The sequence below is a fragment of the Bos mutus genome, chromosome 2 (assembly GCF_027580195.1).
Source record: "Bos mutus isolate GX-2022 chromosome 2, NWIPB_WYAK_1.1, whole genome shotgun sequence".
Lineage (NCBI taxonomy): Eukaryota > Metazoa > Chordata > Mammalia > Artiodactyla > Bovidae > Bos > Bos mutus.
Window position 1 is genome coordinate 13,241,807 of NC_091618.1, and position 70,613 is coordinate 13,312,419.

At 51.5% G+C, this 70,613-nt stretch overlaps 2 protein-coding genes across 2 annotated transcripts in view; both read right to left on the reverse strand.

Moving 5' to 3' along the window:
- Positions 1 to 4,976, reverse strand: part of MATN1 (matrilin 1) — an 8,848-nt gene extending 3,872 nt beyond the window's left edge. Inside the window, exons 1-4 of the mRNA XM_005906160.3 lie at positions 4,838 to 4,976; positions 2,777 to 3,123; positions 1,436 to 1,658; positions 397 to 522 (exon numbers count right to left, since the gene is read on the reverse strand). Coding sequence (XP_005906222.2) covers positions 397 to 522; positions 1,436 to 1,658; positions 2,777 to 3,123; positions 4,838 to 4,934 — 793 coding nt within the window. The 5' untranslated portion in view covers positions 4,935 to 4,976. The remainder of the gene's footprint in view (positions 1 to 396; positions 523 to 1,435; positions 1,659 to 2,776; positions 3,124 to 4,837) is intronic.
- A 15,462-nt stretch (positions 4,977 to 20,438) lies between these two features.
- Positions 20,439 to 46,612, reverse strand: LAPTM5 (lysosomal protein transmembrane 5). The gene is made up of 8 exons (XM_005906161.3): positions 46,437 to 46,612; positions 30,222 to 30,315; positions 29,284 to 29,360; positions 27,504 to 27,638; positions 26,681 to 26,803; positions 25,443 to 25,538; positions 23,074 to 23,166; positions 20,439 to 21,824 (listed from the first exon to the last, which is right to left on the reverse strand). The coding sequence occupies exons 1-8, from the start codon at positions 46,521 to 46,523 to the stop codon at positions 21,735 to 21,737; spliced, it is 795 nt and encodes a 264-aa protein (XP_005906223.2). The 5' UTR covers positions 46,524 to 46,612; the 3' UTR covers positions 20,439 to 21,734.
- Positions 46,613 to 70,613: the final 24,001 nt, after the last annotated feature.

Below are 70,613 nucleotides of genomic sequence, written 5' to 3' on the forward strand. Positions count from 1 at the left end.
ACTCCTCTGTCCATGTGACTATCCTGGATAGAATACTAAAGGGGGTTGCCATTTCCCCCTCCAGGGGGTCTTCCCGACCCAGGGATCAAAGCTGTATCTCCTGCAGTGCCTGTATGGGCAGGCAGATTCTTTACCACTGAGCCACCCGGGAAGCCACAGCAGCTGCCCACTAGCTATCTGCTCCACACATGCGAGTGCATACATGTCAATACTACTCTCTCAATTCATCCCACCCTCTCCTTCCCCCTCTGTGTCCACAAGTCCACAGAAGATATCCATTGCAGATTGGTCCAGAGGCAAGGAGCAGGGAGGCTCGGGTGGGCTTCCTGGGGACTGGTCAAGGCCCCATCCCCTCCCCACCACCCTCCCCAGGCTGCCTGTGTCCGGCCCACTGACCATTGCAGGTCTTGCCGTCACTGTTCAGGGTGAAGCCCTCGCGGCAGGCACAGGTGTAGGAGCCCGGGGAGCTGACGCACACCTGCTCACAGTCATGGTCACCCGTGGCACACAGGTCTGACACCACTGCAGGGACGAGAGGAGACAGAAGCACACGGTCACCGGCCCTTGGATATCTCAGCCAGAATCGCCCCTCATAAGCTCAGGGTCACTCAGGCCCTCACCCAGGTGGGGTTCCAGACCCTCAACCCAGGCCAGAATCACTGCAGCCAGGCTGACATCCCTGGAGATGGTGGCATTGCTGATAATAAACTAAAGCTTCCTGCTGAAATGATATAGGCCACAGGGGCAGGGCCTAAATCCCCTTTGTTCACTGTTGTATTCCAAATGACTAGAACAAAACACGCAGCAGTGAACACAGCACACAGAAGACGCTCAACAAATATTTGTGAAATGCCACATTCGTGGTACTGTGCATTATGGCCTAGAATTCTCAGTTAGATTCAGGCTCTTCCTAGATCTGTTTTACACGTAGAGAAGAATCCTTGCACTGCCTCCTCCACCCCGCTAAAGGTTCTGAAATTTCTCCACCCCAATGCTCAAGCCCCCTCAGACCTTCCCACATGGCAGAAGACTGGCATCCCAACCCTCCACCCCCCAACCACCACACACACACACATACACACGCCGCAGCCAAATAGCACAGGCTTTTTTAGGCCCTCCCCATGTTCCCTGCCAGGACTCTATCTCCAAAAAAAAAAAAAGGTCTTTTGAGTGTCACCTCCTCCCCAAGTCCTTCAACCTGGGACTGGGTGGGAATCAGCCCAGATAAGGCCCTGGCCCCGCCCCCAATGTGGTCTCAATCTCAGTCCCCGCCTCTTATAGGCCACCTCCTTCCCGGGCTCCGCCCCCAATTGTCCGCTCTCAGCCCTGCCCCTGCCCTGGCCCTGGCCAGACACCCGACCGCCTTTCCCCAATCTCCCTTCCCCCAGCACCACCCCCAGCCTGGCCCATCGCCTGCCCCCCGCCACCCGCGCACAGCAGAAGGCCTCCTGGAACTTCTTGGACAGCTTCTCGATGACGCTGTAGCTCTCCACGTAGTCGACGTGCTCGTCCTGCGGCTCGCTGGCGATCTGCTGCAGCGTGGCCTTGTCCACGCGGCCCACGCCGATGGCGAACAGCTCGATGCCGCCGGCCCGGGCCCGCGCAGACACGTCCCGCACGCTGTCCTGGGGCCTCCCGTCCGTCACCACGATGACCACCTGCGACGCAGAGGAGGAACGTGCGAGAGCCTGGCCTCCCTCCCCACACTGGGTGGGCCACTTGGTCCTCCAGTAGCACCACCCCCCCCAACACCCCAGGACGGTTGACATAAGAGGAGATTGACCCGGAGGGGTGGAGTGGCAAGCCCCAGTCACACAGCTGTTCGGTGGCAGGTGGATATGACTGCCGCCACCACCAATATCAGGCCCGAGAAAAAGAACTCGAATCGTGGAAGAGGAGAAAGGTTTCTTCCGAGTGAGAGGCGTGGCTAGGTGCTCTTCCGTCTGACTAGGGCTTCTGGGTGTCTCCTCCTCCATCAGACAGCTCTGTGACCTCTGAGGGCAGAGCCACCTCCACTCCGTCAGCCTGGGGGTGCTTGCGAGGGCAGGGCCAAACCTCTGTACTCAACTCCATGCAGTTCTACCTTTTGGCCACCAGAGAGAGGCAGACGCTAAAGAGCGGAAGTTTTTCCTCTCTTCTGCCCATCTTCCCTTGTATACCCTGGGAGAGAGGTGGTACCCATATAGATGCCCACGGAATGAAGGAAGATGCTGCCTTTTCTCCCTCCGTTCCTCAAGACACTAACTTCCCTAGGAAGAAAACACTTCCCCTCCCACCAGTCCCCTGTGTGCTGTATCTGGGAAAGGGCCACAAGAATGGACCCTGGTGCCGAGGCTGGCCCTCACCCACCCCCTGTCCAGCCTGCCCTAAGTCGGGTCCTCCAAACTGCTCTGTAGGAGTCTGGGACTCAGCGTCCAGCCCCTTTGGCTGCTTTTCTGCTTCTGACCTGAGTCTGCTTCTGATTCCTGAGTCTCCTCCCCTGGCCTGGATGCCCGACCCCCTGTCTTGGTGACCTGACAGGCCTGGGTTAGAAATACAACTCACCTTCCTGAGCCCATGTTTCTTTATCTGGAGAAAGGGGGTGTGGTGAGGCCCCCTGAGATGATTCTTGATAAGAAGCCAGAGGGGCAGCACTATTTTTAGTATCCCTACCCTGGGTTCCCTGGGGAGCGGCCTTGTACAATCTCCTCCCCTCCAGAGGCCGAGGCTCCTGGCCCTGAAAACCTAGCTGTATCTCTTCATTGCCGCAGGCTGCCACGTTCCTGTGAGCCCCTACCTTGCTAATGTCGGGGGACCTGGGGCGACCACCCTCTGCATCGCTTAAGGCCTTGGTGATGGCGAACTGGATGGCCAGACCCGTCATGGTGCCCGTGGACAGCGGCTGGATGCGGCGCACAGCCTGCAGCAGCTCAGCCTTGGAGCTGTGGGCCCGCAGCGGGAACTCCTGCTTCACGGAGCTGGCGTAGTTGACCAGGCCCACGCGGGTGGCATTGGGCCCCACGTCCAGTGACTCGATGACCTGGGACAGGAACACCTTCACCTTCTCAAACTCCACGGGCCGCACGCTGCGTGAGCTGTCGACGACGAACACCAGGTCGGTGGGCCGGGTCCGGCAGAGGTGCCCTGGGAGGGGGCAGAGGTCGGGAGGATGGAGCGGAGATACTTAAGACGAAGGAACAGGGCATCAGGGGCTACTTAGATCCAGACCTGAGGCCTCAGGCAGACTAGACCAGACATGAATCAGCCTGGCTGGGTCCTGCTGTCAGCATGGGGACTCAGGCAAGCAACTTGCCAGAGGCCCCCAGCTCAGCCCATAGGAAAGACAAAGGTTCAAATGGCACCTTCACCTCTCTGAGCCTCAGTTTCCTGTCTGTACAATGGACAGGCGATCCCTTCCTTACAGAATCCTTTGAGGGCAAGCAAAAATATGTGTAAGGTGCCAGCTCAAGGCTGGGCATGTAGGGTTCTCAGAGGCAGCAAAGGAGAAGATAGCCTTCACGTCTCAGGTTTCAGCCCAGAGTGTAAACAAGAGATTCTCTTTGCCCTGCCTGGGCAGGAGGGAACTGAGGGTCGGCCCTCCGGCGGGCACAGCCTTGAAAACCAGTGCAACACCCGTCAACGTGGGCTCTTTCATCTGAGCGTCAAAGAGAATCAGCAAAGCGCACCCAGTTGGCCCCAGTCCCGCAGAGCCTGCTGGCTGGTCTCTAAGAACAGGAAAAACAGCAGGAATTCCTCGTGGCCACCTTGGCAGTCTGATCAAGTGGGCCCCCAAGACACACCCCCAGGGAGCGATGTCTTTCCAGACAGCCTGGGAGGCAGCACCATGTGCTGGGAGGGACACAGAGCCCAAGTGGGGTAGACGGAGTCCGAGTCCTAGCTCTGTGGCCTTGGGCAGATCATTGCAGCTTTGAAGCTTCGCTTTTCTCATCTGCCTGGAGGGGAGGATAGGCTTAATGCTTGATGTTATCACTGGCCTGGCCCTGCAGCCAGTACAGAAGTCTGCACTCTGTCCACCACTAAATCTGGGCTGCTCCCAAGCAGGGATGCAGGAAGCGTCAAGAAAGACAAGGTGTGTGGACAGTCCTATCTCCCAGCCATGGTGCCCCAGGCCGGGACATCAGAAGTCCTCAAGGGACCTCAGAAATCACCTTGCAACTTGGTTTCCTGGCTGCCACTAGCTGAGGCTACAAATGGGTAAACTGAGGCCCAGAGATGGAGAGGGCATTGGCCACACCATGGGACAGTGGACCAGGAGCCATGAGGCTCTGAGGCTTGCTCACTCACTCTGTGGTTTTAGATAGGTCCTCCTCTCTCTGACCTCAATTTCCCCATCTGCACAGGAGGAGCTGGGCATCCTAGGACTCTGTCCTCACAACTGAAACTCAGTGGTACAGCTCATGGACAGCCCAGTCCAGAATATGCTGGAAGCGCTGGTGGAAGGGGGAATGTCATCTTGCCACCCCTCCTCCCTCAGATCTGCAGTCATCAGAGAGTCGTGAGCTCAGCCCTGGGCCTGGTTGCAGCCCCAGGTGACAGAAGGCTGTGCGGTCAGTGACCCAGAAGACCAAGACCATCCCTGCAGGGTGCCTGGTCCCTGAGGACAGCCTGGGAGCTGCAAAGCCGAGAGACAGGCTCAGAGAAGCCGTCTCATGCCCGCTCCGCACAGAACAGACAGGGTCAGCCCACCCTGGTCCTTGTGTTTGTCACCATCTCTGTCTGTTCCTGCGTCAGCCCTGTGGGGCACCCCTGCCTGCCCGCCCCCGCCCATGCTGGATCCCATTTAGCCTCTGTCTGTCTCAGTGCCCAGTATCCCCCACCTCACATGGGGCCCCCTCACCTCTGGACAGTGGGGCGAGGCCAAGGGCGCATGGGGCCTGGAACAGCAGCAGCAGCAGACCACAGAGCATGAGGCGGGGGCCACTGAGTGCCCTCATGGTTCTGGCACGCGGGCAGTAGCAGCACAGTCGTGGGGGCCAGTGGGGGCCAGGTCTTATCAACCTCGATGCCTGCTGGCCCAGCCTCCCAGTCAGGCGGGCCCCCCACTAACGTGGGGTCAGCCCCCTTGGAGGGCGGGGCCAGGCTGAATGGAGGTGTGTGTGCCAGGGAGGGAGGGAAGGAGTCTCCCCGCCTGGGCTCCAGAGGCCCCTCTGACCACAAGGGCTCCTTTGCCTGCAGAAGCTGCAGCTGGAATCCAGGAAATATCAGGTGGGTGGAGGGTGGCTCCTCCAGGCCCAGAGCCTGCACTGGCCTGAAGCTCCCAGACTGAGCCCAGGTAAACCTGAGTCCAACAGCCTCACACCCCAGCCCTGCCTGGCGCCCACATCCCACGCCAACACTCTTCTCCCACCTACAACTCCAGCCCCAGTTTCCCACCTCCAACCTTGGCTGTCCTGTCTGCTGGCTCTCCACCCACACCCTGTTCTCCAGCCTCACCTGGATCTGAGTGCTCCTCAAGCCTTTGTCCACGCAGGACCATCTGCCCATGTTGCCCCCTTCTCCTGATCACTCTCTGCCTAACAATCTTTCAGAGTCATATCGAAGCGAACAGGTACACGAGCCCCTTGTAAGAGCTGGGCGGGTTTCTGTGGTGGTTCAAATGGCAAAGGATCTGCTTACAATGCAGAAACCTGGGCTCAATCCCTGGGTTGGGAAGATGCCCTAGAGAGGGCGGGGCAACCCACTCCAGTATTCTTGCCTGGAGAATCCCCATGGACAGAGGAGCCTGGTGGCCTATACAGTCCATGGGGTTGCAAAGAGTCAGAGACGACTGATCGACCAAGCACAGCACACTAGGAGCCGAGCAGTAGGGAAGATGGTTGAGAGCACAGACTTAGGAGCCAGATGACTTGGGTGTGCTCTCTACTTGCTGTGTGACTGTGGACAGGTTGCTTCACCTCTCTGTGCCTCATCTGAAAGGTGGGGATGCTAATGGTGCCCACCTCCCAGGGCAAGCAGTCTTACATGAACCATCTCATTGAATTCTCTGGATAACCCTTTGAGGCAACCAATATTATTACCCCCATTTCCCAGATGAGGAACTGAAAACCATAGTTTTGAAGTAACTTGTCTTAAGTGCAGCTGAGTGTCAATGCCAGAAGAGGGCCCCAGGCCAGAGCTCTCAGGCACCCTGCTTGCATGGGGGAAGCCTTGTGGAGGTGCCTTTTCCATGCCCATCTCTCTCCCCGCTGCCCTGGGTTAGGACCCCTTCCCTGTGCTTCTGTACCTTGTCCGTCTCACCCGTGAGTGGCTAAGTGTCTGGTTGATTCATCTCTGCATCTGGGCCCAGTCTGGGGTCTTCACAGATGAGGCAAAACTAAAGGCTTATAAATAAAGGAATATAACCAGGAAGGGTCCCCATCATTGCATATAGGTCCAGTTCAGTTCAGTTGCTCGGTCATGTCTGACTCTTTGGGACCCCAGAGACTGCAGCACACCAGGCCTCCCTATCCATCACCAACTCCCAGAGCTTGCTCAAACTCATGTCCATTGAGTCTGTGATCCCATCCAATCATCTCATCCTCTGTCATCCCCTTCTCCTCCTGCCTTCAATCTTTCTCAGCATCAGGGTCTTTTCCAATGAGTCAGTTCTTCCCATCAGGTGGCCAAATTATCAGAGCTTCAACTTCAGCATCAGTCCTCCAATGAATAGTCAGGACCAACTTCCTTAGAATTGACTGGTTGGATCTCCTTGCAGTCCAAGAGACCCTCAAGAGTTTTCTCCAACACCACTGTTCAAAAGCATCAATTCTTCAGCCCTCAGCCTTCTTCACAGTCCAACTCTGACATCCATACATGACCACAAGAAAAACCATAGCCTTGACTAGACAGACCTTTGTTGGCAAAGTAATGTCTCTGCTTTTGAATATGCTATCTAGGTTGGTCATAACTTTCCTTCCAAGGAGTAAGTGTCTTTTAATTTCATGGCTGCAATCACCATCTTCAGTGATTTTGGAGCCCAGAAAAATAAAGTCTGACACTGTTTCCCCTGTTTCCCCATCTATTTCCCATGAAGTGATGGGACCAGATGCCATGATCTTCGCTTTCTGAATGTTGAGCTTTAAGCCAACTTTTTCACTCTCCACTTCCACTTTCATCAAGAGGCTTTTTAGTTCCTCTTCTTTTTCTGCCATAAGGGTGGTGTCATCTGTATATCTGAGGTTATTGATAATTCTCCCCGCAATCTTGATTCCAGCTTGTGCTTCTTTCACCCCAAGGTTTCTCATGATGTACTCTGCATGTAAGTTGAATAAGCAGGGTGACAATATACAGCCTTGATGTACTCCTTTTCCTATATAAATTACACCTCCCTAAAAGGAAATGTACGGACATTTTTTTTAAAGTGATTGCCAGGCACAGCTGATCCAACCAGCACTGTCACAACCTTCAGGAATAATGAAGGGGACAGTCCCTTGTACGTGTGATGTGGCACACTCACTCACTACGTCACTCTGTGTCTTTTGCTCCCCCAGCAAACCTGTGGGGTCATCAGGCCCAACTCTGGTAGCCCATTTGTCAGATGAGAAAACAGGCACAGAGAGGTTCTTGACTTGCCTGAAGCCACCCAGCCTCTTTGGAGACAGAGCCAAGCTTAGAAATCAGGTCTCATTCCCTTTTGCCCCTGTTTTAGAGAACGAGGAAGTTAAATCCTCTGATTTTTCATTTTAGTTTCATTTTTTCACAATTCACCACCTCCTGCAATCAGTTCAAGCTGACTTCTTGTCTCTCTGCAACTTGTAAGTCTGCTTCTGTCCTCCCGAGATGCCGCAGGGCATGGTCATTGTGGCCCATATCACTTCCCAAAATTGTGTTATGAATGTAGGACCTGCTCCCCTACTTCCACCCCGACCCTGCTCCAGAGGATATCAGCTCCCTGCCTGCGGGGGTCTTATCTGTCACCAGTGAACTCCCCAGGCCTGGCCTGGTGCCTATCACAGATCTCTGGTGAGCAAATCAAGAAATGAATGAAAAGAAGCAACTGAAGAACTGGGTCTATTTCCATGTTAACCAGCAAAGGTCAGACAGGGCAGGGCGATGGTGACCGATGGCGAGTGTCCCCCACCACTGCCATCCTGAAGGTGGACGAGCAGAACGTGAGCTGGAGTCTCCTCGCCCCACCGCCCCTCTCCCGATGGACAGGGTACAAAGCCCTCTTGGCCGGGGCCGCGGCTGGGCCCATGAAACAGCTCTTTCAGCTCCGTCGCTGAATGGCAGGTCTATGGGCTGCTTGGAGGAACACAAGCGCCTTCTCTGTGTCACTTTGCTCATTAGTGAAGCCACAGAAATATGCTACAGGTAGGTTTTCAGGGACGGAGATGGGTTTCCCCCAAAGGGGCACCTTTAACATTCCATAGCAGGAGCTTGGGGAGGGGGAGGAGACCTAGATGTTAAATATATACATTGAGGACAGAAACTAAATATTTGTGTTTTTAAAATGTGAAACATTTTACCCCAGGAATCAGAATGGGGAGCAGTGTGTCCGGTCTTGGCCTAGGAGAAACAGTGCGTTGAGGCGCCTTCCCCGAGGCTGCTCCTGAAGTCAGACAGGCAGCCCGTGGAGGGCTCCCCCGTTCCCTCTCCTTGTTTTCACACACCTCAGGTTTCCTGAGACTTAAAGCCTTCAGTGTTTTATCTGAGAGAGAGAGGTCCACCGAGAGGCCTCTGGGCAGAGTGTGGGCCAGGGGAAGGCTGGCAGGACTCCCCATCCTGTGCCCCAGGCTCAGTTCTTTTCCTGAAGAGCAAACCTGGGTGTCTCTAGATGCAGTGCAGTCTGTGGGTGCCTGTCCCCTTCCTCCTTCCAAACCATTATCACCATTTACTGGATCTGCATTTTTTGTTGTTGTTCAGTCACCCAGTCGTGTCTGTCTCTTTGCGACCCCACGGACTGCAGCATGCCAGGCTTCCTTGTCCATCACCACCTCCCGGAGCTTGCTCAAACTCATGTCCGTTGAATTGGTGATGCCATCCAACCATTTCATCCTCTGTGGTCCCCTTCTCTTCCTGTCTTCAATCTTTCCCAGCATCAGGATATTTCCCAATGAGACAGATGGCTCTTCGCATCAGGTGGCCAAAGTATTGGGAGTTTCAGCCTCAGCATCAGTCCTTCCAATGAATACTCAGGCTTGATTTCGTTTAGGATTGACTGGTTTGATCTCCTTGATATCCAAGAGACTCTCAAGAGTCTTCTCTAACACCATAGCTCGAAAGCATCAATTCTTCGGCACGTATACCTTTACTATTTTTTTTTTTTAAATGAATCGTTCTAACTTTAAAGCAACTCACTTTTGGGCAAAAATTTCTCCTCCTAATTTGAAATGGTAGCCATGAAATCATTGGTTTGATGTACAGATTACATGTTTATTCCAATATGCCTTCAAATAAATTCAAAATGAATGAAACTTAACTTTTTCATCTACATGTCACGGAAAATTATCTTGATTTCTGTCACTGGTGCTCATGCCAGATATTAAGGAATCCTATGAAGGGAAAAAACTCTTGGCATCAGACAGAGCTGGGCTTGAGGCTCTGTTCTGTTACCTGCCAGTTGTCTTGACATTAGATGAGTCCCCCCACTGTTCTGCCCTTCGTCTATGAAGCTGGGCTCTCAACGCCAGTGTCAGAGGACGGTGGAGAAGGAAAGGTATTGAAGGCCACATTCGTGCTTATGGTTCTCAGAGTGCCTTCTTGTATTAGTCAGCAGAGAACAGGCTAAGTGACAGTAACAAGCAAGCACTCAGGTCACAATCAGTTCAGTTCAGTTCACTTAGTTGTGTCTGACTCTTTTTGACCCCATGGACTACAGCACACCAGGCCTCCCTGTCCATCACCAACTCCCGGAGCTTGCTCAAACTCACGTCCATTGAGTCAATGATGCCATCCATCCAACTCATCCTCTGTCAACCCCTTCTCCTCCTACCTTCAATCTTTCCCAGCATCAGGGTTTTTTCAAATGAGTCAGTTCTTCGCATCAGGTGGCCAAAGTATTGGAGTTTCAGCTTCAGCATCAGTCCTTCCAATAAATATTCAGGACTGATCTCCTTTAGGAGGGACTGGCTGGATCTCCTTGCTGTCCAAGATGGGCCCTCTGCAAAGCTGCCACCAGCTTGCTAACCCATCAAGTCCAAGCCTTTTGTCTCCAGCCACACGGACAAGAGAGAGAGAAGGAGCGGACATCACCGGATTCTGCCTGGGGATGGAGTGACTCCTGTGGTGGAAAGTGAGTATCTAGTGAGCAGGACACGCTCTGCCACTCTTCTCAAGGCAAAATACCTTGTGATGGTCTTGTATCGCCTGTAGATGAATATTCAGACCTAGCTGGGCATTTAAGGTCCTTCAAAATCCAGACAGTTGCCAGTCTCTCTCCCTGAACCCTGCCTTCCCCATCTTTTCTCTGCCACAGAACGAGTCACTCCCTCCTCTATCTTCTCTCAACACACTTGTTTTTTTTTTTTTACATTTACTTTTATTTATTTGACTGCCCCAGGTCTCAGTTGTGGGATTTTTTACTTGCAACACGGAAACTTTTAGTTGGCAATGTTTGGGATCTAGTTGCCCCACCAGGGATCGAACCCAGGCCCACTGCATGGGGAGCTCCAAGCCCCAGCCCCTGGACCACCAGGGAAGTTCCCTCCCTGCACATTTTTATTAGCTTCTATCCCAGTTTCTGCCTCCCTCCTGCTCTCACTGTACTCCCTGGGACCACCTCCCAAAAAAACGACCTACACCCAAGTCTATGTCTCAGGATCTGTGGTGTGGGGTGGGCAGGGGGGAGGCGGAGTGGGGGGGCGGTACTTAAGCAAAGTAAAGGCAAAGCTTTGGGGCCCACCTAGGGGTGGGGAAGAACAGAACCTCCAAGCGGTGGGACAAGTGAAGGCCAGAAAGGGACATGTCCCTACAGGACCCCAAGGGCAACTGGGATCTGTGGAGTGCTGAGCACAATTCTCATTCATATGCTCTTGCAAGTCACTCTCTGTTTTGTATTTCCTTCAGTTGCTCCCAAGCTATCCAGACAGTTTGGATAAGATAGTTCAGAAGAGGATACAGATTCCCAGGCTCCATCCCAGACCCAGGGAACCTGTATTTCTAAGCTCTCCAGGTAGTTCTGCTATAATTAAAGCACCAATCTCACCCAGCCTCCAATAAGAAACATAAATTCTCTCTCTGTCCCTGGGAAGCTGATATCCAGCCTATGGTGTTCAGCCTCTTGGACAGGGAGCTTAGAGATTCCCCCAAAGTATTGTCCATCCAGCTAAGAGAGCAAGTGAGCCTGTCTCCCCCATGTACCATGTTCTGCAACCTGAAGATCATGGTCACACCCCTACTGAGTCAATTCTTCTCTAAAGAAAACTTCATTTCCTACAACCATCCTTTACAACACATGGATCTCAGCACATGGTGCCAGCTCCCAGTGGTCTCTTTCCCTCTTAAAAAATCGGAGCTCTGAATGTAATGTAATGCTTTAGCTAGCAGAACAGAATATATTTTCTCCCTCATTTTCCGAAGTATCTAACCTCTCTCTTGGCTACCTGAAATCCCTGTTGTTTTCCCTCAAAGCAGAGCATCTGGAGACCTGAGAAGAGCATTTGAGGATGTGCAAACAGTGGTTGGCTCACCTGTTCCACCCTTCAGTCTCAAAACTCTGACTCTACCCTGACCAAGACTTCAGACATGCAAGATCGTTGGTGCAGCTGCCACTTAGACAGTGAAGAGGAAAAATAAAACTTCCTCCAAACTGGGAAGGAGTGCTACATTCTTTTCCCTTTGCTGTGTAACAAATTACCACAAAATTAGCAGCTTGAACATAGCAAACAAAGTTCCTCACAGTTCCTAAAGGTCACAAGTCTGGGTTCCCAGTCCCTCACGAGGCTGAAGTCCAGCTGAAGTCAAGACTAGGCCTTATTCTTCTTTTCTGGATCTCAGGATCCTCTTTCAAACAGTGTGGCTGGCAGGATTCAGTTCCTTGCGGTTGTCAGACTGAACCTCCCCCCTCCACTCCCCTACCCCGGCCTCGTTCAGGCTGCTACCCAAGAGACACTCAGCTTCCAGGAGCCACCTGCCGTTCCTTGTTATGTGGGCTCCCCCAAGGCCTCTTACTGTTCACGTCTCTCCCATGCCAAACCCCCTCTTCCAGAAGAGCTCAGTCCCTTTTAAGAGATCAGACTGATCCAGATCTGGCTCACCCAGAATAATCTCCCTTTCTTAAAGTCAACTTGCCAGATAAGATAACCCTAAGCCAGGAGTGACTGATTAGAATCCCAGAATCCACCCACACTCGAGGGGAGAGAACTAGACAAGGTCGTAGGTCATTGGAGGCTTCTAGAATTCTACCCACCTTAGGTGGTATATGTGGGCATAGAACAGGGGGAGAGAAAAACTTCCCTGGTGGCCCAGTGTTTAAGAATCCACCTGCCAAGGCAAGGGACACAGGTCCAATCCCTACCTAGTCTGGGATGATCCCACATGTGGCAGGGCAGTTAAGCCCGCAAGCCACAACTACTGAACCCACACACGGCAACTACTGAAACCTGTGTGCCTAGCTCCCGTGCTCCACAACAAGAGGAGCCGCTGCAACGAGAGGCCTGTGCACCCTAACTAAAGAGCAGTCCCTGCTTGCCACAGCTAGAGAAAAGTGCGTGCACAGCAATGAAGACCCAGTTTGGTTCAGTTCAGTTGCTCAGTCGTGTCAGACTCTTTGCCATCCCATGAACCTCAGCACACCAGGCCTCCCTGTCCATCACCAACTCCTGGAGTTACTCAAATTTATGTCCATTGAGTCGGTGATGCCATCCAACCATCTCATCCTCTGTTGTCCCCTTCTCCGCCTGCCTTGGAAAAGATCTTTCCCAGCATCAGGATCTTTTCCAATGAGTCAGCTCTTCGCATCAGGCGGCCAAAGTATTGGAGTTTCAGCTTCAGCATCAATCCTTCCAATGAACATTCAGGACTGATTTTCTTTAGGATGGACTGGTTGGATCTCCTTGCAGTCCAAGGGACTCTCAAGAGTCTTCTCCAACACCACAGTTCAAAAGCATCAATTCTTCGGCGCTCAGCTTTCTTCACAGTCCAACTCTCACATCCATACATGACCACTGGAAAAACCATAGCCTTGACTAGACAGACCTTTGTTGGCAAAGTAATGTCTCTGCTTTTGAATATGCTATCTAGGTTGGTCATAACTTTCCTTCCAAGGAGTAAGTGTCTTTTAATTTCATGGCTGCAGTCACCATCTGCAGTGATTTTGGAGCCCAGAAAAATAAAGTCTGACACTGTTTCCACTGTTTTCCCATCTATTTCCCATGAAGTGATGGGATCAGATGCCATGATCTTAGTTTTCTGAATGTTGAGCTTTAAGCCAACTTTTTCACTCTCCTTTCACTTTCATCAAGAGGCTCTTTAGCTCTTCTTTACTTTCTGCCATAAGGGTGGTGTCATCTGCATATCTGAGGTTATTGATATTTCTCCCGGCAATCTTGATTCCAGCTTGTGCTTCATCCAGCCCAGCATTTCTTATGATATACTCTGCATAGAAGTTAAATAAGCAGGGTGACAATATACAGCCTTGACGAACTCCTTTTCCTATTTGGAACCAGTCTGTTGTTCCATGTCCAGTTCTAACTGTTGCTTCCTGACCTGCATACAGATTTCTCAAGAGGCAGGTCAGGTGGTCTGGTATTCCCATCTCTTTCAGAATTTTCCACAGTTTGTTGTGATCCACACAGTCAAAGAGTTTGGCATAGTCAATAAAGCAGAAACAGATGTTTTTCTGGAACTCTCTTGCTTTTTCAATGATGTTGGCAAAATGTTGGCAATTTGATCTCTGGTTCCTCTGCCTTTTCTAAAACCAGCTTGAACATCTGGAAGCTCATGGTTCACATATTGTTGAAGCCTGGCTTGAAGAATTTTGTGCATTACTTTGCTAGCATGTGAGATGAGATGAGTGCAATTGTGTGGTAGTTTGAGAGAAGGGAATGGCAAACCACTTCAGTATTCCTGCCTTGAGAACCCCATGAACAGTATGAAGACCCAGCTTAGCTAAAAAAAATAATTTGATTAATTAATTTTCAAAAAAAAAAAAAAAAAGAAGGGGCAGGGGATTGACAAGTAAATATGAAATTTTTATAATACAAGTGAATCTATAAAACAGAAAGAGACTCAGACATAGAAAATAAACTTATGGTTACCAAAGGGTGGGGAAGGGATTAGGAGTATAGGATTAAAAGATACACACTTGTATATAATGTAGATAAACAACAAAGATTTACTGCATAATAATACTCAATACTTTGTAATAACTTATAAGGGAAAATAATCTGAAAAAATTAAATGTATAGATCACTTTGCTGTACACCTGAAGCTAACACAATATTGTAAATCAACTATACTTCAAAAAAAATCTGATTCAAAAATGAACAGAGGAAGTGAATACACATTTTTTTCAAAGAAGACATCCAAGTGGCCAGCAGATACATAAAAGATGCTCAACACCACTATCAGAGAAATGCAAATCAAACCATAAGTTATCTCTTCACACCTGTTAAAATGGTCATCATTAAAAAGACAAGGTAAACCAAACATCTGTGAGAATGCAGAAGAAGAGGGATCTTTGTTCCCTGTTGGTGGAAGAGTACATCATTTCAGCCACTATGTAAAGCAGGATGACGTTTCCTCAGAAAATTAAAAATTGATTTGGAACCTTATATTCCAGGAATGCCACATTTAGACCTATATCTAATAAAAATATAAAAGTGAAAGCCACTTAGTCATGTCCGACTCTTTGCAAACCCATGGACTATACAGTCCATGGAATTCTTGAGGCCAGAATACTGGAGTGGGTAGCCTTTCCCTTCTCCAGAGGATCTTCCCAACCCAGGGATCAAACCCAGGTCTCCCGCATTGCAGGCTGATTCTTTACCATCTGAGCCAGAAGGGAAGCCCAAAAAATATAAAAAGCAGATCTTGAAAGAAATACAGCACTTTTCAGTTCAGGCAAAGTTGCTTCAGGGTCAGTATGGGGAGGTGAAATTGAAAAGTAGCTCAGTCGTGTCCGACTCTCTGCAACCCCATAGACCATACAGTCCATGGAATTCTCCAGGCTGGAATACTGGAGTGGGCAGCATTTCCCTTCTCCAGGGAATCTTCCCAACCCAGAGATCGAACCCAGTCTCCCTCATTGCAGGTGGATTCTTTACCAGCTGAGTCACAAGGAAAGGACTAGGTGTTAATTACAGCAAATCTGCACTCGGTGCTTACTGAGTCTTCACGCCCTTCCCTCTGCAGTGCCTTCAGTGATGAAGGGTGTTGGGGAAGCAACCCGTGGAATCTGATCGCCTGAGAGCAAGGTCTGGCCCTGTTCTTACAGAGTGACCACAGAGGGCCACAGAGGAATACTAACAGTGTCAAGGTTGTTCCACCTCAGCCTCTGTGCACGCATGCATGCTAGTAGCTTCTTTGCAACCCTATGGACTGTAGCACATCAGGCTCCTCTGTCCATGAGATTCTTCAGGCAAGAATACTGGAGTGGGTTGCCATGCCCTCCTCCTCCAGATGATCTTCCTGACCCATCTCCTGCATCTTCTGAATTACAGTTGGATTCTTTACCCATAAGCCACGTGGGAAGCCCACAGCCTCTGTAAGGATGCCCAATGCCAGGAACATCTGAACCTTTCCGTCCCATTCTCCCCTTATGACACTTGACATCACTCCTTGGGACAGAGGAGCTGGGAAGGTGCACAGTGACATTCCTTTCCCTCCACAGTTCCACCTGTAGCCCCTTAGAATACCTTGGCTTTTCCCCATGCCCTCGGACTAGAATTCAGCTCCACCTCCATATAAAGTGTCAGCAGCTTGGCCCTGGCAAGAGGGACAAGGCTGAACAACTTGCGGTGTCTGTCGTAAGTTGTGAGTTCTCAGAGGGGAGACTTCCAGACTGGAACCACCCTCTGACCTGTGATCAGCATCTCCAGGTCTTTGCCTAGGCTGTCCCCCAACCTGGCCTGTCCCCCCAGTATGTGGGCAGAGGAAGCTTCAAGGTCAATGTCCTGCTTGACCACCTGGACCAGGGAGGAGCAGGGAAACTGTTTACCAGATGGACTCTGTTTATTTAAGCCTGCAGCTCCCCTGTGTTGGCCGCTCCCTGCCAAGCCCACTGCCTGTTGAAATGCCCTTGCTGGCTAAGGAGGCCACTTCCTCCTGGAGTCCCAGGGGAGAGGTTGGAATGTGAGTGCTGGCTCCAGAGAGCCCGTCCAGGAGGGCAGGGGCCACAGAGACCCACAGAAGCTGCCTTGCACATGCAGAATAGGTACTCGCACACCACCCAGACTCAGCATCCTTAAGCCTGGGAGCTACTCACCTTGTGAGTTAAGACTATTTCATTATAAGCTGGAGATTTCTTTTTTTTCCCCTCTCTCTCTTTTTGTTGTTGTTTTATTTTTGGCCATGCCACATAGCATGCAGGATCTTAGTTCCCTGACCAGGGGTTGAGCCCATGCTCCCTGCAGTAGAAGTACAGAGTCTTAACCCCTGGACTGCCAGAGAAGTCCCCAAATTGAAGATTTCATGGCCAGATTGGGCATGAATTGCTGGTCTCCCCCAGATCTCCCCACAATATGGAGAAGTTGCCCATAAGCAGGGCAGAGCTCCTTCATCGGCCGTGGGGGCGTCACCCGTTCCCACCACCCCAGGCTGTTGCAGTGTCGCTGTGTTGCGCTTCCAGCTTCCAGCCCCTTCAGGTCACAGCCCCTGTGTATGACTGTCTCCCACATGTCATCCGACCAAGTGCTGTCTTGGTCTCAGGCCCTACAAGCAGTCAGGAAGGCTGGAAGCCAGAGGCTGGATAGGGCAAGGGGGCAAGTGCTTATCACATGAGAGCATGCCCTGGGAGGCCACGGGCCAACATTACGTCCTGCTGATGGGTTAACACCTCTGTGAACCCTGTTGAAAATGGTATATATGAGCTTATTTGCAAAGCAGAGAAAGAGAAACAGATGTAGAGAATAAGTGTATGGATACCAAGGGGGAGAGGGATTGGGCGGGAGGAATTGGGAGGTTGGGATTGACACATATACACTATTGATGCTCTGTAAAAAACAGACATCCTTCCTAAAGGAAGCAGTCCTGAATATTCATCAGCAGGACTGATGCTGAAACTGAAACTCCAGCAATGTGGCCACCTGATGCGAAGAACTGTCTCATTTGAAAAGACCCTGATGCTGGGAAAGATTGAAGGCAGTAGAAGAAGGGGATGACAGAGGATGAGATGGTTGGATGGCATCACCGACTCAGTGGACATGAGTTTGAGCAAGCTCCGGGAGTTGGTGATGGACAGGGAGGCCTGGAGTGCTGCAGTCTGTGGGGTCACAAAGAGTCGGACACGACTGAGCGACTGAACTGATCTGAACTGATGAAATAGACAGATGATGGGGATATACTGTAAAGCACAGGGAACTCTACTTTGTGGCCCTAAATGAGAGGGAAATCCAGATGGGAGGGAATACATGGGTATGTGTGGCTGATTCATTTGTCTGTACAGTAGAAAGGAACACAACACGGTAAAGCAGCTACAGTGCAATAAAAATTAATTTAAAAAACAGCCCTGATGACACTGCACCCCCATGACATCCCACTCACGTGTCCACGGGTGGCACTCTTATCCTAAACCCTTCCTCCTCCACGCTTCTGCCTCCAGACCTGTGGATACAGTTGCCCCCGAGCACCTCCCATGACGTGGTCCCCCCAGGCAACTCACAGGCAAACAAAGCTGATTGCACCTCCTTTTGTCCACTCTCAGGTGTCCTCAGCTCAGAGCTGGGCAGCACCATCCCAAAGGCTCTCCAGACCTGGGCACCAATCTCATTACCCTCCTCTTCCTCACTTCTGCCTCACTTGGGTCCTGCTTCCCAAATGTCTCATGAATCTATCCAGCCCCATAGCGAATCCATGCTTGAGTTTGTGCCCCCAACATACCTCACCTGGGCCACCTCCCTGTCACCTTCTGTCTGGGTTCTGCACCCACAACAGACCCCCAGCCTCTACCATAAGCAGCGCAGGGCTCTGGAGCCAGGCCTGAACTCAGTGCCAGGCATACAAGGGTAATTATGCCTCTGTCCCCATCTTCAAAGGACTTTCCAAGGTCATCCTCAGGCCATCATTCTGATCACCGGCAAGGTGGCCGAGGTGGGCCAGGAAGGACCAGATGGAGAAGCTCAGTCTCCATCAGGCATGTCAGAGTCAAAGCCCAGCTCCAGCCCTCAACTGCTGGTGACTTTGACGGTGACATTGGACTTGCCCGCCTTGAGCCTCAGGAAGCAGCATCGTGCAGCGCCTGCTCGTGAGGCCAGTGGGAGAGTCGCAGAGACGACACACTAAGCAGCCCACTCCGTGACTGTTCCTGCCACCGTCACAGCCCTGAGAAACGGGTGTTCCCTCCCTTCAGCCACAGGGCTTGATTTTGTCGGCCCTCCTTCCCTCCAAGAGACAGCCCATCTGGGCGGCCCTCACCTGCCCAGCCCACACGCAGCCCCTCTTTCCTGGGGCCAGCTCTTTTCCGGGCATCTAGCTCAAATAGGCCCTCTCAGTGGGTTACCCCACCCCGTCAAAGGATCCCTGTACAAGCCTCAAATGGGGCATTGATGGGGCTGCGGTGAGGACTGCCCAGTGATGGCAGGCTGGCTTGGCTTGGCCCGGGCCACATGACTTCCCCAAACCCAGCTATTTCCTGTTCCTCGGGCCAGCGCCCCCCACCCCCCACCATAGCCGCCTGGCCACAGGACACAATTTCACTACACATCTCTGCCAGTTCCTTGGCTTCAGGCCGGGGGTGGGAGTGGGAAGGAGGATGAGAGTGTCATCTCAGCGTTTGTCCTCAGGACACACAGCCACTGCCCCTTGACAACTTTTTGATGAAGACACAAGGCTGGAGGCAAAGCCAGTCCCCTCCTCCTGTGACCTCTGCCCCCATTTACCACTTGCTGGGGGTTTCTTGGGGCGGGGGGGTGGTTCTCTTCATATGAATCTTCATAAGAAGCAGGAGCTCACACAGACTGCGTCCCCAACCCCTAAACCTGCACTTGCAAGTAGAGTAAAAAGGCACCCAGTCTAACTCCTGACTGCCGTGTGGCCTCAGGAAAGTCACTTGATGTCTCTGGGCCTCATGTGTGAACAAACGGAAGGTTGCTGTCCATCTCCATTAGAGTCTCGCCTTATCAGTTGTTCGGGCATTAGATAAAGAGCAGGTAAAATCCATGAAGAAACCTGCCAATCTCAAGAAAAGCTGACAACTCCAACAGATTGACAGCACAGCTCAAATTCCCTTCTCTCTTTCCCTATAGGGGGACATTGCCAGCCTTTTTATGGGTCCCAGAATTTGGTCTCTTCCTTCCTAAAACCCAAGTCTGATCCTGTAACTCCCCTGCCCAAAACCCCTCAAAGAGTCCCGTATCCCAGGATAAGCCCACACTCCTGGCCATGGCATTCAAGGTTCTGTTAGGTCTCCTTTGGTGCTGGTGACAGAGCCCAACTCAGACTGCCTTATGCTGTCTGCCAGCTTTACTCTCAGGCAACTCAGCCTGAAAGGAAGAAGGCTAGAGGTGGGAAAAGAGAGAGTATTGAAGATTTTGATTCCTGGATCCAACCACGCCTGAAGCTGAAATTCCCTTGGATTTTCATTTATGTGAGCCAAGAAACATCACGACCATCATTTATTTCTGATTGCTATTTTCAGTAAGTTTGGTTCACTAAATTTTCTGTTACTTGCAACTATCTCCTTCCTGTAAGTGCCCTTCTTGGCTGAAGTTAGCCAGGGTGGGCTTGCAGCCACAGAACCCTGATGTACACAAAGGCTCTTCATGACCCAGGCCCCAAGACACTGCCAACCTCCTCCTTACTAGCAGCCACACTGGGCTGCCTCCCCCAGGTCCTCTCCCCCCTCCACAAGGCCTTCTACACTCTGCCACTTCAGTCCAGAACATCCTTCCCCACTGTGCTCACTGCTGTCTTTTCTTCCTTCAGCTCAGTGAAACCTCTTCCAAGAAGTCTCCTCTGGCTGACAGCGTCCCTCAGACTTTCCCCATGATGGTGTTATAATAATTACAGGCTATTTACAATCACTTATGCTTCTGCCTCCTCTTACCCGACTGAAGGGTAACTGGAGGCTACTCAGATCCACTGTGGTCACCCCAGTGCCCAGCATGGGACCTGGCTCCAGGTGGGTGCTGTCCAGGTGAGTGCAGTTCCTACCATGTCTGGGAAACCTGAGGGTGTTTACAGGGTCCATGATTTGTGATCAGAAACAGTGCCAGGTCATGACACTCCCTACCTGGACATTGGCCCTGTGAGTTTCTGGACTGAAAGAACAGTGTGTGTGTGTGTGTGTGTGTGTGAGTGATGAAGGTTGACTTTCCAACCCTGGCCACACACTATATTTTAGGAACCACATGAGCCAAAGAGAAGCGTGTTGCTGCTTTATTAAAACTTCTTCCCCATCACACAAAGCAGTAGCACAAGGGGTGTTGGTGGGGAGCCCCTTGCACAGCCCTCTCCCTCTGCACCCCCTCACAGACCCCAGAGAACCTGCTTCTGTGGCCTTCTCTCCACCTTTGGGTCTGTGCCCTCAGAAATCCTGGCCCCCAGGGAGGCAGACAGAAGAGGTGGTACAGGTACCAAAACCTTCCCTATGGCCCCACCAACATAAGCCCCCAGGGCTGGGTCTGTGCCCACAAAGGGTTGGCCTGTTTTGACTGAACTAACCTGTGGATTTAGTCCAACAAATGCATTTGCCTGATTTCAGGGCTGAATTTCTGCTTGACCCAAGTGTCAGGCAGAGCTGGGTGGCCTCAGCTGACTGGCGGTGGACAGGCTGCAGGATGGGCCGATAGTGCATTACTAGAGATGACCGCGGTTGAGGACACCTGTTTCCCAGGACCCATGGCTATGTGACCACACTGGCCGTGAGTGACTGGTTGTTGAGGATGACTACTCTTTAGCAAACCTATTGTGTGTCTGTAGAGGCTGTTTGATGATTAAAACAATGGCTACTTCCTGTTTTGGCAAATGCTTGACTGCATTTTCATTTGAATGAACAATTATTCAGGACTCACAAGGACTGAATTGACCACAGCAGGCAGTTGGGTTATTGGACGAGATTGAATTGAATGGTTTGGGGGCTAATTTGAGTTTTTTTTATTATTGGATGTCATCACTAAATTAACTGAGGGTTGGCTAACTTAATCATTGTTTAAGCAACTATTGGAAGGAATTGGACATATGTATTTGGTGGGGAGGACCAACTCATGATTACTTGACTAAATTGCTCTGTGAATTGACAACTATTTACAAATCAATGCAATGGACTTTGTTGTTTGACCACATTATTTTCACCGAACTGACAAGTGTGTTTTTGATTTGTCAGCCCCTTAGTAAAACTGGTCAAGTTGAGAGTTACATAACCAAACTCACTGACTTTAGAAAGACCAGTCATGTAGACCAGTGTCAGAGCCGATCGAAAGAAGCCAAGGGCTGTTGGACTGAATTTTCGAGACCCAAGGAATCATTCAGCCTAAAAGGGTTGACCCATTGTGAGCATCTCCCAGGCCCCACAGGAAAAGCAGGCCAGCGAGGGGGACACAAGCGGATGGTCCTGAAGTCAGCCAGGTGGTTCACCCAGGCCACGGGGGCCAAAGCAAAGAAGCGGATTGCGAGGCAGCTCCGCCCCTCCCAGCACCAGGGCTGGGGCCTGGCGAGCATCACACCTCTGAGTACGGGGGTGGTGCTGGGCCCCCTTCCGGAACCTTGTATGGCAGAGACACGGCTTCCTCATAAGATGGCAGGACCACCTGGGAGAGACAGAGAGACGAGGACTGAGAATTGACCAGTTGGGACCACCATCCCAACCTGGGGTCAAGGGGCTCCAACCCCCAGCTCTGACAAGATGATGAAAATGATGATGAGGGTGACGACTATCATGCTTTGGGTACCAACTATGTGCTGGGCATTACACGAACAAGACAGGTGCAGACGGACTTGTTTCTGCCTGTGCAGCACCTAGCCCCCTTGTTCTGAGAGCAGTACACCCTGTTCCCTGGGAAAACATTCTCAGCCCGTGTGCTTTCAGAAGAACTGATCATCCTTCTGACCTAAGGGAGTGGATATGAGACCTGCAGTGGTCACTCAAAGTAGGATTTCATCCTCCCCGGCAATCCATCACTGGTTTGGGGATAGGCTTGTGACCCAGGCTGGCCCAATCAGACATGCTCCTGGAATGTCTTTCTTTTTTGGGGGGTTACTTAGAGGGTGGGATGTCAGTCTAGGGCTATTGGCAGCTGTTTTGTCACCATGCAGATAGGGATGTCTAAAAATAAAATTTCTGGACATCAGGCCTCAGCTGTACCTGAACCAGACCTAAACACTGGACTTTCAAGTTCTATAAGCTAATAAATTCCCTATTTTTTTTAACATAAGTAAGATTGAGTTGGGTGTCTAACACTAGCAACCCAAAAAAAAGTCTTAACCAATACAATCCCCATTTTACAGATGAGGAAAGTGAGCCTCCAATAATTTAAACCAGCTGCAATTTTGCATCATTTCTCCAATCATCTGCTTCTTAGTGCACTTCACCCTTCTTCCTGGAAGATCCCTTCCCCTTTCTCAGCTAACTTGTACCAACTGACAGTCTAAGATTGGTCAGGTGCCACCTCCTCCAGGAAGCCTTCCCTGAAACCCCAGATGAGGCTAGGTGCCTCCTCTGTGCTCCCATTGCCCCTGTGCTTCACAGCAAGTTGTAATTGAATCTCCATGTCTAGGTTCACTCTGGACTATGCTCTCCTCCAGGACAGGGTGGCATCTTAATTTTCTCTACATCCCAAGGGTTGGATGTGAGGCCAAGAAAGAGTAAGAGGCAGAAAATGTTTAATGCGTGAATGAATGAATTGAATCCTAGACAATCAGAGCAGAAAGGGATCTTCACACTTCTTCTGGTCCAGCTCTTATCTTACAAGTGGGGAGACTGAAACCGAGCAAGGCAGAGCGACCTGCCCCCAGTGACAGTGGAGGCAGACCTGGGCCCTGACTGCCCAGCAGGCTCACCTTCTGTAGCATCTTGGAACCACTCCTCTCCTCAGCCGAGTTCGTGCACTTCATCAGTCTGTAGCATCTCCACACACACTTGAACATGTAGACCTGGAAAAAAGGCCCAGGTCAGGCTATGCTTTATGATCCTCTTCTCACCACCCCAGCAGGCCTGGGACAGATGCTACCTGCTTCCTGTGGAACCCCAGTTGACCCCCCAAAGCCACATTCAACTGCTGCTGCTCAGACGCCTCTTCTGGCTGGAGGGGGCCTCACCTGCCAGTCTCAGCTATCCAAGGTGCTTTCCTTTTCACTGCCCCACAAACTCAGCACAGGGAGGAGGTTTCTGGAGGCTTCTGCGCTACCCTCCAGCCACTCTGGCAACACTCCTGCAGATCCTGATTCTTCACCCCGGGGACAGGAAACTCACCACCTCTTAAGGTGGCTCCACCCCTCCTGAGACAGAGCTAACAGCCAGAAAAGTTTTCTACAAAATCGCTTATGATATGTTGATTTTTTAAAGCAAATTACCAAACTGTACACAGTAGTGTTTTATGTTTATCGATGCATAAAAATTATATGTACAGATGTATATATCTGTCAGATGACATGAGCAATAGTTTTCTCTTAGCAATTGATGTAAGAATTGGGGAGAAGTTTTCCAGGGTGGGGAGTGAAGTCCCCAGGGTGCATTCAAGGAGCAAGAGCCAGTAAATCTCTCTCTGCCCCTAAACTGCCTTCTAAAAGAAGAGCGGGTGCTGGTGTCTGGAATGTCCCCTGCCTCATGGATTCCCATGATGGAGACTTAGAGGGAGAAGAAATAAATAAAATGAGCCATGAGAGAATGAAGTATGAAGGGCCAGGGCAAAGCAAGCAGGTGGAGAGTGGTCACTGAGGCAGAGTTGGGCAGACCTAAGATGTGTGAATAGGTCTCCATGTTAACAGAGAACAGCCCCCCACTCCCACTGGATGAAAATAACAGGAGAGGGCTGGGGGAAATGGAGTTGTGTTTGGGCAGTTTTTCTCTAGCAGCGTGTATGATGTGGACCCCTACTTGGGTCCCCGCCAGCCTTCAGAAATGTTCTCACTGAGCATGACTGATGCACTTATGACAGCTCAGTCCTTTGAGGAAGGGTTAAAAGGAGTGAAGCTGTTTCCCGTTTGGCATAAAGTGAGAGCAGAGACTGCTCAGGACCTCAGATGAAAGGAGGCAGTGATGTCTGGTAACACCACCCGTAAAAAAAAGGGGGGGGGGGCAGAAATGCACCCAGATATCCGAAGTGCTACTCTCTGAGAGGCGGTGGATGATGGGCTGATCATCTTCTTTCTGCTCATCGGTAGTTTCTAAATTTCTACAGCGATCATATGTTACTTTCACAATCAGAAAAGAACGCTTTTAAAAGCCCTTCCTTCTCTTGAGTCGACACCAGCCTCCCTGTGGCTTCCGGCCACAGGTCCCCACTGTGGCCTCCAGAATCCCCATGAGAGTCCTTCGGGTACTTGGAGACAGTGATCACATCCCCCTTGAGTCATTTCTTTCTCAAGCTGAACTGCCCCGGTTTCACTGACTCCCTAAGACGGCAGAGTTTTCTTGCCGTTTCACCTTCCTGTTCTGCTGCTATTAACACATTATTGACCAGAGACGTATTAACATATCTTTTGTTACTCAAATGTTACTGACCATTGCAGGCAGGTTCTTTACCATTGAGCCACCAAGGAACCCCTTCATTGACCAGAGATGTATCAATATGTTTTTAGAGACTGATACAATTAACACACTCCTGTCTGTCACCATATCTCTAAGAACTGGGACCTGAAATGGAACTCTGTCCTCCGGGCCTGACTGCTCCTGAGAAAAATAAAACCGATCTCCTTCCTCTTTCTCATCACCAAACCTCTAATAATATGACCTCAGGACCTGTCTACATTTTGGTGCCTGAATCACAAAAAACTGTTGACATGGGCAAAGCAAGACACAGGATGTACCTTTCACAGGTGAGATCCAAGACCCAGAGAGAAGTGACTTGAAAACCAACCGTATAGCTACAGAGGGGAAAGCTAGGATTCAAATCCAGGTCTTTCCGAATCTAATTCCAGACAGAATAGCTCCTCTTTCCCCTAGATCAGGGTTTCTCTGAGTCACACACTAAGTCCCTAACTAACACAGCTGGGTCTTCACAGATCCACTTGCTCTAACTTGGGGGTCCCTGAGGATCCCATGTGGGGTCAAAGGAGCTGGTGTGGGGAGCACTGGAGTTTGGAGCCCACAGCAAGGAAGGCAGACATGGAAGACACACTTCCCTGTCTCCTAACAGCCTGGCATGGGGGGCCCTGGAGCAGCACAACCTCATCACCCCTCCCTGAGCCGTGGGGCAGGGACTACTCACCTTCAGGATGAGGACGGTGACGAAGGCGATGGAAAAGATGATCATCATCTTGATGAACTGGTTGTGAGTCATACCGTCCTGGCTGGGAAGGTAATTCTGAAACATATTTGGGGGCTGTTTCAGTGCCTCTGCCCTAAGGAACTCTAACAGGAATAAAAGCCAGCTCTCCATACACATAGGAACACATTATCTCAGATGATCCTTACAAGGGCCCTGGGAGGCCAGTGCTAGCTACCATCAGCCCTGTCTGGCAGGGGAGCAAGCCCAGAGAGGCAAATGCAGCTGATGCCCATCCAGATGACCCCTATCTGGCTGGTGCCCCCATTGTCCCCATCATGTCCTTCTCCAGAGGGTAGTCTTGGCTGACAGATCCACCTAATCCTGAAACACCTGGGGGGCATGTCCCCTCCCCAGGGGCAGATTACAGCAGGACTGGTTGATGGAAGGTCCTGCTCTGAGGGCACAATCTCTGCGGCATACGCAAATATGTGCACATATCCTTTGACACTCCACCCTCGAGTGTGAGTTAGACTTAGAGACTCACTTCTCACAGACAATAGGATGTGCCAGAGGCAAGTGTGACCTCGGAGACCATGTGGCTGTCTCCTCCTTGCTCTCACTTGGCTACTCACTGGGGGAAAGCTGGCAGCCATGACATGAGGATGCTCAAGCAGCCTTCTCAAAGGCTCACATCGTTGGGAACCAAGGCAAAAAGCCCCACAGCCGTGCCAACAAGCCAGCCTGGGAGGGCATCCTCCCGATTTAGAAAAGCCCTCGGTGTCCACAGTCACATGCCCTCAAGGCAACCTCAAGAGAGACCCTGAATCTGAACGACCCAGCTAAGCCACTCTCAAATTCCCAATCCTCAGAAACTATTCAGAAATCAATTGCTTATTGTTTTAAGTCACTATGTTTGCGGATCATTTGTTAGAGACCAGTGAAAAACTATCACCATCTCTGCACTGCAGTTCACACTGCAGGGCGCCCTCTGGGACCCTTCGGGGCTACTCCTAAAGCCACATATCTGCCTGACGTCTTCCTTTTGTCTAACCTGCTTCCCTGGCTCCTTTCAGATTTCTTCCTGAGAACTCTCCTTCAGGAAATCACTCACGCAAGAATCTCCCCACCCAGCTCTAATTTCAGAGAACCCAGCCTAAGCACTGAGGCACAGAGAGAGGAAGCAACTTGCTCAAGGCTACACTGTCAGTGATGGCAGCAAACCCTCAGCTCAGACTCACCATGTGGTTCATGGACTTGAAGTTGAGATAGGTGGGCACCTCCATGTAGGAGCTGCAGAGGGTCAGGATGCTCAGGCAGAAGTCCAACAGCTGTAGGGTCATCAGTGGGACCTTGGAGGGGCTCTTTGGGGGAAGAAGACAGACCAGAAAGTTAGCCCCAACCCAAAAGTCTGGGTACCATGGGGCACACAGTGGACCCTCAGTTTGAGAGACTGCCAGCCAGAAATATCAACAACTCTCTGGTCCATGGTGCCCAGAAAGAAACGGAAGCTCATGCCTCAGACATTGCCACCATGGACTGGTGCAGACCCAGGACAAGAACCAGGGTGTCCTGACTCCCAGCCCAGGGTCATCTGCTGCATAGCTTGTCAGTCTCCTCAAAGGCCACAGTCAGGAGAAGTGTGAAAGCAACTCTGTAAAGCTGAGTCAGTGACTGGCACCAGGTGTCATGGGCATTCCCACCAAGGATGCTCACCATCTTCCCTTCCTTTCTTCAATGTGGTTGAGGGACAAAGTAGGAGCTCGGGGCAGAAATGGGGCGTCCCCTTTCCTATGGTGTAAACTCACCTTTGTTCCATGCTTACCACACGCTGGGTGCCCTGTGCACGCATTCCCCAGTTAATACTTAGATGTATGGATGAGACATGATCTCAGACACATTTTACAGGAAGAAATGCGGGCTGATTTGAAGGGGCTCAGAGACTTGCTCAACCTCACCAACTAGAAAGGGGCCTTGTGGGCTCCTGCCCTCACCAGCCTGAGCTCCTCTGTCTCCCCCACTGGAGGTTGGGAGGCACGGGACAGGGACACAGGACATACTCACCACCCGCCTGCTGCTCCGGGAGGCAAACTTGAGGTAGGCGGGCAGTTCGATGTAAGAGCCCATCAGGGTGAGCAGGCACAGGAGGAAGTCCATGATTTGCAGGGACAGGAAGGGCAGCAGGTACTTCTCCCGGTTCTGAAAGGCAAGCCCAGCATGGTTGGGGTCCCTTGCACAAGGGGTCTTGTGCAGCCTGAGGGTCTCTGGCACCCCATGGCCTGAAGCTCCCTTCCCTCCCTGAGAACCTGGTGCTCTCTTAAATCATCTGTGCAGCTCAGCTGAGGTCACCCCATGGGGATCCACGTGCCTTCCTCTGAGCGAGCGTCTGGACATGGGGAGAAGGCAAGACCCAGGCCCTGAGGGTAAGCAGTCTCAGTGTCCTGGGAGACAGCAGGAACACCAGGAACAGTCCTCATCTACACAGATAAGTGCTCGGGGCTGTAGGACCCGGGTCTGCCTCAACTCGCTCTTAAGAACCCAAGAAGGAAAGACTTTGTGTCCATTTGACAGATGAAAAGGAATCTGAGAAGACTTCCTGGAAGTGGAGTCACTGGGACTAGAGCTGGAAAGAAGCAGGGAGGGAAGGGGTGGGCATTGGAGGCAGCAGGGCTGGCAGGAGCTAAGGCCTGAAGGTGGGAAAAAGAAAGCTTGTGCTGTTTTAACAATGGATCTGACCTCTGGGTAGCATGCTTCCCAGGATGTTCAGTCACAGTGAGAGGGCCTGGGAGGTCAAGGCTGACATCCCTCTCCTTCAACTGCAAGCAAGTGACCACTGTGACCAGTATTAATTCGTAGGAACCCACAGCTGGGGACAAAATCGGAGAAAAGGTGGTTTCGTGGTTTCTCATGTGGTTATCCAAAATTGCTCAGGGGGCAGCCGAATCAGCCCAGGCTAAAGCTCAGGGACTTCAGTGACGATCGGATCCATTTTCTTAGCTGGACCATTTGTGTCTCTGCACAACCCCCCAGGAACCACCAGGAACCAAGGCGAAAGCCCTCCCTGGGTTGCAGGGCCCCTGAGAGAGTGATCTTAGCTAGGGAGTGAACAGTGGTGTTTGGAGCAAGGTGGAGACAATCCAAACCAGCACCAAATCACCACCCCACCCTGCTGGCCCTGGGATACCCGGCCCACTGTCTGCCCAGGAAGGATTCTCTTTCCGGGGCCCGCTCCCATGACTGTGTGACCTGGGCCCTGGCTTCCTGCCCAGTCCCGGGACTGCCAAGGGACAGACAGGTTCCTCTTTGCAGGAGGCTGAGCCGCAGTCCGTCTCTCTCATCTGCTAGCTGGTTGGCACTGAGCTAGACGCAGCTGCACCCGCCCCTCTGCTTGGGCTCCTCGCACTGATTACAGAATCCACTGCTTTCCTCCCTTCTACCTAGGCCTCAAAATGCCCCTTCCTTTTCTCTCTACCAAATTCCCTGCCACCACCTGCAATTCAAAAGGATGTGGTTTGGCAGCTAGTTCAGCCAAAGCGTCAGTGATGAGCGGCGGCCACAGCTGGCTGAGCACACCCTTGCCCACGGAGGACAGATGATTTTCATAGGAAACTGGGGCCTCCAGCCTGAGGGGTCTGGTGTGGAAAAAAGGTGGAAGGTTTCCAAAAGCTAAGTTTGAAGATCTCAGGGTGCAAGTTGGACCTCCACCAAATACCTGCCTCCCACCTCTCAGCATCCAGGGCTGCCCATGTAGCGGGTGTGACTAGGAGAGGGCAGGAGGGCAGCGAGGGTTCCATACCCACCTCCCAGGTCCCAACTCCCCTGCCCTCCCCAGCCAGGCCCTCACCTTGACCACGCCAACCAGCAGGCTCAAGCTGATGATGAAGAGCATGGTGATGAGCAGAAAGCTGGAGACCAGTTCAGCTGAAAGGCAAAGAGAGCGGTGAGGGGCCCAGAAGCGCCCCCTAGGGAGGCATTCCAGGTTCCAAGGGCCACACTCTGGGAACCTCTGGTGTGGGTACTATGCCAGTGAGCAGGAAAGCCCAGGCCCTGCCCTCCTGCGGTTCTCAGTCTTGAGGGGCTACCAAGTTGCAAACAGAACATTTCAGGTAACAAAGATGGCGTAAGAGAGGGAGAGGGGTGGCAGGGGCCTGGGAAGGCCTCTAAGGAGTTGGCCCGTGAGCCAGGAGGCCAGGCAGGGACCCCGAGACAGGGCCCAGCTCGGTGTGGTGGGTGCAGCCGGGGGAGGGTAGCGTGGAGGGAGCAGAAAGAGATGAGAGGTGAGACCAGAGAGGTGAGCAGGGGCTGGAGCCCACGGTGAGGAGCTGCGTGACGGGCGCCTGTCTGGGCTAAGCAGGGGGCTTCCTGCTGCCGCAGCCACTAGTCCAGACTAGAAGGGCTGGTTAGGTTTGCAAAGTGGGTCAGTGGCTCGGTCATGGCCGACTCTTTGCAACCCCTGGACTGTAGCCCACCAGGCTCCTCTGTCCATGGGATTCTCCAGGCAAGAATTCTGGAGTGGGTTGCCATTCCCTTTCTGCAGGGGATCTTCCTGAGCCAGGGGTCGAACCCTGGTCTCCCACACCGTGGGCAGATTCTTTACTGCCTGACCATCTAGCAGCCTCCTATTTGCTCTCACACCTGGAGACCTCGTACGGACACTTGGGAATTTCTCCACTTGCAGACGTCAGAAAGGACAAGTGGCAGGGCCTCAATTCCAGCTGCTCCACCCCTGGCCGGTGCCCCTCCCCTCACCCCTCCCCACCCTTTGGCTTCCCCTGGACCTACCGATCCTGAGGTAGCCCGTCTTCGAGAACTTGCAGGAGGCCTTGCCGTGGGCCACCTCCACCGAGTGCTCAATGAACAGCAACACACTCATGATCTGGGGGCAGAACAGAGCATCAGTGAGCCGGAGTCTGCAGAGTCCCACCACCAACCACTTCCGCCCCAACAGTGTGCAGTCGGGGCCCGTAAGGAGAGGTCCTGGAGGAGCTGGAGTGCCAGGCAGTGGGGCATCCCGGATACAGTGTGGCCTAGAGAGAGACAGCTCAAGCTCTTAACCCTCCTTCTTCTTCTTCCTAGCTGTGTGAGCTTGGGCAAATTATTTGACATCTCTGTGCCTCCGTTTCCCCATCTGTAAAATGAGGATAATCCTGACAGCTACCTAAGGAGGCTAATGGGGGGAGTAAAGGAGAACATCGCAGGACAGCACTTAGAACCACACCCAGTTCTTAGCAAAGCTGTAACTGTGACTACTGAAGGTTAGGCTTGAGGAAGTGGGGGAAACAGAGGGCTCTCGCCAGGGACTGGGCCCCTGCTGTGTACCCTCTTTTATAACGACAGGCTCTGGACATCACGGGGTCTTAGTCACAGCATCTGAGCATGACAGAAATTCAAGTTCTTGGGATCATCAACTCAGACCTGGGAGTCTCTGATCTATGAATGCCAGTCCTCCTGGCTTTTCAACCCTCGTGTGCAAATGGAGATAATACTCATATTTGTCTCATAAGGTTGTAGTGGGGCCAGGTGGCATGATTCACTTAAAGTACCTGACAAATAATAAGCACAGTCTGTGCTATTATTATTATTGTTATTATTCTCTCTGGATTATAAAAGATGCTTGCTCCTTGGAAAAAAAAGTTATGACCAATCTAGACAGCATATTTAAAAGCAGAGACATTACTTTGCCAACAAATGTCCATTTTAGTCAAAGCTATGGTTTTTCCAGTGGTTGTGTATGGATGTGAGAGTTGGACTGTGAAGAAAGCTGAGCACCGAAGAATTGATGCTTTTGAACTGTGATGTTGGAGAAGACTCTTGAGAGTCCCCTGGATAGAAAGGAGATCCAACCAGTCCATCCTCAAGGAAATCAGCACTGAATATTCATTGGAAGGACTGATGCTGAAGCTGAAACTCCAATACTCTGGCCACCTGATGGGAAGAGCTGACTCATTGGAAAAGATCCTGATGCTGGGAAAGATTGAAGGCAGGAGGAGAAGGGGATAACAGAGGATGAGATGGTTGGATGGCATCACTGCCTCAATGGACATGAGGTTGAGTCAGCTCCGGGAGTTGGTGATGGACAGGGAGGCCTGGCGTGCTGCAGTCCATGGGGTCGCAGAGTTGGACACAACTGAGTGACTGAACTGAACTGAGAAAAGGACTGTGTCTCTCTTGTTCACTGCTCTAGCTGCTATAGATGAACAGACGGATGGATAAACGGATAAACCCTATTCCCTCAGGGGACCCTTGCTAAGAATGACAGAAAAGGGGCAAACCTGATGGACATGAGCATTGCTGTGGTCCTGGCAAGAGCTGTGGTTCAGCCACAAAGCTACAGTTTCAAAGGACCTTAGAGGTCACCTTATCCCTGCCCTCTATCTTCTAAGGCAGGAATCCTATACCATGCATCCTCTACTTGAATGCTTCCAACCACAGCGAACTTAATCTTCATTGAGTTCATGTCCTTACAGCAAGCCTTCTCCCCATCATACACACACACTTCTCCAGTGCCATCTGACCGCACTGTGAAAAAGACTGTCTCCTCCCTTGCAGTGGATGGCCTACCTCTATTAATATGGCCTAAGTTTGCATGGGCTTTCTAGGCGGCCCTGCACTAGTAACTGATGCTCAGCTGACAAACACCATCTGTTTCCCCCTGGCTGACTTTTGATGGGTTTTTTTTAGCTCAGACAGAGGTTTCAATTTGTCTTCCTGCCATATTACATCCTGTTCAGGGGGCAGAAAGGAACAGCAAAGAAGACTGATGAGGAGCTGGGCTCCAGAGTCAGGCAGCTGCTAAGTCACTAAGTCACTTCAGTCGTATCCGACTCTGTGTGACCCCCATTGACGGCAGCCCACCAGGCTCCCCCATCCCTGGGATTCTCCAGGCAAGAACACTGGAGTGGATTGCCATTTCCTTCTCCAATGCATAAAAGTGAAAAGTGAAAGTGAAGTAGCTCAGTCGTGTCCGACCCTCAGAGACCCCATGGACTGCAGCCTTCCAGGCTCCTCCATCCATGGGATTTTCCAGGCAAGAGTACTGGAGTGGGGTGCCATTGCTTTCTCCGAAAGTCAGGCAGAGATGGATACAAATCCAGGTCATTATGTGACCTTGATCAAGTCACTTTACCTCTCTGAATACCCTCATTTGGAAACTGGCAAGCACTGGATTTAATGGGAAATAAATTGTCTTGTATTTGCAAAGCACTGAGCTTCAAGCCCTGCAGTGGGTACTCAGCAAGTATAAGCTGCTTTCGGCTGCTGTGAGTTGACATGGGCCCCCTCTACCTGATGAAAAAGGCTTTGTTTCACCAGAACTGTGGAAAGCAGCTCACAGCAGAAGGCAGATGTGGTGGGGGCTGTGGCTGATACGCACAGGAAACAGCTCAGAGAGAGAAAGGCTGCTTCCTCACCTCCTAAAGACTAGAGTTCCAGGCCCTTTTCCCCCAATTTCCCCTGTAATGAGGGAAAGAGAAAGGGAGGCACGCGACGGCTCAGTTCAGGACAGAACAGGGCTCCCTGAAAGATGGTAAGCTCTGGGATCCCTGAGATGTGTGAGCAGAGCACAGATGACTCGCCACAGCTGAGCTTAGAAATGCATGATTATCTATCAGCCGTGATACAGGAAGCCTTTTGAAGTCCCAAGAGTCCAGGATTGTCTGAGTCTAGGACGAAACTCAGAATCAGACAGTCTTGACATCCTGCTGCTAGAAAGAGTCTGTCTGCTTCTTTTATAAACTCCTTCTGCTCATTTTCTGAGCTCAGGTTAGGTGGCTGGACCAAGGACACACAGCAAGTTGGGGACAAAGAGGAGCCTGAAGCCCCAGTTCCCAGGGCTGTCCTGATGCCTTCCCACACACCCCAATCCCCAGGTCTCCTCGGAGCCCTGCTTTTCCTGACTCCAGAGGGCTCAGATACTTTGATCATGTACCTATGTCAATAAAACCGTTTGCACACACTACTCTGTTTCTTGATTTCCAAATTATACGCATGTGCCACCATCCTGGTTTAGAGTGAACATCATAAAACCTACATGCAACATACCCAGAAATGAATAAAGAACATGATTGAAAAATTTAGAAATTGTAATATTGTCATTCTGAGGCCCCAGTGGTCACCTTGGGTATCACCCCACTTTGGAAACCAGTGCCAACCCACAAACCATTCCCGAGATTCTCAATTCTGGCCCTGACACTCTCCCACAGCCCTGCTGCCACCTCAGCAATCCTGCCACAAGCGTCCTAACTACCCCTCTTCAACCATCCCCTCCTGAATATCCTGGGATCCCAGGAACGAGAGCGAAGAGGGGGGACCTTTATACAGCCTGATTCCATGCCTTGTTCACCACCCACACCATCCCTGTGATCCTCCCAAATCCAGCAAAGGGACTGTTCTTAATGCTCCCACCTCCATTTCACAGATGGGAAAAGTGAGGCTCAAAGAGGTCCAGTAACTTGTCCAAGGCCTTTCAGCTGATCATTTGTAGGACCCCAGGCCAATAGGCACTGGATCTGATTCTCTTCCCCCAGTGTCCTCCCAGCATCTCCCCACCTCCTGGCTCTGCCTGAGGTCTGCCCTCCCCCACTCCCATGTGAGAGTCCAGCAGAGCCAGCAGGGCCCACCTCCCCTTCCCTCTGCCGCCTCCTCCGCCTCCCACAGCTTGTGCTAGAAGCAGCAGCAGACACTAGAAGCAATTCTACTTTTGTGAAAAACCACCTGTGCTTAAAACCAAGCTCCTCCTTTACCCCGTTTCACCTTCTCATCCGACCATCCTGTAGGAGGAGAGTGATAACCCTGTCCCCACTTGCCAGATAAGAACCTGGAGGCTCACAGAGGCAGGAACCAACCCCAGAGCAACCTCAGTCTGACTCAGACCCTCTGCTGGCCTCTGACAATCAATGGAAGACACCAGTCCCTGATCCAGGAAGAAGACAGGCATGTCAGTTCTGTAGGAGATGAAGCGGAGAGGAACTGACATTCCCTGAGCAGCTACTCTGTGCTCAGAACTGTATCCACAGGCTTGTACCACCATCTCCCAAAACCCTGCAAGAAAGCCAACATCTTCCCCATGTTAGAGATTAGGAATGGAAACTCAGAGAGGAAAATTCACATGCCCTGTGTCACGTGGCCTGGCTGGGATATGAACCCTGTTGCCTGGGCTCCCAGAGTCCAGGCTCCACTCCAGGCTGAGTAGTTGATCTGGGGCCAAGCCCTGGTCTCACCAACCATCTGCCCACCCTCCCCAGGCCACCGACCGACCCTACGCCCACAGCTCAAGGGACAACAGCTAGGGTAGAAGAGGCCTCTCCCACTGTCTCACGGCTAGATAACCCTGGCCAAGTCCTGGCTCCTCCCTGACCTCAGTTTATCCCCTCCAGTCAATGAAGAGAGTCACCCCTATTCTCACTGGAATGACTGAACTCCTGCCACCCATGGCATGTCACACCCAGGCTGCCCAGGGTCTCCCACCCCGGAATGCACCCCACTCATCAGAAAGTCCTCACTGCTCCACCCAAGCCCCCAGACAAGAGCTCTTTGTAGTTCAGAAATTACCTGACTTACCTATAGCATAAGCTAGGAGAGGCCAGGAAACCCCAAGAGTCCAGACTACCCAGGCCACCTGGCCCTCCCCTTCCCCTCATCTCCCTCCTCCCACTAGAGCAGAGCTGTCCTCTCCCTGAGTCTGAGCGCCCGCCTGGGCCATGATTCATGCCCTCCTGGGACAGGAATGGGGCTTCCCTCCTCCCACAATGCCTGGGCACACGGCATTCACTTGCCCACCTGTTCCTCCATCACGGCATCTTTGGTCAGTTACAGCTAAGAGTCAGGGTGCGGGACTCGAGTGACCCTGCCCCAACCCCGGCTCTGTGCCCTTGAGCAAGCTCCCAACCTCTCTGATCCTCAGTCTCCTCTTCTGGGAAATGGGATAATAATTGGACCTGCCTGGCAGGGCTGCTATCGGTCAAATGGCACTCCAGCCCTGAGCCTGGCACACAGCAAGTGCCCATCGGTACACACTCTTGGGCAGGTATACACCTGCTCCCTTGTTTGTTCATCCAGTAAACACTCTCTGAGCACCCACCAGCTCCCAGCCCTGTCTGGAAAAGTCACTGACCCTGGCCTGCAGGTGTCACAGTCCCCAGGGGAACCCAACAGGTGACCAGAGTGTTCAGAGCCATGTCATGGGACATGCAGGAGGCTGAGAGTCCCTGACGAGGGACTGATCATAGCTGTCTGGAAGGCCCCGGGAAGGTTTCACAAACAGGAAAAGCTTGACCATGGCTTTAAGCATTTCCAGAAGAGACCTGGAGCGTGCCAGGACAGATCCAGGGAAACTCGGGGGCAGGAATGACTCTTCCCTGAGAGAGGGGATGTCACCCGTGGGCACGTGGAGCCCAAGGAGAGGCAGTGGCCAGCCCAAGGCCACACAGCAAACAGACTGCAGAGTCAGAGTCAGCTTGAGTCCTCCGGACGCCGCACTCAGGCGCTGCTCTGTGGCCGGTGAGTTCCGACCACACTCAGCCCACCCACTGCTGCCTTCACTCTCCATTCCCCTTTCTCACCTCTTCCCTCGCCTTCTCCCTGGTTTCAGTTCCCACTTTCATCCCCACCCCAGCTCTTCTTTCTCAAAAACAAACACACAACTTCCCTAAGCCGTGTGATGGGGGAAGTGGCCAGGAGGCCAGGAGAATTTCTACTTGTTTTCCTGGCGGTTCTGAGGAGCAAACCAACAGCCTGAGCTCAAGTAAAAGGGCAGCTGAAGGAAAGGTGGGCAGCTGAAGGAAAGGTACGCAGCTCAAAATAGCCTGGAGTTAAAACTCCCCTCCAGGTCCTCCCCACCATTCTAAGCAAAACAAAGAACTCTCTCGTAGGAAGAAAAAAAAATGGACATTAAGGTTGATTACCCCCAGCTTCCCGGAGAAGGCAATGGCACCCCACTCCAGTACTCTTGCCATGGAAATCCCATGGACGGAGGAGCCTGGTAGGCTACAGTCCATGGGGTCGCTAAGAGTCGGACACAACTGAGTGACTTCACTTTCACTTTTCACTTTTATGCATTGGAGAAGGAAATGGCACCCCACTCCAGTGTTCTTGCCTGGAGAATCCCAGGGACGGGGGAGCCTGGTGGGCTGCCGTCTATGGGGTCGCACAGAGTCGGACACGACTGAAGTGACTTAGCAGCAGCAGCCCCAGCTCCCAGCCGGTCCCAGCCTCTGGCCGATCAACGTTTAAGAGATACCTACTCCGAACAACCTAGGAGAAGAACAGGCCCCCTTAAGACAGTAGCTTTCCACATACATGCCTATATATACTTACTCTTTTCTTGGGTAAGTGCAGCAGCTCACTAATCTGACTGCTGCCCCTTCTCGCCTCATTAAAGGTGATCTGTTCCTGTACAGTGCCCGTCTCCTTCTTTTTTCCGAAACTCGCCTTCCTTAACCTACAGCAGCAGTTGTAGGAGGAGAGGAGGAGGCCAGGAGGGCAGGGGTATGGGAGCACTATTGAACATGGCCGTGGCCATAACAGCGGTGATGCCACAGCTGAGTGGAGTAGACACAAGGGTCAGGTGGGCTTGACAGTGGTGCAGGAGCTGGGAGACAGGGACTGGCTGCCCTGTGGCTGGGCTATGATCCTATGGGCAGTGATAATAGAGGTGACGGTGGAGTGGCAGGCTGGTGGTGATGGAGGTAGCCACAGGCCTGCTGGGGCTGCCGATGTCCACGGCACTCCTGACAGCATGACATGATGATGGTGGTTATGAAGATCATAGCGATGGTGGTGATGACACCAGATCCCCTGACTCTGGGGATCAAGCACCATTTCCCAGTTGAAGAATGGGGGCCCCGCTGGGGCTTAGGATCTGCGTAAGCATGCAGGCAGAAACCTATCCTCTGAGCTTCCAGGGGGTAAAATTGACAAAGCGATCTGACACTCAGTGAGCATCTACTACATGAGAGCCGGTGCGTGGGCCATTTCCTGTCTGTTAACTGAAATGACTCCTCCTCACAAGTCTGTGAGGTCAGAACTGCTGACCCACTTCCAATCCGAGGAGAACGGGGCCTGTGAGTGCCTCAGCCAAGGTTGCACAAGGAGTCAGGACCCGGCTCGTCCTCCGCCCTCGACAACAGAGATGAAGCGATTCGCACAATGGGAAGCTGGTCCCAAGTGCACAGTTCTTTCAGCCTTCCAGGGCTGCTCCAACCTGACCCCGGGTCCTCCGGCTCTGGGGGCCAAGGAACTCATGGACTCCTGCATGTTCAGGCTGTCACAATTGTTATCTTTCTCCTTCCCATCATCATCATCATCATCGCCCCCTCCCGAAAGCTCACTCCCCTCCACATCACCCACCCACCCTGCTTTCCCTGTGTGTGTGGAGGGGGGCCCCCTGGGGCTGTCTGGCCAGAGGATGGGAGAAAAGAACCAGATGCATCAGCGTCGGGAGGAAGCTCTCCTCCCCAACCCCACCCCACACTTCCTGTCGCAGCTTATCAGGGGCAACTGGGTGGGGGCCATTCCCCCCTCCCGCCTCTGCCAGCGCTATCTCCCCAGACACCTCCCCAGCCGGCCTAGATACCATCACGGGGCGCCTTCCCAGAACCACGGCTCAGCGGGTGCCCCAGCCAGGCTGCCCTCACTTCCCTGGGACCCCAGCTGCACCAGCCTCCCTCCCATCCCCGCCTCCCCGCCCCATTAACCGCCCCTCCTTCGCCCCACCTGGCCCCTCGACTCCTCTGCACCGGGTTTCCTCATCTGTAAAAGAGAAAGAAGGCTCCACCCACTAGCAGGGCTGTTGTTCGGAGCAGATGAGGTTGACAGATGTCTGCTACCAAAGACTTGATCTTCAGAAAGATCGAGGGACCGTGCCTAGGGCAGACACCAAGCCACGGGTCCCCGTGGCCACTGTAAGGGCCCCACGCTGGAAACAACCCCAGTGTCTTCCCCCTCCCTACAAGAGGCAAACATACAGTGATATATTCATGCAGTGAAATAGTATACAGCAAGGGGGAAACAAAGTGGATACACACAGTCATGCAGAAAAAGCTCACAAACACAGTGTTGAGAGAAAAGAGCCCGTGATGTGTAAACTCATCCCTGGGTGCTTCTAGAACTACGAGGGTTGAAGGAAGTCAGTGAGGGCCGCATAGTGACGAGCAGGGGCCACCAGTGGCCCTTGGAGGCTGGTCCCGTCATATTTCTCAGTCTGGAGGTTACCTGGATGTTGCTCTCTGAAAAAGGTCATCAAGACATCCACTTATAGAAACTATGCACCAATAAAAGGTTTGCAAAAGTAAAATACAATTGAGATTGGCAGCCACCTACTCCGTGTCAGGCACTGGGGATGACGAAGATGAATCAGGCAGGGCCGACCCTGGCCTTCAGGCCTCCAGGCCAGACCACAGGACCCCCAAGGCCCCCACAGGTGAAGGTGGGAGCCACCCCGGGATAGGGGGAGATGCTGAGAACTCAGGGTCTAGGAGTCGGGGCTCCACGAAGGCTTCTGAGAGGTGGTGAGAATTAAAGATTTCAACCAAAGGGCAGTGGGAAGGGTGTTCCAGGTAGAGGGAACAGCAAAAGCAAAAAAGGATGAGGTGCGTTTAGGAAACTGCAAGAAGCTTCTCTCGGGGAACTGCAACTTGGGCTCAGCACATGCCCGACACACAGGAGGCCCCCAGAAAATGGCAGCTGCTGCTGGGTGGCTGGACTGGTGGAGGGATGCAGGAGATGCTAAGGGGACATGTGGTTTTCCAGGGATGTGACTATGAGGTTGGCAGAAAAGGAAGAAAGAACACTCCAGGGAAAAAAGGAACAGCTCACGCATAGGTAGGGAGCTGGCAGAGAACACGGTTGGGATTGCACGCCCCATGGTTCATTACCCTGCAGTGGAAAGTGCCGGCATGGGAGCAGCTCGCTCTGGGTCCACGTCCGGGAAAACCAGTGTCTCAACCTCCGAGCCCCGTCCCTTGCCTGTGCTTCGAGTGTGACAGCCCAGCAAGGCCTGTCCTCTGCCCTCTGCCCTTTGACCTTTCAGACCTGCCCCTGTGAAAGAAGACAGAAGGGCAAGACTCCCCCTGAAGGAAGAGGCACTGAAGGTGAACTTTCTGACCCGCTGAATCCCAGGGGGACTCTGCTCTTCTTGGAGGATGGGGGGTGGTCATCCTTTATGGGCACCCATTTGGGGGCTCAGAATGAGCCTCCAAGCTGAGTCCACGCTCCCATCCTCCTCCACTTTCGGAACACCCCCAAACATCCCCACAAAGCGTCAATTCCTTATTTACCTTCAGGGCAAACGCCCCTGCTGTGATAATAAGTGTTAGTATGACTGGAGCATTTAGGAGAGGTCAATTCCCTCTAATTTTACAGGTGAAATAGAGATTGCATCTTTGCACATGGGCTCCGTGTTTCTAAGAACAATGCTCCCCGGATACTACTGTTGAATCCCACTCCATGGCTACCAGGAAGCCGGCCCTTCCCCCGACACAGTCTGGAGTAACAGCGGCAAAGCCTGGGCCTCGAGCAGGACTCTTGGGCTCTTGTTCTGGATCTACCCCGGGCTGCAAAGTCGCTTGGCCTGTGCAAGCCTCAATTTCCTCTTCTGTCAAATAGGGGCTCCGGGGTAGATCCCATTTGTTGGGTACTCGCTGGGTCTCTCACCTGGTTCCCTTTGAGTCTCTGACCATGCCAGTCATGGTTATTGGCCCCCAGATGACAGGAGAGAAAACTGAAGCTCGGAGAAGGAGAGGGACCCACTGGGCCTGCAGCAGGGCTGAGGGCTGGAAGGCAGGGAGCCAGCACCTTCGCTCTGCAAGCTCCCTGCTCAGCTTCCTGCCTCGTTAAAGGCTCTGTGCCCCTGGTGGTGTGGGGTCCCCTGGGAGACCAATGCAGGCCTCAGTAAGCTCAGATAGAAGTCCTGGTTCTGAGCCACTGCCCTGGGCTCAAAATAAAAGCCTCCCTTCCGGTTGGTGAGGGGCGGCAGGGCCCCGGACTAGGGTGCTGACCGAGAACCTTGGCCCACCCAGGCCCTGCCCTCCAGCCATAGGGCCAGGTCTGAGTGAGGCCCCAGCCCCTACACCAGGGAGGACCCTCCCCGGGGCTGGTATGGCTCTCTGACAGCAGTGGGTCCCTCCAGCCAAGGTGACCCCCAATGGATGGAACCACCGTTCACCACCTCTCATTCCCAGAAGCCCTTTCTTTCTCTTTCCTTGGGCTTGAGAACCAGGAAGTGGGGATGGGACAAGGCTCACTCTGGGGTCTGGCCTGTCCGGGCCCACCTCTCACAGATGACTGGCCACCATCACTCATCCCACCAGGCCTAGGGTAGCAAGAAGAGCCCAACTAACTCTGCTCCCCAGAAGGCCCTGCCTGCCACCCTACATTGGGCCCAGTTGGTCCAGGGGTCCCCTTGAAGGCCTCTGACATTTTATAAGCTAGAAGGCAGGGTGCACACCCTGGAGATGGGGAGCACAACTGAGTTCCCACCAGGGCGCCTTGGCCATGGCTCTGGAGAGGGGCCATGGCTCCCACCCTACCCCCGCTGGCCTCCCCCCGCATTCAGGCAGCATACAGAGCAAGTTCTTTCTGCCCCACATGGGGCCACTGGGCGTGAAGGCAGAGGTTTTAACAGATGGACCTAACAGTTAGGACCTATTTTTAGACTCTAAACAGATGAGCTCTAGAAAGGGGAGTGGCCTCTGGTCACATCCCACAGCCCACACTGGGCACTTGCCTGCCAGCCCCGTCTCTCGTAGGGCCACATCAGCTCAATATTTCAAAACCATCACCCTTGAGACAGGGACCACTGGCCCCATTTAACAGATAGGAAGCTGAGGCCCAGACAGCAAAGGCAATTGCCTGCTCAGTCACATTGTCAGTGAGTGATGGAGATAAGTCCACAATCTTTTCAGGCCCCAAAGTGGAGCAGAAAGAGAGAAGCCAAAAGCCACTGCAGTTCTCAGGAGGACAAACAAGAGGGCTTCCCGGAGGAGGAAGCTTCCCATGAGCTGGACCATGAAGAAGAAATGAACGCTGGGTGAGAGAAGGGCCTCTCAGACAGACGGACCACCCCTGGGCCATGGACCAGGTAAGGAGTTCATTTGTGCACCCGTGGGCTCATCCCACACACCTGTGTGCTGGTAGCCGAGGTCCGGAGCAAGCCCCTCCCCACCTCCCTGTGTGACCTGGAACTAGTCAGGGACCCTCTGGAGCCTGTTCACTCCTCTATGAAATGAGAGAACTAGGGCAAGCAGAGATCCATGAAAGAAGCCAGAGCTTCGTTTCAGTCTTGCCCCTGCTGACCTCTGCAACCTCCCCTACCTCATAAGCATCACTCCCTCCATCCCAGCTCCATGAGCTTCTCAGTACTTCCAAATCTTCACCTGCTGCTCCCTCAGCCAGCATGCCCTTTTTTTCCTCTATGTTCTGAAGCAAAGTCCTGCTCATGCTTAGCACTCAGGCCTCCTCCCAAAAGCCTTTCCTGAATCCCAGCCTCCACCTGGTGCATGCTCAGTAGAGTCCAACTCTTACTCCAACTCCATGGACTGTGGCCTGCCAGGCTCCTCTATCCATGGGGTTTTCCAGGCAAGAATACTGAAGTGGGTTGCCATTTCCTCCTCTGGGGGATTTTCCTGACTCAGGGATCGAACCCATGTCTCCTGTGCGACTCAGGGATCGAACTCATGCCTCCTGTGTCTCCTGCCTTGCATGCAGATTTTTTACCGCTGAGCAGCCCGAGAAACCCATAGCTTCTACGCCAGGGCTGACCTAAGGGGGCTTGTCTGTGCCCCCATCTGAGCCAGCACTGTTATCCTTCAGCACCATTAATCACAATTTTTTCTTGGTAGGTTGGAACCCCTAGAGGACAGAGGCCATGAAAGAGTCAGGCCAGTGTGCTGGCCTGGGGCTGGGCACGGAAAAGAAAGACATGTTGAGAGTGAATCCACATTGACAAGAGGGTCCTTTAAGTAATAGAGATTGAGTGCTTTCTTATTAGCAGTGCCTCAGACATGGAGCCTGCTGCCAGCAGACCTGTAAGTCAAGCAGAACACTGGTGAAGAAGCAGTCTCTTTACAGTGGAGAAACACAACAGACAGGACCTCAGCCAGGTGATCAAGGTCAGAATCAACAGTGATAAGGCATGTGCAAGCATATACCCTCAATATGCAGTGCGGAGAAGGGCACTTTACCTCTGCGATCTCCTTCCCGAAACATGTTGTCCAAGTCTAACCAGGAGAAAACCACCAGACAAGTCCCATTTGATGAATATCTGACAAAATGCGTGACTAATATTCCTCAAAACTGTCTAGGTCATCAAAAGTGAGGAAAATCTGAAAAACTATCACAGCCAAGGGAAACCTAAGGCGGCATGATGACTGTATACAACATGGGATCCCGAAAAAGGATCCTAGGGAAAATCTGAAGAAATCTGAATAAAGTATGGGCTGGTGGTTAATAATAGTAAGTCAATACTGACTCATCAATTGTGACAAATGCGTCATGTTAATGTAAGATGCTATCAATCGGGGAGTCCAGAAAGGGGGTATACAGGAACTCTGTTCACAGCTATCCTATGGATCCAAAACTGTTCTAAAATAAAATATTTATTTTTAAAATGTAATACATGCTCATTGTAGCCAATACTGAGAATACAGAAAAGTAGAAAAAAAAAAAAAAATAGAGCTTTCACAACCTGTAACCCAGAGACAAGCCAAGGCCAGCATCAGTCTCATTTCCTCCTGGCCTTGTTTCGGCGTATCCTCTTGCTACAGGATTGAAATCACCGTGGGTGTAAGCTTTTTATCAGACAATGAATTTCTAATGGAACTCCAGGCACCTTGGGAGGGAGATATTTCTGGGCAAAAGGGTCTTCTAGGGTCCTTATCTCCTGCCATTAACTTGGGACAGACATGCTTTGGGCTGCCAGATAAACCAGAACCAAAGAGACCAATTTACAAAAGTTCTCTGACTCCTCTAGGTGTGCCACTTTGGGTCAGAAATCATTTGTGACCCAGGGAATCCTCTGCACAAACCCAGGGAAGTGGGGAAGAAGGTCCTCCAGCCGTTGGGCGTGGAGGTCCTGCAGTAATAACACCCCAATGACTCAATAAACGGAGGTACTGTCTCAGGATGCCAAGAGCCCAATTTAACCCTCCCTAGAGGGGCCCAGTCCACGAATAGCTCTCCGTGTGCAGGGCTGTCACCCACGAGTGGCTCCAGATGACACCAGTCTAGGTGATCAATACATCTGGAGGGCAGAGTCTACTTTTCTATCCAGATGTTCAAGGCCCTGACAATACACCTGCTATGTGACTGCCAGGCCACAGAGAAAGCCCTGCCCTTTCTGGGAAGGAGCAAGACCTCTCACGGAGAGGGCAGGAGGACCATCCTCCACTGGAATCTATCAAGCATTCCAGCCCAGAGAAGACTGCCTGGGCCAGCTTCCAGACTTTTCTTCCGTTCTCCTGCCTTCGGCTCTAGGACATCCCATGGCTCCCCATGACCCACATGAAAGATGGTGGTTCTCAGCTGGGTGTGATTTCACCCCCAGGATACATTCACAGTGTCTGGAGATATTTTGGGTCATCACAGCTGGTGGGGAGTTATTAGTATCTTGTAAATAAAGGCCAGGGGATGCTGCTAAACATCTGACAGTGTGCTATTCGTGCTCCACAACAAAGAATGCACCAGCCCCAAATGTCAAAAGTGCCCTGTCGTGAAGGTCCAACCTCTAGCTTATCAATCCAATCCCCTCCCACCTCCTACTCCCCAACAGCCTCCAGTTGGTCTGTGTAGGGTCCCAAGCACAAGCCACGGTCCTCAGCCTCCACAGCTTTGCACACCTCTCCATCCCAGATCCACCCTCCTCATAACCAAACTACACCTCTGCCAGTGGCACTCCCCCAAGAAGGCTTCCTGATCACCCGCGCACACATTCTTCAGCTCTGTGGGCAGAGGCTGATGTCATATCGCTGTGTACAGGTGAGGATCTCGGATGGCATGAGCAAAAGGAAACCTCAAGAGTCACAAAGTCAGGGGTTTGCGAGGCAGACTCTGGGCCCTGCAGCCTGCAAGTAGATTTGACTCGGTCTGCCCAGGGATTTCTTTTTTTCCTCAAATCAGTCACCAACATGGAGACAGCAGAAGTTGTGGCATAAAAGCCCATGTTTCCTGTTTCTCCAAATGTCATAAGAGCGGCTGCTGGGGCCCACATAGCAACAATCGGCGGAAACAGAGAGCAGCTGCCAGAACAGACGCAGAACAGGCTTCCCAGGTCACAGCAAGGTCCACAGGCCCCAGGGTGCTCACTTACAGGAGCTGCCTGGCCCCGGACGCATCAGCGTTTGAGACCTCTGAGCCAGTCCACGCCCCTTATCCATCATCTTGTAAAGGAAAAACTGAGGCCCAAGGAAGCAGCCTGTCCAAGGTTGCATGGCTAGTTAGCAGCAGAGCAAGGGTAGGGGCCCAGGGGCCTGCTTCCCACGGGGACACCCCTGCTTAGGACACTGTGTTTCCAAGAACATGATACAATCTCAGAGCTTGAAGAGGCCCTAAGGACTTGGTCTGGGGACAGTCAAGTGCCTTTCACTTCTCTCAGAATCACTCTCATATTGGCAGGAGCCCGGCGGAGCAACCTCTGAGCTCCACCCAAAACCAGTGTTCTGGGGATCTGACTACTTGACTTATGGGTGTGCCAGCCTCAGGCTCTGTGTCTGAGGCCATGCTAATAATAACTTCAACTACCTGTCAGGTAATAGTTCCCACTACATGCCTCGTAGATATTTATACCCTTGATCCTTGCAACAACCCCATCAGAGAGGTATTACTATTCTCAGGCTCATTTTTTTTTTTTTTAGACAAAACAGACATTCATAAAGGTTAAGTAAGTGGCCCAAGGCTGCACAGCTAGGAAGTGACGAGGCCAGGACTGGTACACAAGAGTCCGGATCCAGAGACTGTGCGCTGAACCCTGAGTGGCACCAGCGCTCTGAAGGTTGGGCTCTGGCCACAGCCCTGCCAGCTCTGCCTGCGACAGGAAGCAGATGCAACCAGGTCTGAACAGTTTATAGCAGCCTGCCACAGCGTTGCCGGATTTAGGCTAATTTTAAGGAAGCCCTTCCAGGCTCATAAAAGAACTGTTAACCACAGGCCCTGAGTCACCCTGGGAGGGAGGCGCTGGGTCTGGGGAGCTGTGTGTGTCTCAGAACTGTAGGCTGGGGGGATGGGTCTGGACAGGGCCCGAAAACAGAACCCCAACCTTCAGCCACCTAGACAGAGGGAGAGCCTCTGGCCCCCGGGGGGCTACGACTTGCCCAGAGTCACTCTGAGTTTATAAGAGACAAGACTCAACACCCAGCTGTGCGCACCAGCCTCCAAAGGGGTACCAGTGGGCCCGTTCCTCCTCAACTGACCCAAGTCTCCAGGGCCAGGCCAGTCACCCTGCTCATATGCAAGCCAAACCGAGAGGACTCAGGCCCCTCTGTTCCCTCTGGAAGCACAAAAGGGAGATTCCCGTTTCCCATCCCTTCCAGTGGCCCAGGCTCCAGGGAGAGTCGGCACAGCCGTGCCTGTGACCTGACCCCATTTCCTGACAACACTCCTGGCTCACATTCTTCCTGAGATTCCGGGTTTCCAAAGCACTTTCACATCTGGGGCTGTTTGCACCTGAATGAGCTTGTGGAGCTGAAGGTCCCATTTCACAGAGGCAGAAACTGAGCCTCAGAGAGAATGGCAGCTATATTGGTTTAGAACAAGGACCCCCTCCTTCCACTGCTGCCACTGCCGCAGAGCTCCCCCCGCCCCCAAACCCCACCCTCGGCACACACTTTGGACAGAGAGGGACCCTAAGGCCCAGAGCAGGGAAGGGACCGCCGGGGTTCTACGAAGAGGTGGTGAACAACGGTCCTCCCATTCAAGGGGGTTCAGTAGATGGGGGTGGGGCTCGCTCGCTCTCTGTCTTACACACACACACACACACACACACACTGCCCGGGGCACCTGCACACTCACCACATGGTAGATGGCCAGGGCGGTGGTAGCGATGCGCACATTGAAGCAGCAGCAGGTCTGGCGGATGGCGGCCGCGCGGGGGGCCATGATGCTGCCTCCCCTCCTCCGAGGCACTGACGGGGAAGGAACGAGGAGCCTGGAGCAGGGGCAGAAAAGGGGAAGCTGCCGGCTGCCCTCCTCACTTCCTTCCTGCCCCTCAGACAGGCAGGGGTGTGGGCGTCACAGCTGGGGCGGGGCGGCAGGGGAAGGGCCCCGGCCTGCCTCGAGTAGGACAGCGGGGGGCCGCCGCCACTCCCGGAGGGGCTTCCCTTACGACTCCACTGCCTGCTGTTTGCCAGGGCTCAGGGCTGGGGTTTCAGCAGTTTCACTCACAAAACCCCGCTGACAGGATGCTCACCACCACCCTGGATGCAGGGACTGTTACCAGTCCCATTTCCGGACAGAAGTTAGACCCTCAGAGAGGTCAAGGCATCCACCCAAAGTCACACAGCAGTTAGTGCTGGTGGCAGGATTCAAACCCAGGTCTGCCCAGCTACAAAAACGGCTACTGCTTCGTGTCTCCCACCTTGTTAAGTGTTTCCTAAGCATGGTTACAAAGTCGGACGCGACTAAGCGACTTCACTTTCACTTTCAAGCATGGTCCTGGATCCACGCCTTTAATCCTCTAAAGTGAAGTTGTTCAGTCGTGTCCGACTCTTTGCCACCCAGTGGACCTTAGCCGACCAGGCTTCTGTGTCCGTGGGATTTCCCAGGCAAGAATACCGGGGTGGGTTGCCATTTCCTTCTCCAGGGGATCTTCCCAACCCAGGGATCGAACCTGGGTCTCCTGCATTGCAGGCAGATGCTTTACCCTCTGAGCCATCAGGGAGGCTGACCACTCCTCTAATCTTCTCAGCCCTTTCAGGGAGCTACTATTATCCCTATTTTACAGATGAAGAAACTGAGGCACAGAAAGGGGAAGTGATTTGCCCGAGGGTACACAATTTACCCGTGGAGGAATGGAGATTTGAACTAAGGCTTGACTGGTTCTAGAAATCAGTGTCTTCACTCTACCCTGAGCCTCAGAGAGAAGCCCAAACCAGGACAAGAATAATTACTAAACAAACCCACCAACTGGGTGTCAGGTCCTGGGCTCGGCTCTTCCCACAGCTGGGTCATCAAGGCGTCCGTCATAGCAATCTGGGGAACTCACCATCAGGTCCCTCTTTGTGAGCCTCAAGGCCCCCGATGCTCCCACGTAATCAGGGGTTTTTCTGCCTCGCTCTTAGGAAAAGCTGGAATGAATTTACTGAGACTATTAAACAAGTTACACTGGGATCTATACTCCCTTCTCAGATGAGAAATTATCCGTGTTGCAATAAAGGAAGGGAATAGGAGGCACTTGCAGAATTCCTGCAAGAAGTCTGCTCGGTCCAGACACTGAGAGTTCACTTGCTATGTGAAGCTTCCTCCAGTGGAGAAACTCAGCAGGACCTGCCATGCAGTCCCAGCCTCTTATGAGATCACAGAGTTAGAATTGGTTACTACAGCTGCCCATCATTTATACACCAAGAGAGGTTATTAAAGGTCTCTAGCTCCTCCCTCTCAGCAGGAGCTGCTCTATTAGACCTACAAAACTTGGCTGGGGGTCTTGATCAAACCTTTCTCTTTGCCAATGAGACCAAAAAGGGTTCTACAAGTTTGAGGCTCCTGGGCAGCCCAGCCAAGCCCTTCCCTACTTAATTTTCAAGCCTGTCTTTGCTCTTGTTGTTACAGGCCTTGCTGAGACCAGGTATCATAGAAAGGTGGTACAGAGTGGAGGTTAACAGCTTGGCTCAGAGGCTCATGCCTTGGGTTCAAATCCCAGCCCCTCCCAGCTGGGTAGCCAATCAGTTCAGTCAGTTCAGTCACTCAGTCGTGTCCGACTCTTTGCGACCCCATGGACTGCAGCATTCCAGGCCTCCTTATCCATTCCCAACACCCAGAGCTTGCTCAAACTCATGTCCATCGAGTCAGTGATGCCATCCAACCATCTCATCCTCTGTCGTCCCCTTCTCCGCCTGCTTTCAATCTTTCCCAGCATCAGGGTCTTTTCCAATGAGTCAGCTCTTTGCATCAGGTGGCCAAAGTATTGGAGTTTCAGCTTCAGCCTCAGTCCTTCCAATGAATATTCAGGACTGATTTCCTATAGGATCAGGATCTCCTTGCAAACCAGCAAAATTGGGTAGCCAGTGCAGCAAGAAATACCCTTCTTTCCCCAAGAATAGCAAGTCCAGACTGCCGGAGATGAGGACAGCAGAGGCCTAAGGCCAGGCTGACGAGTCTGGATTTAATGGTGCTGGGAAGACATTTGAAAATTTAATACTGTAATACATGATAGCCATGAATAATATTATGATTTGGTGAAACCAGAGCCAGTATGGAGTCAATTCCCAAAGAGAGGTCCAAATTACTAATGGAGCCAAGAACTCATTGTACATGGCATAGGGATGAATACTTTTCATTTTTATGGTGATAAATTCATTTTCATGTGCATTATAAAAATATACATAACGACCTCATGGATTCTGTTATTTTCCATTTATGGGAGTAATATAAAGTCTCAATGTAAAACAGAAGCATTTAAATTTTTTAAAAAAGCAATAGTTTGATTTAAAGAAAATTATCAAGGAGCCATAGCCAATGAGGCAGGCATACGCGGCCAACAGCCTCGGAGAGGGTAAAGGCGTCGCTGGTTTGGGAATCCTGGCGCATGAGAAATCCCTCAGTGGTTATGTGATCTCAGACAAGGCGTCTAATCTCTCCATCTGAGCTGTTGTTTCCACATCTGCAAAACGGAGGCAGAAGCTCCACCTCAGTGGAGAAGAAATGAGGTCACGTGCTTGCACACGTCTTGTTTGTTTCTCCCTTTCCGGCCCACCCTACTCCCCCATTTCAACCACACCCAAGCTTCTGGGAGAAGGCAGAGCTGGAATTTGAACTCTGATCTGTCTGATGCTGAGTCCTGGGACACGCCTCCAGGAGGGTCCAGTGACTGTAAGTGACACGTGCTTTGTGGGCAGGTGGCATTTCCCAAGCACTGTCTCCCTTCCAGAAATGTCAGAATTCTGATGGATCTTCTATCCTTCACTGGATGGCACAGCCTCCAGCACATGCTGGTCCCTGGATGGAGCTTCAGTAACTTCCTGGGGGCTGGAAATCTGATCCTCTTTTTTTTTACTCCCTCCAACTTCCTAAGGAAGGGATAGCTATTATCCCAAAACTAGGTCCCTTGGCCAAGACCACTGTGGTAGGCAGAATAAAGGCCCTCCAAGGGTACCCACATCCTAATACCCAGAACTGGCAGATACATGTTACTTTACATGGCAAAGGGAATTTGCACATGTGATTAAGTTAGGAATCTTGAGGTTGTCTTGAATTATCCAAGTGAACCCAATGTAATCAAAAGAGTCACCAAAAGTGAAAAAGGGAGGTGGGAATATCAGAGTCAGACAGAGACTAGAAGATGCTACACTTCTGGCTCATAAGGAAGGGGCCACAAGCCAAGGAATGCAGGCAGCTTCAAGGGGCTGCAAAAGGCAATGGAACAGATTTTCTCTGTCTAAAAGAAATGCAACCCTGCTGACACTTTGCTTTTATGCCAGTGACCACTGTTCCAGACTTCTGACCTCCAGAACTATAAGATAATAAATGTGTATTGTTTTAAGCCACTGCCTTTATGGTAATTTGTTACAGCAGCAACAGGTAACTCACACAGCTACTCAGCAGAGTCCACAATGGAGCCTGGAAGTCTCTGCCTTTGGAATCACAGTACATCCCATCACCATTGGAGGCCCCAGTCCCCATCTTCACAAGTGCAGCCCTTGACCTCCTCACTGTGTGATCTTGGCCAAGTCATGGACTTCTCTGAGTCTCAATTTCCCCTGCACAGGGTGGAGGTAAGGATAACACCCATCTCATCATCTGTGACGATTAAATAAGAAAATACGTGCAGGGACTTCCCTGGTGGTCCAGTGGTTGGGACTCTGTGCTTCCAGTTCAGGGGGTATGTTTTTGATCCCCAGTGGGGGCAACTAGGATCCCACATGCCATGTGGCAAAAAAAAAAAAGAGAGAGAGAGAAGAAGATAACGCACACGCAGCTGACGATGCTGCAGATGCTCCAACTCCAATTCTGTCCTCTTCCATTACCAAGTTTTGAGCTCCTCCAGGCTACTCTTTAAACTCCCTTTGTTAACAGGTAGAACCCTTGAAAATTTCATGCCTTCCAAACTCCTCAAAATAAGGAGGAAGAAATGTTCCACATCTCTGCAGAGATGAATCTGCTTATGAAACCGTCTTCCTAAGTTCTACTTCTTTCAAAAGAGTCTTCTGAAGACTCCCTGACTTCAAGGATAATTCGCATATCCTAGAAAGTCACCTTTCATCCAGAAAAAGTCTATAATTCTTGTTGGCTGCCTTGCTTAATTATTTACTGCTGTGGTATATTAATATTGCAATGGACACATCTGTTTCCTCAAAGGCAGAGTTACTTGCGGGTTTTCTTTGTGAAGCCAGAAGAACATCTTTGGAACTTCCCTCTTCACACACATGCCTGGAGGTAAAAATAAAAGCCATGACTCTATCAGGTTTCATATTTAAACAAAGAACTGGGGAGTCTTGTGTCCTTTCAATGAACCAGGTAAAGCACTTTGGAGGGTCTGGCTTATAGTAAAGCCCTAATGCTGGGAGCTATTTTGATTGTGATTGTTTTGATGTTCATTTCTATTATTAGCTAAGCTCTTTCCCAGCTCATTGCTCAGCTGAGCATCCCCCAGACCCCGCCTGGAGAGGAAGGCAGAGTGAAGTTGCTGGTATGGACCTGGCAGGCCTGAGGGGAGAGTGGCCTGCCACAAGACACGCAGCCAGGCAGCAGCAGAACCATAAGTGGGGTCCCACTTTGGGATAGCGGCTTGGGAAGCATGTGAATGGTGCAACCATGGGTAACTCACCAGAACTCTCCTCCCCAGGGGGCTCCTGGGTACCCTCTGCGGCTCGCCCTGGCCAAGGGTCAAGCTTCCTGCCAGACCACTGATCTGTAATTCCCTCCTGGCAGCCCACATCACCTCACTCCTGCCTTTGAGATTTGGAGCTGGGACCTTTAGGGCCAAGGCCAGTGGTCTGAAAAATATGAGAAACCACATATCCCATCTTCCCCTTCTCCTCCTCCCAACTGAGCAGACTCACCAGCACCCATAGCCTGAATATGCAACCTGGTGTCCCTCCCCTGCTCCCTTGACCTCAGAGGATCAGCCTGGCTACCACAGCCCAAAGGCCTGGACTTGGGGAGAGCAGGCCCTCCAATGACCAGCAAGTCAGTCCCTAAGGTAGGCAGGGGCCCTGAAGCTGTCTGTCTAACACTCCATCAAAGAGGATATCTCTTGGCCAGCTATCCCACGGTCACTGGCTGTACCCAGGGGCACAATCACACCATATACAGATCTGTCAGTGCTGCCATGGTCTTCGTGGGCAGAAGACTCCTGAGCAGGAGGCTCTAGGGTGATGGCACTGCATTCAGAAAGGCTGCTGGCTAGAAATAGGAGGAAGAGCCATGCCATTGCCCTCTGGCAGAAAGTCAGCTCTGGGCATTCCCCGAAGTCTAGCATCCCAGACCAGGGGTACCACTGATGCTGTCTATGGGGACAAGATCACTGATCCCAGAGCTAGGAACCCAACTCCTCTCCTCGCTCAGGTCTCCAATCTGCCTCTTTCTCACTCTGAGTCTATAGAGTGGGAATTGTCGTACTGTGCCCAGGGCTGCTGTAAGGACTGGAGGGTAATCTCTGTGAACCATCAGTCTCCGGCAGCGTCTCCCTTCTCCTAGCTGTCAACCCCACCCTTGGAAAGAACCTCAAAGATCCAGGTCCCTGAAAAGTTGCACACCTGCCATTAACCCCACAATAAGAATGACCTCATTAGGGCATTTCCCCAAGTTAGGGGATTTTTCCTTAATCAAATAAAAACAACAACAACCAAACAATGAAAGTGATAGGGCCTGCTAAGAGCCAAGTCACTACAAGAGATTAAAAAAAAAAAGACGACTCAAAACTAGTATTTATGGTTCTGGCCAATGCACTATTAATGAATGGACTTCTAGGAAAACTATGATCATGATGATCAAAAAGGGACAGACTTGATAAGTATGCGCTCTCTACTCTTGTCCTAACCCCCCTGTTCCTGCCAGGAATGCAAGCTTAGTGGTTGGAGGATCAGCAGCTATTTTGGAAGCATAAGGACAAAAGTCATACCCTAAGAATACTTGAGGAGAATGATGGAAAGAGCCTGGGGCCCTGATGGCATCATGAAACCTCTGTATCAGCCCTGAACTCCCTTTCTCTGGCCATCTTGAACTGTAAGAAAAAGAAACCTACCCAGGAATTCTGACTTAATTCATGTGTTCAGCTAGAGGCTTGGAGCACAAGCCTTAGGTGCTTGGAACACAACAGTAGACAGGACACACAAGGTCCCTGCTCTCATGGGATGAACATTCTAATAGGGGAGACAGGAAGTAAACAAGGACCCACAAAACAAGGACATTTCAGTAAGAAATAATTCTCAATCACTGTGCTCTGCTGCCTCTGCTAGCCTGGCTTCTGGTCTCCACTAGAGAATAGATTTTCTGTGGGACTTTGGGACAATCTCTTACCCACTCTAACCTCTGTATCACTGTCTGTAACATCAGGGAGGGGTCCAAAGTCATCTTCCCTAAGGCCTGGCCCTCCTCAGCCAGGCCCCAATGCCAGGCAGGTTACTTACTCTAAGAAACTGCTCCCAGAGCCTGGACACCCTCCAGGTTGACTGGGCTGTTGCTGCCCTCGAATTTCTCAGCATTGAGTAAACAGCTGGGAGGCCCTGGCCCAGACCTCCTGACTGCAGCCCTTTCAGAGCCGCCAGTAAATCTCAAGCAACTGCTGAAAGATCTGTGCCCAGACAGCCTGTGGCTGAAGGGCCCGATTGTGGTCGCGGCCTCTCCCTGCCAGCGGTGGACACGACCCTAGGCAGGTTGGAAAGCCGGGCCAGCAGAGGCCAGACTGCACTCTGCAGCCACCGCGGCTGCTATCCCAGGCCACTGTCCCTGTTCTGGGGATCCCAGCTGCTGCTAACTTCCTGCCCAGGTCCCCCTTTGTGCCTCAGACCCCACACACCCCTTTGTACTCAGCACCCCACAAACAGGGCCCTCTGGGTGTGACCACCCCCCCGCAGCCTCCCCTCCACCCAACACCCCTTCAGCTCCCCCTCACCTTCACTTCTTCCCAGTCACCACGCCCTGTGGATTCAGCCTCCCTTTCCTCTGCCTTTCTCCATCCCCACACACAGGGCCCAAGGACCACCACCTCCCACTGGACTTACCTGTGGAGAGAGGCTGGGGCAGAAGGAAAAGGGCCCCCCTCCCCGCCTCTGGGGCTGAGCAGGCTCTGAGGGCTAGTGCCCAGGCCCAGCTCCCACACTCTCCCAGGAGGGAGGTGTTTCTTTGGCCTGAGGGCCTTCAGAGGGCTGGGTCTGCTGTCAGACCTGCTCTTTGGGGCCCTCTGTCCTCCTCCAAGTGTCTGAAGAGGAGGTGGTCCAGGCTACAAATTCAGAATCAATGGATAGATAGATAGCATAGCAGGGACAAGTAATAATATCACCTCCGAGCAAAAGGGATAATTGAAATATATTCAAAAATATATTCAAAAAATATATATTTCAATTATCCCTTTTGCTCGAGGTGGTATCATTACCTGTCCCTGCTATGCTATCTATCTATGCATTGATTCTGAATTACATTAAAAACCATTAGAAACACTGGACAAATGTGACTGACTTGAAGGCCACACCTCCTCCCACAGAGTCTGCCTAAGAGCCTGAAGTCCAGCACCGCGCTTATGAGGACGCCCTGTTCAGACTCTGCAGCCCCATCCACACTGGCCTCATGGTCCAGGGAACCTCAGTCTGTTCTGTGCCTCCTCCAAGGGGACAGTGTGGAAATGCTAATCTGACAGGTCTCATCTGTGAGTTCATTTGACGCATACTTACTGCATGCCTACTGTGTGCCAGGCCCTGTGCTAGGCCTCAGGGATCAAGCAGTGAGCAAGACAAAGGCCCAGCCTGCCAGGGGCTGCTGATGGAGGGTGTCAGCTAGATCCCAACCCCCCACTTGTAAAAACTGGAGTGGGGGCCTCCTGCCAATTGGGGCTGCCTCGAGCCTGCGGTCACAGGTGGCGGCCCCAGTGATTCCAGCCAAAACCCAAACGGGGAAAGCAGAGGCCAGTAATAGTCGCAGCATTATTAATAGCATCAAAGGGACAGGTGACAATACCACCTCTTAGTAAAAGGCATAATCGAGATGACGCCGGTGGTCTAAAAATAGCTGGACCCTCAGTTCGAGAGGCATCAGGCGTAGGGGAAATCCGCAGACCTTGGAGGAGGACAAGTCTGGGCTCATACCCCTCTTTGTCCCTGGTAAGCTGTGTAACCTAGGTCTAGTCTAACGGCCTTTCTCAGTTTTCTCATCTGTAAAATGGGTGTAACAATAAGCCAACTTTTCCGGCAAAATTGCCACGAACAATAAGATAATGATTAGGACGTTGAACTGTACAGGTGGCCTCTGAAGCATCTATACCTGCCCCAACTCATCACGTTTACCCTTGCCAACCACACTTCCTAAAGCTGATTCTAAACAATTCCTGTCTGGCTCAAGAACTTTCAGTGGCTTCCTGCGGCCTGCAAAGTCCATTCTTTGGCAGCTGCTAATCGGGGGCTCTGTCTGCAGCGCCCCAGGGAAGCTCAGACTTTCTCTGAGGCCGAGCTCTTCCGGATCCCACAGAGCAAGGCAGCCTGAGGACCACACTCTCCACCCCACCCCGGGATCTCTTGGTACGAGGCCTTGGGGGTACAAGGCCTGAAGCTCTCACTTGTATCACCAGCCTCAGCCCCACCCCATTCCCCCAAAACCCCCTTACACTGGAGGGAAATGTGGGGGTGTTTGTGGTTGGAGAAGCGTGCTATTTCCCATCAGGGCTAATCTGATGTTGACATTTTCCACCCCACCCCCAAGCTGCTTTGCTAAGTGACACAGCCTTGTGCTCCTGCCTCGGAAGGGTAGGGGGTTGAGTCCTATCCCCCTCTGGGGGTTCCCAGGGATGACAGAAGGTACTGATGAGGTCCAGGGAAACTGGACGGACAGCATCACAGGGCGCCTCTGGAGGGCTAGCCTTTCACACGCATCACTTCATTTACACTCTGGGAAGGTGCTGTTCTTGTCTCCACTTTACAGACTAAAATACTGAGGATTCCAGGGGAGAATGGGTTTTCCGGGAGTACATTCTCCCTATGGGTAAAGTAAAACTCTTACCATTCACTTTTTTAAAGTTTATTTTTCAATAGATAACATGCATAAATTTTTAAATATACAAAAAGATACAAAGTGAAAGATGAGTATCACCCTGTCCAGTTGAGTTCAGTTATCCCACCCCTGTCCAGTTCAGTTCAGTCCCTCAGTCGTGTCTGACTCTGTAACCTCATGGACTACAGCATGTCAGGCTTCCCTGTCCATCACCAACTCCCGGAACTTGCTTAAACTCATGTTCATCGAGTCAGTGATGCCATCCAACCATCCCATCCTCTGTCCCCTTTTTCTCCTGCCTTCAATCTTTTCCAGCATCAGGGTCTTTTTCAATGAGTCAGTTCTTCACATCAGGTGGCCAAAATATTGGTGCTGAGTGCAAATTAACTGAGTTAATATTCAGGACTGATTTCCTTTAGGATTGACTGCTTTGATCTCCTTGCTGTCAAGGGACTCAAGAGTCTTCTCCAACACCACAGTTCAAAAACATCAATTCTCTGGTGCTCAACTTTCTTTATGGTCCAACTCTCACATCCATACATGGCTACTGGAAAAACATAGCTTTGACTATACAGAGCTTTGTAAAGGTCCTGACTATAAGCAGAGTAATGTCTCTGCTTTTTAATATGCTGTCTAGGTTGGTCATAGCTTTTCTTCCAAGGAATAAGCGTCTTTTAATTTCATGGCTGCAGTCACCATCTGGAGTGATTTGGAGCCCAAAAAAATACTCTCTCACTGTTTCCATTGTTTCCTCATCTATTTACCATGAAGGGATGGGACCGGATGCCATGATCTTAGTTTTTTGAATGTTGAGTTTTAAGCCAACTTTTTTACGCTCTTCTTTCACTTTCATCAAGAAACTCTTTAGTTCCTCTTTGCTTTCTGCCATAATGATAGTATAATCTGCACATCTGAGGTTATTGATATTTCTCCCGGCAATCTTGATCCCAGCCTGTGACTCATCCAGTCCAGCATTTTGCATGATGTACTGTGCATTTAAGTTAAAGAAACAAGGGGACAATATACAGCCTTGACATATTCCTTTCCCAATTTGGAACTAGACCATTGTTCAATGTCTTATTCTAACTGTAGCTTCTTGACCTGCATACAGATTTCTCAGGAGCCAGGTAAAGTGGTCTGGTATTTCCATCTCTTGAAGAATTTTCCAGTTTGTTGTGATTTACACAGTCAAAGGCTTTAGCATATTCAAGTCACGTCAACCATGAAGCAGAAGTAGATGTTTTTCTTGAATTCTCTTGCTTTTTCTATGATCCAACAGATGTTGGCAATTTGATCTCTGGTTCCTCTGCCTTTTCTCAATCCAACTTGAACATCTGGGAGTTCTCGGTTCACGTATTGTTGAAGCCTAGCTTGAAGAATTTTGAGCATTACTTTGCTAGCATATGAAATTAGTGGAATTGTGTGGTAGTTTGAACATTCTTTGGCATTGCTCTTCTTTGGGATTAGAATGAAAACTGAACTTTTCCAGTCCTGCGGCCACTGCTGAGTTTTCCAGATTTGCTGGCATATTGAGTGCAGCACTCTCACAGCATCAACTTTTAGGATTTGAAATAGCTCAACTGGAATTCCATCACCTTCAGTAGCTTTGTTCATAGTGATGCTTCCTAAGGCCCACTTGACTTCTTACTCCAGGATGTCCAGCTCTAGGTGAGTGATCACACCATTGTGGTTATCGGGACATTAAGACCTTTTTTGTGTAGTTCTTCTGTGTATTCTTGCCACCTCTTCATAATATCTTCTGCTTCTGTTAGGTCCATAGCATTTCTGTCCTTTACTGTGCCCATCTTTTCATGAAATGGTTCCTTGGCATCTCTATTTTCTTGAAGAGACCTCTAAGTCTTTCCCATTCTATTGTTTTCCTATATTTCTTTGCATTGGTCACTTAGGAAGGTTTTTTTTTTAATCTCTCCTTGCTATTCTTTGGAATTCTGCATTCAGATGGGTATATCTTTCCTTTCCTCATTTGCATTTCGCTTTTCTTTTCTCAGCTATTTGTAAGGCCTCCTCAGATAACCATTTGCCTCTTTGCAAATTCTTCTTGGGGATAGTTTTGATCACTGCCTCCTATATAATGTCACAAATCTCTGTCCATAATTCTTCAGGCACTCTATCTATCAGATCTAATCCTTTGAATCTATTTGTCACATTCTCTGTATAATCGTAAGGGATTTGATTTAGGTCGTACCTGAATGGTCTAGTGGTTTTCCCTTCTTTCTTCAATTTAAGTCTGAATTTTGCAATAAGGAGTTCATGATCTGAGCCACAGTCAGCTCCTGGACTTGTTTTTGCTTACTGCATGGAGCTTCTCTGTCTTTGGCTACAAAGAATATAATCAATTTGATTTTGGTATTGACCATCTGGTGATGTCCATGTGTAGAGACGTCTCTTGTGTTGTTGGAAGGAGGGTGTTTGCTATGACCAGTGCGTTCTCTTGGCAAAACTCTGTTAGACTTTGCCGTGCTTCATTTTGTACTCCAAGGCCAAATTTGCCTCCAGGTATCTCTTGACTTCCTATTTTCACATTCCAGTCCCCTGTGATGAAAAGAGCATCTTTTCTGTTGTTGTTGTTAGCTCTAGAAGGTCTTGTAGTTCTTCATAGAACCATTCAACTTTAGCTTCTTCAGCTTTAGTTGTTGGGGCATAGACGGGGATTACTGTGATATTGAATGGTTTGCCTTGGAAATGAACAGAGATCATTCTGTCATTTTTGAGACTGCACCCAACTACTGCATTATGGACTTTTTGTTGACTAGGAGGGCTACTCCATTTCTTCTAAGGGATTGTTGCCCACAGTAGTAGATATAATGATCATCTGAACTAAATTCGCCCATTCCAGTCCATTTTAGGTCATCTCCTGTTTGACCACTTCCAATTTGCCTTGATTCGTGGACCTAACATTCCAGGTTCTTATGCAATATTGTTCTTTACAGCATCAGACTTTACTTCCATCACCAGTCACATCCACCACTGGGCGTTGTTTTTGCTTTGGCTCAGGTTCTTCATCCTTTCTGGAGTTATTTCTCCACTGTTCTCCAGTAGCGTATTGGGCACCTACCGACCTGGGGAGTTCTTCTTCCAGTGTCATATCTTTTTGCCCTTTCATCCTGTTCATGGGGTTCTCAAGTCAAGAATACTGAAATGGTTTTCCATTCCCTTCTCCAGTGGATCTTCTTTAGTCAGAACTCTCCACCATGACCCATCTGTTTTGGGTGGCCCTACACGGCATGGCTCATAGTTTCAGAGTTAGAAAGACTATCGTCCTTGTGATCACTTTGGTTAGTTTTTCTGTGATTGTGGTTTTCATTCTGTCTTCTGATGGAGAAGGATAAGAGGCTTGTGGACGCTTCCTAATGGAAAGGACTGGCTATGGAGGAATCTGGGTCTTGCTCTGATGGGTGGTAAGTGCTCAGTAGATCTTTAATCCAATTTTCTGTGGATGGGTAGGGCTGTGTTCCCTCCCTATAGTCTGGCCTGAGGCCAGCTATGATAGGGGTAATGGAGGTAACGGCGACCTCCTTCAAAAGGACTTTTGCCACCATGCCGCAGCTCACAGGACTGTTGTATTCCATGCTCCTGACCGTGTGGCAGGCCACTGTTGACGTATGCCTCCGCCAGAGACTCCTGGACACACACAAGCCTGGCTCAGTCTCTTGTGGGGTCGCTGTTCCTTCCTCCTGGGTCCTGGTGTGCACATGGCTTTGTTTGTGCCCTCCAAGAGTCTGTTTCCCCAGTCCTGTGGGAGTTCTGTAATCAAATCCCACTGGCCTTCAAAGTCAAATTCCCTGGGGCTTCTCAGTCCCTTTCCCAGATTGGGAAATCTGTTGTGGGCCTAGAACTTTTGCAACAGTGCCAGAACTTCTTGGTATAGTAGTTCTCCAGTTTGCGGGTCGTCTGCTTGGCGGCTCTGTGGTGGGGCTAACGGCAGCCTCCTCCAAGAGGACTTGTGCCACGTGCCATGCCTTCCGGGTCTGCTGCAGCCAGAGCCCCTGTCCCCGCAGCAGGTCACTCCTGCCCTTGACTCTGCAAGAGACACTCGCACACTCAAAGGCAGGTCTGGTTCAGTCTCTTGTGGGATCCCTGGGTCCTGGTGCACACAAGGTTTCGTTTGAGCCCTCTGAGCGTCTCTGGTGGGTATGGGGTTTGATTCTAAAGTCAGTTTCGCCCCTCCTACCGTCTTGTTGGGGCTTCTCCTTTGCCCTGGACGTGGGATATATTTTTTTGGTGGGACCCCTGTCCAACAGCTGCCACTTTACCCTCCCCTGGGGAACAAGGCGACCTGCTTTCTAGTGTTTCCTTCCAGAGATTTCTACACATGTACAAGTACAGCCACATACATTCCAATATCAAAAACAGTAGCTTAACTTATGTTCTGCATCATGTGTTCCCTGAAGGATAGGTGTGGAGCCTGCTGCATTTAAGTACATAAAGAAGGTTCACATTCTTTGTTATGGCTGCATGGTACTCCTTTGAGTGACTCTCTTATAACTAAATAAATTTTAACCAATGGATATTAGATTGCTTTCAATCTTTTGCAATTACAAACACTGCAGCAATACATATCATTCTATATGCATCATTTTCACATATTTGAGGAAATGTGTAAGATAAATTCCAAAAGGTGGAATTATTAGGTTAAAGGGGACAAACATACCAGTTTTGATCCATATTGACAAATTCACTTTTCATACAGTTTGTAGCAATATATACTCCCACCAGCAACGTGCCTGTTACCCACATTCTCACCAATACAGTTAGTTATCAAACTTTTTGATCTTGACCAACATAATCGATGAAAAATGGCTTGCAAATACAGTTCAATTCATTTTATAAGTAAGGTTAAGGTTTACTTGTGTTTCATAAGTAACCTTTTACTTAAGGTTTCGTATATTTAGGAGCCAAGTATTTCCTTTTCTAATAAACTGTCCGAATCCTTTGCCCAATTTTTCGGTTGGTTGTCAGTCTATTTCTTATTGATTTGGAGGTGTTCCTTATAGATTAAGGAACTTACTCTTTTGTCAGTAATAGAAGTTTAAGTATTTTTCACAAAGTGTATCTTTTGATTTGCTGGTGGATTTTTTTCACTATTGTTAAAGGATACTTAAATCTGCTGATATTTAGGGTTATAGCTATTTAAATGTCTGATTATAAAAATATTCCTCCATTTTTTTCTAGTACTTTTATGCTCTTGTTTCTACATCATTCCCTCTTCTGACTGATTTTCTTTGCCTTGATTTACCCATTTGCCAAATAACAGAGTCTTCCCTCATGGGTATTCAGTGGTTATATCACTGGGGAGGACATTAAACAACAAAAGTAGGGAGATTACAGGAGGAGGAATGGTGGGGATTTCCAGATTCATTTCTGTCACTGTGTGACCTTAGCCAAGTCCCTTCCCTTCCCTGAGTTTCAGAACAAGGAAGTTGACCTGAGTGCTCACAAAGGCCCCTTCCTTCTCCCCATCTCTCTCACTGTTGAGTTATTTATTCTTTGAGTCTGGAGTTTGGAGTTGCCTGGGCTGTGGCAATCAGAGAAGGCTTCCAGGAGAAGGTGGGTCTTCATCCAGGCCTAGTCTAGGAGCTGGAGATGACAGAAGCCTCTGCTTTATACCGAACTCTCTTACCTTACCTGCTTCAGTCCTCAAAACAGCCCAGTGAGCCAGTGAGACTGGATTACCTTGCTCTGCCCATTTCACAGATGAGAAAACTGAGGCTTTGAGACGTTGAGCAACTTGCCCAGGATCCTAGAGCCAGTCCATGGTGGAGCTGGGCCTCAGATGCTGGCCTGTGACGAGCAGAAGCTGGGGTTCTCAGTTTGAGAGCTGGAGGGGCAGGGGTGCTGGCTCTGGGAGTGGACAGCAGTCAGTGACTCTCCTTGTGGTAGGAGCGTGCATTGGGAAGCAGCTGGAGTTGGGTGATAGGAGGCCAGTGGCCCACGGATAAGGCCCACGGTGGGCGGGCAATGTGCCCATCCCGGCAGCTGGAGTTTAGATGAAATCTCGACTAGCCCAACCCAAACGCTAGGAGAGGGACCACATTAACCCAGGCCCAGGGAAGCCCACTTCCTGCTTCTTGGGGCCTGGCTCACCGCTCAGCTTTTGCAGCATCTCCTGGCACATTTGCCTGCCGCGAGTGTTCATCTTGTTTTACTGTTGAGTGCTGTTGTTAGGACCCACACTTCCAAGCTCTCCTCCACTGCCTCCCAACTTGCTCTCATCACATGGTCATGCTCTCCACCTGGCTGGCCCCTGGTGACTTCTGAGTTTGAGAACCTGAATTAGAGGCACAAAACCTTGGAAGTGCAGAGGTGATAGTTTGCAGGGAGAAGGGAGGTCTTTGAAGCAAAGGAGACGGAGGCCTAGAGGGAGGCAGTGACATCCCAGAGTCCCACCGTGGAGCCAGGCAGCACCGGAAGTAGGGTCAGGATCCGTGACTCCAAGTCCAATGCTTGCCAACCTGCCTTCCACTGCCTACCAGAAGCCATGGGGTGTGGAGGGGGGTGGGAAGGGTGGCACAGAACCACCCGAAGGAAAAGAATGGGGAACACAACTGACGGCTGCCTCGATGGCCAGTCCCGCCACCCACACTGTGACCCAAGGCAAGTTCCTGCCGCCCCTGGGCCTCAGCGTCCCCGTCCCGCAGAAGGAGGAGGGATCTAGGACAGCCTAGGACATCTACAGTGTCTGTGAGCTCCTGAGCACCCCTCACCCTCCCTGCTCCGAGAGGCCTCAGGAACAAACCGTGCATTCCTCGGGCCTCTTCTGCACGGGCTAATATTGACCCAGGGCTGTTTCCTCTGGCCTGTGCAGGGGCTGTGTTTGCTCTGGCAGGACCCCTAGCCTCGCCTGTGCCCCTGTGTCCTCCCGCTGTGCCGGCCAAGACAGGAGGGGCCCAGACATGTGCCTCATAGGCTGGGGGCGGAGGGGGGAAGCAGAAACCACAAGGGGCCCAGGGCACTATCCCATGACCCCCTCACCCCCGCCCAGCTTTTAATGCTTCCAGTGTCTTTTTTTTAAATAAGAACTACCCAAACAGCAAAATGTCTGAAGTCTTTTTTTAGGGTTGTATTTTATAAATACACTCTCTTAACAAATATCTAACACTCATCCATACACACGCATATAATACAATAAATGTTTGTTTTATCTCACTTGGGAATCACATGGGAAACTTAAAAGAATCCTTTCCTTGGAGAAATGGCTGATTCCAGGGTGAGGCCAGGGACAGAAAGAGATAAGCCCAAAACATCTTTCTGCACCAGGAAGTAAGGGAGGACTCAAAGAGCAATGAAGCCATCGTTGAAGTCACAAGAGCCGGCAAGAAGGGCCCCCTCCAGCCCACTCTGAGCATCAGAATGAGAAAAGGATAGTCACATTATTACCTGTTGAATAAAACAGGAGTTATCATTTATCACCCTGAATAAATGCACAAATGATTAGAAGTGTGATGAGAAGTTAGTAATTAGCATTGCCTCCAAGTACCTCCCTGAACATGCTTTTCTGAGGCAAAGGGGAACGTATAACCTGACTATGGAGAAGCCTGCAGGTCGATCCCAGCTGAGGGTCCAGGGGGCCTTCACCAGCAATGGGGCAAAACCCAAGTATGTGCCACCTGGCGGGACACAGCAGGACCCCCAGCATCACTTCTGTGATAGAGCAGCTAAAGACGCACCAACTTGAATCCTGCCAGGAGCAAACAAACCCCAAACGAGGCTCACTCTGCCAAGCGACTGGCCTGCCATCTTCAGCAGCATCAAGACTGTGAAAGCTAAGAAGAGATGAGGAAACAGCTGTTCCAGGCCAAAGTCTACTGGAGAGACAGGACAACTCAATGCCAGGGCACTCCTGGGACCACAGGTGACTTCAGATGGAGCTTGAGGATGGCCGAAGAGATGCGTCAACATCAGCGTCCTGATTTCCAGGTGGAAGTGTGTTTGTGCGGGAAAGGTCCCTATTGGCAGGAAACAGGCGCTAAAATATTCAGGGGGCTGGGTCACCATAACAGCCACTTATTCTCAAATGGTCTAGGGGGAATGATTTTTAGGGCTTGACTTGTACCTTCTCAGTGATGTTCAAGGTCGTTAGAAAATTAGAGCAGGGAGGGGGACTTCATGAATCTAAGGCCCCCTGAGTCCTGAGCTAAGATTCCCAGGGGAGGCCAGGAGGAGCAAGGGGCTGCCTTGCAGGAGGCCGGCTCCTCCCACCTCCTTCCAAGCACATCCAGCAAATGAAATGAGAAACGGACATCCAGAGAGGGCACAGCCCTGCCTGAGGCCACACGGCGAACCGGGCATCAGGCACTGGCAGCTCCCATCTTCTTGTGTTTCCATCTCCCTCCTTCAGGCTTTTCGAAGCCTCCCAGGATTCTGGCAGCACCTGCTCCCCTGGGGCTGACACCAGACAGAGACCAGAACTCTTAAGCTTCCTCCTCACTCTGCCTTGTTCATCCTTGTTCACTTAGGTCTTTCACTCTCTCGGTCTCCATCCCCCATCTCTGGTCCAAGCGGACAGCAAGTTAGTGGCGTTCTATGGGGCTGGGAGTCAGGGGCTCAGCTTTAGCCAATTCGGTCCCTGGCCCTCTGGATAATCTGGAACAGGTCACTGAAGCTCTCTACAATTGTTTCCTTATCATCACATGGCAGGATAATGTGTCAAAATTTTCACCAATGCCTCCTTCCCCAGAATTTCCCACGTCCCGTCTCCATCCCACCCCCCTGCTCCCCAGTCCCCATCTGGGGCCTGGCATGCTGCTGTCCTCAGGATAACACAGAAGCATGCAGATGACATGAGAGTCAAATTCACTGACTTCTGAGTTTCCAAAGTCCAGACTCCACCATCATGTAGAAAATGTGGACACCCAGGTGATAAACCAGAGGCATCCACCTTTGGGACCAGGTAGGTTTCTGGGCTGCGGAGGATGGAGACAAGGAGTTGTGAGGGAACCTGGGATGCTGTGAGTCCCTCAGCTCCCACTGGGGTGGGAGTCCGATGCTCAGAGGGTCTGATGTCCTAGGATGTGGTGAGAACAGAGTTCCTACCTGGTGCAGGAGCCAGGGACAAAGCCTTTCCTAGGGGCAGATAAGGCAGCCAGAGCACCCCATGGCACGTGAGCAGAGAGCTCTCTCCTCAGAAGGACGGGTGCAGGGAACTTTCTCCCCTGTATCCACGGCAGCACGATCATGGCACTGACATGGCCCCAGGGAGCTGGTGGCTCCAAAGGGACGCTGTGATGAGAGATCAGGGAGGACTCGGCAGTGCCCTCAAGGACAGAAACACAGGGACAAGCCAGGAGATGAACAGCACTGGTTTCTAATGCGCTCCTCCCACCTAAGCCCCCAGACCTTCAACAACCCTGGGGCAGGGGCCAGGGGCCAGGGGCACAAGGAATGACTAGATGATGATATTTCCATAACTTAATGGGGTGAAGGCATCACACAGAAGTTCAGGTCAGTTCAGAATTTAGAAAGAAAGCTGCTCTCCTCACACCTCATTGTTGTTGTTCCACTGCTCGGCCGTGTCCAACTCTTTGCAACCCCATGGACCACCAGGCTCCCCTGTCCTTCACCATCTCCCAGAGTTTGCTCAAACTCACATCCATTGAGTCGATGATGCCATCTAACCATCTCATGCTCTGTTGCCCCCTCCTTCTCCTGCCGAGAGTCTTTCCCAGCATCAGGGTCTTTTCCAGTGAGTCAGCTCTTCACACCAGGTGGCCAAAGTATTGAAGCTTCAGCTTCAGCACCAGTCCTTCCAATGAATATTCAGGGTTGATTTCCTTTAGGATTGACCAGTTTGATCTCCTTGCAGTCCAAGGGACTCTCAAGAGTCTTCTCTGGCACCATCTATTCTTCGGGGCTCAGCCTTCTTTACGGTCCAGCTCTCACATCTGTACATGACTACTGGAAAAACTGTAGCTCATTTGCAAATTTTGATTGCTACCTAAAGTGTGGTAAACAGGAACAGCCCAGGGGCATGCTTGGGGCAGGCTCCCACGGGCTGGTGAGGCTAACTGTGCATGCATGTTTGCAACTCTGCATTCAGCAACCTTATCGGCCATGATGGAAGTATTTACACCTTGGAAATTGGCAGATGCTACGAGTCGGTAGGAATTGTAGTTAGTTTTGCTTTTCAGAGGGACTCTGCTAGCGTGTCCCCGAATAGCATCTCCTGCACAAGGTTGCCATGGACAGCAAGTGAACTTGTTCAGAGGACTTGGCACTGTGCCTGGTACCCAGCAGAGGCTCAGTCAGGGATCGCTGCTTCCGCTGCTGTTGCCTCAACAGGAAGATGAGGTCAGGCCTTTTCTGAGCTGGCCCCCTGTCTGTCTCACTGCTGGGGTTGGGATCAGGGGCTGTGGCATTATTTAGCCCCGTGAGTCACCAGAGCTGTCCAATGTGAGGACCCCCCAAAACCCCACCCCTGAGAAAGCCTTATCTCGAGGATGCTATGCTCAGTTTGCAAAGACCCAGGCTGCTCGGTGGAGGACAGCAAGGCCCTCTGTGGGCCTTCTAGGCGAGCCAGGAACACCAGTCTCTGGGCAGGACCCTGTAAAGAGCCAGCAGCAGGGTACAAGCCCCTGGATGCAAGGATAAGGTTGATGGGAAACAGAGAGATGGACCCCTGGACACCTGGACGGTCGACCACAGCCAGCTCTGTGAGGACTGAAACCACTCAGTGGAAAAACTCCAGTTGTTTTGCCCCATTCTGTGGGCTGCCTGTGTGTCTGTGATCAGGTGACAGGAAAATGGCTTTCTTCCTGGTCTCAGGCTGTATCGCATGCCCCGTCACACTCTGGGGAGGCCTCACAGAAGGGTGACATTGGGGTTGTTTACATTTGTTTTATTTTTCTTCACTTCAGGATGCCCATTCCCGGCCCAGAAACCACATCGCCATTGAGAGGTCAGGACATTTGAGGCCCCTGCGCCCGCTCCACCCAGCCTGGGCTGAGGGAGCCCAGGGTATACGCTGATGCTGGCCACTGACTGTCCACGAAGGCCAGCAGAGCCATAAACAAGAGGGGCGGGAACTTCCAGGCTGGCTGGGGCCAGCTTATTTGGACCAGAGTAGAGTGCACTGGCGAGGGTGTCCCAAAATAAAACTCACGTGGCCGGGGCTGGGAGCCAATCCCTCCATGGAAAATTTAAGATAATTTTTCACGGCTGCAAGGTCCAGGCCTCTAGATGGGCCACCCAGAATTATCTCATTGCCAAGGTCCTGATGGCTCTAGAAGTCCAAGGAAGCCATCCCCCTGTCTCTGGGCTCCCTCCCATTGCCAGGAGTCACAGTATGGCCAGAGCTGTCGAATGTTCAGAGTGCTACCCCTTCAGCATCACACATATGTGGAAACTGAGGCCAGAGAAAGAAAACTAAAACCATAAGAGCTGGGACTTCCTGGTGGTTCAGTGGTTAAGACTCTGCCTTTCAACTCAGGGCATGCTCCTCTGATTGGAGAGCTAAGATCTCACTTGCCTCCAGGCCAAAAAAACAAAATATAAAACAGAAACAATATTGTAACAAATTCACTAAAGACTTTAAAGATGGTCCACATCAAAAAAAAAACTTTAAGAAATAATACTAAATACATTAATAAATAAAACCATAAGAGCAGAAGCGTGCTTTGTCAGATTCTTGTAGGTACTGAGCACAGGTGTTATGCAGTCACTCAGTCACGTGTGACTCTTTGTGACCCCATGGACTGCAGCATGCCAGGCTTCCCTGTCCAGCAACAACTCCCAGAGTTTGCTCAAGCTTATGTCCATCAAGTTGATGATGCCATCCAACCATCTCAACCTCTGTCGCCCTCTTCTCCTCTTGCCTTCAATCTTTCCAAGGATCAGGGTCTTTTCTAATGAGTTGGCTCTTCGCATCATGTGGCCAAAGTATTAGTTCAGTTCAGTTGCTCAGATGGGTCTGATTCTTTGTGACCCCATGGATTGCAGCATGCCAGGCCTCCCTGTCCATCACCAATTCCCAGAGTTTACCCAAACTCATGTCCATCGAGTATTGGTATAGTTGCCGAATGCAGATTAACACTGAAGGGAGCAACCGAGCTAGCAGCGAGGAGGCGGAAGATTAAGTGAGCAGAACACGGAGACAGCTGCAGAAGGTCAAGGGTGTGGAATCTCAGCCGGGGGTCTTGACAAAGGAAAGGGGCCTCAAGGGGGCCTTGCAGATGCAATCTGTGCCCAGGAGAGAGGAGGGGATGAGAGAGGCACTTCTGGGAGCAGAAGCAGAGCTGGCAAAGGTGAACAGGTGGGACCACGATGCCCTGCACACACAGGGCTCATCCACGGCCAGAGGCCACGCTCTGATCACCCAGAGGGAAAGCGATCCACCTGAGCTTGAACCCGCGCCCCTGATCTCAAATCACACGCCCTTCCGGTGTCCCGAGGCTGCCCACCCAGGGGCTGGAGGAGCCAAGAGCGAGCTCCAAGGACCCCCTATCCTTGGTCATATAACACAAGGCAGGAGCCTCAAATGGAAAGAGTCTGGGACTTGGAAATGTCCTTGTCCTCGGATTCCTCAGCGAGGTAGGAGCCTGGGGCCTCTGGAAGAGCCCAGGTTTCAGAGTCAGACATGGAGCCCCCAGTTCCCACCAGGCTTTGCTAACGTTCACAGTGGAGGCTGCTGACTCCCTACCCATCAGTTCAGCCTCTCAGTTAATCCCCCCACACCCATGAAGGAAGCGCTGGGGTCATCCCCATTTTGCAGATGAAGGGACTGAGGCGCAGAGGTTGGTTAAGCAGCTTGCTCAAGGTCGTGCAGTGGTCAGGGGACAATCCAGGAGCTCGGCTCCAGGTTGCCTGACACCAGAGTTGTCACCAGCTGCTCCCATTTCCAGGCAGGTCAATAAACCCCTTCTGGCCTCTGCATCATCAAAGCCACTGTGACTCCTGTGGGGGCATCAGGATAGGAGAAAATGCCTGTTGGGCACCTGGCCTGTCCCCAGCCACACAGCCTACACATCCCAAAGCCCTCATGCCCCTGACCTTTCCCAGGGTCCCTGCCTCCCCTCCCAGGAGGAAGCCGGGCCCCTCTAGCTCAGCAGGGCAGGGGTTCAAGAGAATCAGGGGCGCCCTGGGGGCCTGGGTAAGGGACCAGGCAGCCAGGGGAACACAGGTCCCCTTCATGGCCAGCTCAGCCTGTTGGATCCTCCCTTGTCCCCCTGGACCCGCTGGGGACTTGGGGTTTTCATACATCTGATTAGCATAAATTAGCAGCTGCCAGCAGGAGGGAGGAACACATTCCGGGGGGCCCAGTCTTGTTCTTGGAACTCTTATCGAGTCCTGCTGAGGGCTCCCCTTGTTCACCGGCCACCGGACGGCCGTCTGCTGTTTGTGTACCCAGCAGCGGCCCCCACCAGCCCCCAGTGAGCCCATGACCCGCGGGCTCCAAGGACAACACAGAGGGAAAGAGTGTGACGCCCCAGGAGCAACACGCCCTGACTTCAGACCCAACCCCAACCCCAGACCCTCGCCCAGGATCCCTGTGCGCTGGGAGAAACACCTCCGTGCAGGGCAGTGGGGGATGCAGGGGGGCCTGAATGTCCTCCCCCAGTTCTCCCATCAGGGAAGCAGTGGTCCTCCTGAGCCACTCAGGCCCGGTTATGTTCACAGCACCCTTCCCACTGGGCACACCAATCCCATTCCCTGGGGAAGAAGCTGGTGGGCCCTTACTTCCCAAGCAAAAGGAAGGCAACTTCCATCCCCAAACCCCACTGTGTGCCAAGCCCATGTTGGGTACTTGCTGTGTCATCCAAGGATCCCATGGGTGGTAGAAGGGACATGGACAGCTTTTGTCTACCCACCAGCCCTTCCCCTGCTTCCGGTAACTGCAACCATTAGAGTTCCCTATTAGGTGAACTATGAGCAAGAACTCTGGAATCAAAGTTCAGATCCCAGCCTCACCACTCACCAGCTGTGCACCTCTCTGCCTCAGTTTCTTGGCCTGCAAAATGGGATCATTGTTACCGGAGTGAAATGAATTAGTGCATTTAAGGTACTTCTTAGAACAGCACCAGAACATGGTAAGTATGATGTGTTAGCTATTGCTGATTGCCTTAGCAAGACTGCTGATAACAGGACCTCTCTCTCCAACCACAAGGGTGGACTTGTGACCTGCTGTTGTTATTCAATCATAAGCCGTGTCTGACTCTTTGTGACCCTGAGTACTGCAGCACGACAAGCCTCCCATCTCTCACCGTCTACCAGAGTTTGCCCAAGTTGGTGTCCACTGAGTCAGTGATGCTATCCAACCATCTCATCCTCTGCCGCCCTCTTCTCCTTTTGCTTTTAATCTTTCCCAACTGCAAGGGCAGACATGTTCCCTGGAGGTGGCTAATTGGGACTTCTCATCTCCAACTGACCACAGGGATTGTCCCAGGAATAGGCAAGCTCAGCCAATCAGACTTTTGCCCTGGTGTTTCATATTTGGATGTTGGTAGAGATGCTCTCTGTTCCTCTGGTATGGCTGAGCTGAAAAGACATAGCTCAGTGGCGTGCATGGCCCTGCCCGCCTGTCCTCACTCACCATGTCAGTAGGAGAAAGTGTAGTGAAGAGTGCAGTAGGAGAAAGTGAAGCCACCACCTAGACAGAAGCAGAGCCAAGAGCGATGGAAGAGAGATGCAGAAACCAAGAGACGCGGAGCCTGACAGTGACTGGCTGACAGCAAAGCCCACCCCATTATTTCTATCCCTGCACCTCCCCTACTGTGAGCCAGGGAAAATCCTGAATAATCCAAGCTTTAGCATCTCTGTTGTACATACAAGCAGACTGAGGCTCAGGATGAAGAGTGTCTTAATCTATTTAGGCTGCCATAA

Excerpts from the sequence above, each read along its gene's own strand:
- LAPTM5 (XM_005906161.3), bottom strand. The coding sequence starts at position 46,523 with ATGGCCCCCCGCGCGGCCGCCATCCGCCAGACCTGCTGCTGCTTCAAT. Across the intron at positions 27,639-29,283 it reads TGCTGGTTGGCGTGGTCAAG|AACCGGGAGAAGTACCTGCT; the intron begins GTGAGGGCCTGG and ends CTTGCCTTTCAG. Across the intron at positions 26,804-27,503 it reads CCCGGAGCAGCAGGCGGGTG|AGCCCCTCCAAGGTCCCACT; the intron begins GTGAGTATGTCC and ends CTTCCCCCAAAG.